This window comes from Corylus avellana, chromosome ca3 (assembly GCF_901000735.1).
Source record: "Corylus avellana chromosome ca3, CavTom2PMs-1.0".
Classification (NCBI taxonomy): domain Eukaryota; kingdom Viridiplantae; phylum Streptophyta; class Magnoliopsida; order Fagales; family Betulaceae; genus Corylus; species Corylus avellana.
The window spans coordinates 13,200,791-13,259,430 of NC_081543.1; the positions used below are offsets into that span (position 1 = coordinate 13,200,791).

Genomic DNA, 58,640 nt, shown 5'->3' on the forward strand with positions numbered 1-58,640 from the left:
AAAAAAAAAAAAAAAAAATTAAAAAGAGAGAAACGGAGAGAAGAAAATCAGAGAGAAACGGTACAGAGAATCAAAAGAAATAAAAAAACATAATTAAAAAAAAAAACTGAGAAACCGTACAGAGAAGGGAGACGGCATAGAGAAAAAAAAAAAAAAAATTGTTTGCACTTGCAAAAAAACTGTATCAGAAGAATTAGAGAGAAAATAGAAAGAGAGATAAAAAAAGAGATAACGAAATATAGAGACGGAGAAAAAAAAATGGATATATATATATATATATATAGAGAGAGAGAGAGAGAGAGAGAGAGAGAACGAAAATTAATCTCACAAGTGGGGTTTTTTGTGTGGCAATTTACACAATTAATTTAATCCCACAAGATATGATTAGCTAAGCCACTCATTTTTTAGTGACTTAGCTAACCATGTGTGTATGAGATTAGTTGTCACATGAGAATAGACTATTTTCAGAAATAAAGTGTTATCAAATAAATGACTAGCTATACCTAGTGTTAACTAGTTCAATCCAATGGTATATTCCGCAAACCAAATGGAGCCTTAGAGTCAAGAAATCTGTTTGAATTGTTCGGTCGTTCAGTCATGTGTTGAAAGTGAAAGGGATGAGATTGCTAGAATAGTCTGTTGACCAAAAAAAAAAAAAAAAAAAAAAAAGAGCTTTAATTTATTTATAATTCGGAGAACATGTTTTCTGGTCAAATACATTATATGTACAGGATGTTGACATATTTTCTAAGATTTTGTAGTAAATTATAGGGTAAAGTCTAATTAACTCCCTCAAACTACTTCTCCAATGACAATCTACCCCTAAACTATCAATTGCGATAATTTACTCCACAAACTATCAATTGCGACAATTTACTTCCCAAACTATCAAAACAATGACAACGTACTCTCAATTTTAACAAAATGACAAAATTACCTTTACTAAAATAAAAATAAAAATACTAAAGAAAAAACCTTTTTTCAAATTTTAAGGGTATTTTTGTCTTATTAAAAATTCTATAAGGGTAATTTTGTCATATTGCTAGCATTGAGTGGTACATTATCATTATTTTGATAGTTTTGAGGGTAAATTGTCGTAATTAATAGTTTTGAGTGTAGATTGTCATTGAAGTGGTAATTTGAGGGGGCTAAGTAAACTTTTCCCTAAATTATATATCATTAATACTGTTTTACAGTTAACCTATCAAAACATAGAAATCATTATTTACCTTGAAGTTTGACAAATGTTCTATTATATTTGTTCTTAAGTCCACCTTCAAAGATTCCGTTTGAAAAATAAGCTCGTTTGTTAATACTTTTCAGTTTTTAGGACTTCTTCTTCTTTTTTTTTTTTAGTTAAAAAAAAAATTAACAACTTAAAACTCATAAAATAATCAAAACTAAAATTAATCGAAAACACTAAAAACACGACCAAAAAGCACTAAAAAAAAATGAGTGTTTGTCGAAACTCAAAAGCAAAAACCATCTTCTAAAAAAGTATTAGCAAACAAGATAATTTTACATGGCGGTTCAATTGCAATGCAATAGTTACCCTTAATTTTCATTTTTAACTCAACTAAAAGTTTAAGTAATAGGAAACACTGAATTTTAATTATTTAATTGATATTTAAACACTATTCTTTACTTGTTGGCTCAAACACAACGTAAATTATTTAATTAAAACTGGAGGTGAACTTTAAAGTTAGTATTTGAATTCACGAACCTTACTATAATATTATGGTAAATTATTATTTATTTTTTTAATACTACAGAGTCTCGCCTCCAATTTAGGAATTAAGGGATTTAACCTATATTTATAATTGTCCTCATCATTTTCATTACTCACTTCGATTCCCTCCATCCCGACATATCCAAGGAGCTCCTCAGTAACATATCAAAATGGTTTGTTTTATTAAATAGTGTCTGTCTATGTGTAATTTGAACTAGAAGGATACACAATAATGCAATTAGTTTTTCAAAATCATGTGTATCGCTTTGGATGGGTGGACGTTACTCAATTTGAAAGACAGATGACGGAATGACCTACTAACCCGTTTCAATAAACTTAGGCTATTAAAAAGAAAACATTTGTGGAGTTATTTGTTTTCGCACGTTGACTCATAAATTAATCTCGCAAATACCCTTTTATTAATATTTCTTTCAAGTCCGATATAAAATTGTAAAAATGTATAAAGAACTTGACTTCCTTTTCCCACTCATCTTTTGCAAGAAAGATGGCCCATGGATGTGATGATATATCTCGTGAATCTACAGTAGCTAATTCAACCTCATGTCCTCTTTGTCAAACAAATATTTTTTTATTCTCATCCGATTGACTTTGAAAAGTCTATATTTGAATATTCTAAAGAGTTTGGAGTTGTGACGTTTTCATTCGGGCAAGTGCTCAATGCAATAATGCATTGATGATGACGAGTTTTGAAGTTTCTAATAAAATTATTAACAAACAAATTAGATATAAAATATTTAAAACTATTTTTACATTTATATTACATTACGTCAAAATAATTTTTCAACTAAAAAATAAAAAACGCCCTCTAAAAAGTTTTAGCGAACCCGCAATTTTCCACCATAATCATGGTGTCTTAGAGGATGCGACTAGTGCAAGCAAAAGTTATACACGTTTGAGGAAATTTCAAGTTTAATTAGTGAGTGGATGCATACGTACGTCTAACGCCTTCACCAAACAACTCTAATTATATCGCTTAGAAAAGAAAAAAGAAAAAAAATCTCTAATTATATCAGATTTTCCAAACATGCATGAAGGTTTAAGCATTTAGATTCAACACGTTGGCTGCTGAAGTTCACTCAGCCTGTCAGCCAGCTGCCTAACTTCTGCATCTGTGCTGCAACCCTTTTTCTCATTCATATATGAACAAGTGCCCTTTAAGACATACAAGCAGCCATTAGGAAGATATATATAATTTTTTTTTTAAAATTTGTTTATGATAAAATATGAAAAATAACATTTATTAAGTATTGCAACATGCATATATATATATTGTTGTTTTATAACTTGTGTTATATAACATGTAATTGAAGTCACGTCAACTAATAAAAAAAAAAAAATTAACACCGTTCAATTATATTTTAACAGTTGTAAAAAAAAAGTATAGGTCTAACGTTTTTCATTAATCTAAGATTAAGTCTATTTATTGGTTCGAAAATATACATTTTTTATTTTTGAATATTTGATGTTCTGTAAGACTTTGATGCAATTGAAGTGTTTTTTTTTTCAAAACAATGGCGAGTTGCTTGGAAAATTCAACCAACTATACATTTTGGAGTGGGGGACGGTTTGTGAAAATTTGGCATTGACTTTTTTATCATTATCTTGAAAAATGGGCAAAACTGTAATTAAAACTCAGCCATGTATTCTCCATCAAGAAACTAAAGTCTAAGTTGGATTTTGATGAATTACAGGCATTTGGATTTTTTGTTTTTGTTTTTTTCTTCATTCTAAAGGCAGCCTAACATGTACTTTTTCGACATTTTTTTAATTGGTCGAACACAATAGGGAAAAAAAAAGAGGGAACGAAGAGAAATGAGACAATAATAATCGATGCTTTTATGAAAATACGAGGAAAGGAATTCCGATCTTTAGCAATTCGCTACTCAAATTGTTGATAATTTACTGTTCGAATGGTTGATAATTTTTATAAGACTCACTGCGAAATAGACAAGTGAATATAATATGATTTGAATAATGATTTAGACCAGGCGATGAAGACAACTTTGATGTGGAAAAAAAAAAAGAAGCTTCATTTTTATGATGTTCAAACCAGAATTGAAATTATTTTACATTAATCTCCCAGCATTAATTAATTGCTAATGAGCTTTTTATTTACTTATTAATGATTTTATATAAAATCAACCAAGTTCAAGTGTTCAACCATGACTCAAAATGATTCTGCCTTGGAAGCTTCCAAGCAGTATATATCTAGTGAATGGTGGGCTAGGAGTTTCTAGAGAGTCAATAAGTCAATTTATGGCAATGTACATGTAATGTTTCTTGTCTGTTCCTAGTCTTTACTTCCCATCGGATATGTTAGGTTGATTGCTAATTAATTCAACTTGTTCTTTTGAGGTTTTGCTTTTTATTACGCCGACGATTCTAGTCTGCGCATCAGAATATGAGTATATATAATACGTTGATATTAATTGGATTTATTTTCGCTTTTGACAATTATAAAAGTTATGTCAACCCATAAATATAAGATTATATATATTAATTATAATTTAACAAATTTAATTAAAATAAGAGAAAAATATATTTTACCTCTTTAAACTATTCATTTATTTGCATTTTTAATCTCAATGTTTAAAAAATGATACTTTACTCTCTCCAAAACTTTCAAACTGTTACAATTCGATTATTCTGACTTTTTTTTTTTTTTTTCCAAAAATATCCCAATCCCAAGTTAAAAAAAAAATTAAATTAAATTAAATTAAGGGGCCACCTTAGGCCTAACTAGGGTGGCCGGCCACCCCTTAATTTTTAATTTTTTTTTAAAAACTTGGGATGTGGGGCATTTTGGGAAAAAAAAAAGTCAGGATGATCAAATTGCAATAATTTAAAAGTTTAAAAAGGATAAAATGTCATTTTTTAAACATTAAGTTAAAAGTGCAAATAGGTGAATAATTCATAAAAGTAAAATGTATTTTTCCCTTCAAGTAAGTCAAACTTTCTAATCATAATCCGCTAACTTCGTATTTATTTTAAAAAACTCCCTCTCCTTGATATTAATGCCGGTGAAGCTTTGCTGTTGAGGCTGCTGCTTCTCTTTCTTCATCTTCTTCAAGCTGGAAGAGGACTCCTTCCTTGAACCCTTGCCCTTGGCAGCTATTATAGCCATCAACCACTCCAAGTTATGTACATTCTGGTCTTACCATGATGTTCTATTTAACTTGTCTTTCGTGGTTTCTAATTTCGAGGCAAACTAGATTGTCGAATGGGCCACTTCTCATTATTATCACATAAGCATTTTTACCTCTATTTCTTTTATTTTCTCGGTAAAAATCAACAGTCGGAAATACCCACCTTGAGCGCTTTCTCCTTTTTTTTTTTAACATGATAGTTTCAATCAATTTCAAATTACAAATTAGTTTAGTCTGTCAAGTAAATATTATGAAATATTTGTGAAATTTACGTAAATATTATTTTGTATTAATTAATGGTTTGACTAAATTAAAATATTTGAATTATCATTGGCTCAGAAATCAATCAGAAAATTTGCATCCACCAACAAACACGTTCGATCGCCATTGCCAATCACCGATTGAGTGGCAAATCGGTGTAAATTCCGTCAATGTTTGACTGAAGGCTCTGGCAGACACACCCAGAACGAGACGAAACCAGTTTTAGACGAATCAAATGAAGACGTTAAGGCGGTCGTGATCGGGCCCCACAGGTAGGTCCCTCATACCACTCTTGCCTAAAAAGGTTATTCATTTCATTCATTTGCACATTGACCATTGAACGCGTTAGACTCTGCAAAGCTCGACCCTTTAGGGTTTCATCATCCTTCTAGAGAGGGAAATTACACAAGAAGAAGAAGAAGAAGATGAGTCAGATGACGTTGAGGGTGGACTTTTCTGGGAGCTTAGTCCCACCAGTCAAGGCGTGATTTTTTACCAATTCCCTCTCTCTTTTCCTTGTCTTGCTTTCTTTGTGCTTAATTGATTTTCTTGTTGGAGCGTTCAAACCCGGAAGAGAAATTATTGTTTTTTGTTGGGGGAGTTTGAATTGAGCTTTGAGAGTATACCAAGGTTCACTTTTTGTCAGAATTCTGCTTCCTTTGTGGGGTTCTTTTGCTTTCTGGGTTCTGCGGAGTGGAATCTGGTGGGAGATTTCAGAGTTATCATTTGGTATAATTCAAGCATCTGAGGCTTGGGATTTGAAGGAGTTTTGGGTTTCTCTGAGCAAAGAAAAGGGTATGTTTTTCTGCTTCTGAATCTCAGCTCTATTGGGTTTTGATATTTGTTACTTCTGGTGGGGTTGATTTGTTCTATGCTTGCGTAGCTGTGAATTATTCAGGGTTGTTTTGAGCTTGAATGTTGAGGTTCTGGGTTTTGTTTGAAGCTTTGAATGGTTTTGTTCAGTGTGTGGGTATATAGAGGAACTAAGTATTTGGTTTGCGGAAACAGTTGGTATTTGAGCTTGGATTACACGAAAGATTGCTAGTGTTTGCGCTTTTTGGTACTGCTTGGAGCTTATGAATGGTTTGAATTAGGGCGACCTTTCAAAAAGCGATATTTCTTTGTTCAAGTGATATTGTGTTTGTATTTTACCAAATGGATAACTCGAAGAACCGGCATAATGAGCATTTGGGTGTGAATAAAATGGGGAAGAATATAAGGAAGAGTCCCTTGCACCAGCCAAATTTTGCAAATAATCCTGCTAGGCAGCAACCTCAGCCTCAGGTTTACAACATAAGCAAGAACGACTTTCGAAATATCGTTCAGCAGCTCACTGGTTCACCTTCTCATGAACCTGCACCTAGACCTCCCAGCAACCCGCCTAAACCCCCGAGTATGAGGCTACAGAAAATTCGGCCTCCCCCTTTAACGCCCATCAACCGAGCTCACATACCCTCTCCAGTTCCGCTCCCTGCAGCCCCTCCCCCAATGGTGTACAATCATAACTATGTTAGATCTGGTCAGTTTGGACAGCCATCGCCCACGCCTTTGCAGCCATTGACACCTGGGGACTCATTCTGGGGAAATACAGCCGAGTCTCCTATCTCGGCTTACATGCGTTACCTTCAAACTTCGATGATGGATCCAGGTTCAAGGGGCAACCAAGCTCAAGGGCAGGCTCAACCACAACTGCAATTTCCAGGTCAAATGCAGGTTCCACCGCAGTCAACTGCTTTACTTCCTAATCCTCGCATGCCTGCTCTCCCTTCCCCAAGAATGAATGGTCCAATCCCACCTATGCCTAATCTCCCTTCCCCACAAGGGAACGGTCCTGCCCTTTTACCCTCTCCAACTTCTCAGTTCCTCTTGCCATCCCCAACTGGTTACTTCAATTTGTCATCACCTCGATCGCCTTATCCATTGTTCTCGCCTGGGATTCAGTTTCCTCCACCTTTGACACCCAATTTTGCATTTTCACCCATGGCTCAATCAGGGATTTTAGGTCCAGGGCCTCAACCTCCACTTTCTCCTGGCCTATTTCCATTATCTCCTTCAGGGTTCTTCCCCATGCCAAGTCCAAGATGGAGGGACCAATAATCCTTTTCATAGCATCTTTACCCATGAGCATGTATGTTGCTTGATCAGAAGTGCTTTTATCTTTCCGTGGACTCATCTACTTCTCGTAAGACCTTCTCTTGTGAAAATGCAATGGACGCTGCTGATGTAAGAGGCCTTTTGGTCACTCTAGTGTTTGTTTCTCACATCTCTTTTCTTGTTTCTCATTCGTTGATACCCATCTTGCAGCTTGTTTTGTTATATAGAATCTGTACCAGCTGCAATCTTTTGTTTTCTGGACAAGTTTTATATTAGGCAATGTAGTGAAGACCAGACAATTCAATTGGACAATTGGACAGAGCTGTAACATGAAAAGAGGTAGAATTTTAATGTAGGCTATCTAGTTTAAGAATTATCGTGTTTTTGTAATATCTTGACTGTAATCTTTTTTAGTTTGAAGTGAAATTCATCTTCAGTTAATAGGCCTGTGGCTGTAATTCTCAAACTGCTGGTTTATTAATAAAGGTTTATAATGTTTGAGCAGTTCAAATTTCGATAAAGGCATTTCGGTCTACAAGAATCTGTATACTCATGTAAATGTACTAGATAATGAAAGATTTATATTACTTATGAATTTGATTTTCCTTTAGAAAGAAAGAGATTAGCTGGGGTTAGTATCCTAATGTATCTGCTTTATATATATCTCACTTTTTATTTATGATTTTCTGAACTTCATTTGATCTAGAACTATATTGTAAGTTATCTCTTTGATGTATCTGATTTATTGTTTCATCTAACATTTGACTTCTTCTTCGTCTGCCTGTGGTTCAATTCTAATAATTTACTTAAATGGCCATGCTTGTCTATAGTGGTGCCACAGACCTTGGTTCGGTTTTAAGTTGCATTATGGATGTCAGTGAGATCTGGTGGTGATCTCATATATTCATTGAGACCCTGTTATTGTCTCCCAAGTCCTTTTTACTTGGTTTCTTTACCCTCCTCTTCTTCTTACTCCTATTTTTATAAGTTTTTTTTTTTTTTTTTTTTTGCCTCTTCTTCCTCAACTTCTATATGTGTTTCGAAATAGATATACTCTGGCATTGCAAGAATTCTATTAATTTTTATTCGACTTTTTAACTCTTTTGTGCGCCCCCAGTTCAGCTGCTTTTTACCTATGGTCAAACATTGTATACCCTTATATATATATAGCATTCAACAATCATGTTTAAGTTTGGACATGTGGGCCCTCATTATGTCCTTATTTATATAAGACTGATGTTGCCAGGATTCTGTAAGTTGCATCTAAATTTTCAGTGAACTATTGGAAATCCCTGTAGGAATGTCTGGCCAAAATCTGATGGTACCTACTGGTTTTAATGTACGCAGTCAAGTATACATTTTTACTGTTAGTTGTTGGTCAAGTATACATTTTTACTGTTAGTTGTAGATTAGAGACATGAAGTTGGGTAAGGGGCTGAAGAATGTTTTGCTGATAACCCCTTTTTTTTTTTGGAGAAGTAATTGACAAACATCATTAAAAGCGTAAGACGTCCTTATGTACACATAAAGTATACAAGAAAAAGTTTGTAGCTAGAAGGAGCAAAAAGAATAAGGAAATCAATAAAGAAAGCACATAGGCATTATCTACCACACAGCAGCACTCAGCATACTGCCAATAGTCCAGAAACAAGTATATAGGTTGACTACCCGTCTAGGCATAACTCATGATAGTCCAAAACAACTGAAAAAGGCAACCCAAATGGTATAAGCCACGTCACAATGAGGAATTTGTTGTCTACAGACTCCCCATTCCTCTTGCACATGCAACATCTATCCAACACAATAATGAGTTACTTCTTGATGTTATCCATGGTAAGGATCTTACTTAGAACCGTTGACCAAGCGAAAAAGATTACTCTCAAGGGAATCTTAGTCCGCAAGGCACTCTTTCGAGGGAAGTCATAACCTTCACTACAAACTAAGGCACAATAGAAGGATCTAACCTTAAATAACCCTCTTTTGGAGGGGATCTTAATAACATTGTCCGAAATTTGCTTGGCCTTATAGGAGGCCCACAACGGTAGGCCAAGATACTTCATATGCAAAGAGTTTCACAACCTAGAATACCAGCCAACCTTTCTGCATGATCAACATTTCCCATAGGATTCGGTTCTGACTTAGCCAAGTTAAACTTCAAGCCTGAAACAGCTTCAAAGCATAGGAATAAGCAATGAAGATGACAAAGGTGGTCTGATTTAGCCCTACAGAAGATCAAAGTATCATAAGCAAACAACTAGTGAGAGAAATCAATCCCACCAACATTACCCACTGAGAAACTAGACAACCCCCCACCCATGACAACAAAAATTATTCTACCCAACTGCTTCACAAACAACCAAGGGGACAGAGGGTCCCCTTATCTCAAGCCACGAGAACTGTTGAAAAAATCTATTGGAGTGTTGTTCACTAAAATCAAGAATCGCACTAAAGAAATGCAATGAGCTATCTAGGAGCGCCATTTCCTCTCAAAGCCACACCATCTCAGCATATACAACAACAAATATCAATTAACATGATCATAAGTTTTTTTTAAATCCATTTGCAGATAACACCCGTCTCTCTAGATCTTAATCTACTATCAAGGTATTCATTGGCGATAAGAATTGGATCTAGTATTTGCCTATCTCGTATGAATGGCTTCTGACTTAGAGATAATCTTCTCCAACATCATCTTAAGCCTTTTCTTGGAGCACCATTCCCCAAAGCCACACTTCCTCAACATGTTCGACAAAAAATCCCAATCAACATGATTGGAAGCTTTTTTTGAATCCATTTTGTAGATAGCACCGGCTCTTAAGATCTTAATTTATTATCAAGGCATTCATTGGTGATAAGAACATGATCTAGGATTTGCCCTCCTCATATGAATGCATTATGCGACTTAGAGGTAATCTTCTCCAACACCATCTTAAGTCTGTTTGCTAAAATTTTAGCAATAATTGTATAATTTTGTAAATGCTCCCCACAAGACTAATCGGGTGAAAGTCTTTGAAGTCAACAACCACTAAAATCTTAGGCTCCTCTCAAACTTGTCTCTACCATGGAAGTCACAAAAAACCTTCATGATGTCCTCTACCATGGAAGCCATGACCTTGAATCATCACATCCAACTATAGGCATTGCTTGTTGAGTAAGACTTGAAACCACTTGAATTCCTTAGTAGGAGCATTGCTTTGAAAGGCAAATGTGTAAACTGAGATGCTGTACTCCCTTCTAGGTGATTATAAGTTGTTGACAAAAAGTCCATTTTGATATTTTATTTATAAATATTAAACATTTATTGACAACATACATTTCCTGTGCATGATAGCAAAGTTGAAGAAAGAAAATCCACATCTTATCTTATCCATAATTGCATATCAACATTGTATTTAATAAAACAAGCTAAACATAACACAGAAGGAACTTGGTTGCATATAAAATTTTGTGACCAAATTGTAGAAATTTGATCTTGAAATTATCATATACAAAGGGTGTAAGAAAAAAAAGGGTGAATATAAAGATAAATGGCTTAAATAATGGTCACATTAGATGTATGCATTAATAATCCATGAGTAAAAGGGTAAAAAAGTGCATAATCAGCTATGCTTAAGCTTAATTAGGCGAATGCTTAGGAAGACTTCAAATTGCCTCTTTCTATATGCCTACTAGTTTGGAGCTGCTTCTGCAAGGAAACAAACATATCCAAGCTTGGAGAGAGGTTGGTGACTTGGTGTCCTTAACTGCCTCAATGTCGTTTAAGACCAGTTTGCCCTGGGGAGAGCCCAGAGGCAGGCTTTAAAAGAGCTTCTAAATCTAAAGTAGTAGGTCAGAAGCATCCAGTGTAGCCTATAGATTATTTGAGTGAGTTAAGGTTTAAACATTTTACTGGCAGGTTAAATGTTTAGGTCAATCGGATGGAGTTATGATCTGTATTCTGCGGCGCCGGCCGGCCAGTTTGAGAATGGCACCTACTGAGTATTGACTTGATATCATGCTGTTCGATGTCGATAATCCAATAAAATGTCCCCAGAACTCAAGCCTCCATCTGACTTGAGTACTGCCTACTGACGGTTTCAGTCTCTCTTTCACTGCCCCTGTTTAGAACACTGGCCGATAGTTAGAGTAATGCCTTCCAATGTGGTAAAATGTTGAAAATCCTAAGTTATCTGATTGGAAATTCTGTATATGTCTATTTAACACTATTTGCGTAAGTTGTGTTGTGTCTCAAAGTTTTGATAGAAGGTATATTGTGAGGCTTAACATGATTTGTATGGTTCAGAAACCCCTGCTTGGTTTTCAAAGCCTAGGATGTTTCAGAACCATTTTGCTAGTGTCATGGCTTGTTAGAATCTTTTGAGGAAATTTTCTTTTACTTTTCTTTGAGTTGGGTGTCTTTCTTTTAAGGTGAGTTCAAAGGCTTCAAAGTTAAAAGGAAATTGATGACACTAGAATTTCTGTTCTTTTCCTGGAAAGAAGAAAGAGCCAAAGAGGAGTGAGTTTTCTTGACTTTTGAGATGGAGATTCATGAATTATTGGTGCTCAACTACTGAACTTCAATTTATACCAAAACCTTTAATCCAACTTTGAAATCAGCTCTCCTTTGCCAAGAAACTTCTCTACAAAGTCACTTTCATTTGTACCAAAAACCTGAAAGGTCACCTTTACCTGTGGTCCTCGATTGTATATGTTAGTTGACTAAAAAATCTTTCATTTTTAGTAGCTAACACAGTAAGTGCTATGTGGACTGTTCATGGTGGTCTATATTTTAGTGACTGACGTAATTTTTTTTTTGGGTAACAGTATTAAGTAAACTGTCAAAAATATGTAGTACTCTTAGCAGTACCCTTCGCAGTTAACAAGTTATGTAAGACCGGCACCTCATATAAGTACATGCACTGGTTAGATTGAATTCAACCGGTGTTGATGTGTTGGAGAGATTTATATTCAATCTATTGGCTGATGGTTTTTGTTTGTGGTCCTGGGCCTTGAGGCTTTACATGATGAAAAATTGCATGTATGGTAATGGTATTTAATTGTCTGACCTAATATGGTTGATCATTGAATGATTTACGGGAGTCAGAAAATGGGTTTTTTTGGGTATCTTTGAGGCCATAAACTCCCAAATCTCAATCATGTGAAATGGGATTCGATAACAGCTTGAAATTTTCCAAGAGCTGCTAAGATTTTCACACACACACACACGCACTCTCTCTCTCTCTTGTGGTAGTTGCCTTAAAGTCCTGCTATGCGGCTGCCTAGCACATATATTAATAAAAAATAAAAAACTTGTCTTTATTTTTTTTGTTAATTAAATTTCTATAAGTTAATATTTAATTTTTAATGCTTCAAAACTTACTTTTGGATTCAAAACTAAAATTTAGGTGTGGAAGGTTAACCTTTTAGGGATTGTATCACCCAAAAAGAATTCGATCATCCGAAATTTGGTGCTAATGTCTCAAATTTGATGCAAATACCTCAAATTTAGTACGAATACTTTAAATTTGGATTTTTCATTAATATCTCTCTTCTTCAATTTTTTTTTTTTTTTAAATGGCCACGTCAAACTTTGGCAGACGCTGGGATGACCCCAGACTGCCGAAAATCTCAACTAGTTGCCTTAAGCAAAGAACTGTAAAGATTTTGGCTATTCAGAATAAACTAGATGGGTTGAGGCAATATCTCTAGTCGAACGACAGCAGGAGACAACAGTTGCCGCTGCCCGCCGATGGGGCCAATGGGCTAGGTCGATAGTAGGTTGATGGATTGGGCCAACAGGGCTAGTAGTTTGGGCCGATGGTGGGTCAACAAATAATCGAATGCTTATTTGACTTAAACTTCACAATAGAATGTTGAAAATACTACGTTTAAATTATACGCCGGCAATCTTTTTTTTGAAACCTCTAGACCTCGGAGCAATGTCACTATCGTTTTGATCGTTAGGTTACCAATCATAGTTGCGTATCGGATTTCCTTAGACAATGCCAAATATGGGATTTACTTATGGATTTACAGTTAATTGTTTATTATGCTTGTGCAAGTCAATCTAACATCACATGGTATTACAGTTGAAATACTATATATTTACCATCCAAGCATAAATGAATCCTGTTTGGGCACTACATTAAATCTTACTATGAATTTAAAAATACTAATTAATTAATATCTATTGTCCACCGAATACAATGATAATTAATAGTATCTCCCCTTAATAGTCAAACTAACAATTAAATAACTCTGCCCTACATGGATTTTTATGATAAAATTAAAATGAGAGCAATAATAATATAATATGAAAGAGAGAAAGAGAAGATAGCTAAGAGTGATAGAAAATTTAGGATGTTTATAAATATTATTATGCTGATTAACTTAAATAATTAGGTTAGGGATCCATAACATAAAACTAAAATTCATCTTATATCTTTACAAGTTTTAAGAATTTAGGGAAAATAACAGAAAATTGGTCCCTAGTTTTTCAAAAAAAGAAAAAAAAAAAAAATTACTTATTGGGTTTTCGTCACTTTAAAATCACTATATATATAATTTTAATTTTATATAGAGTGATCTAATGGGGTGTCTACTTTATTACAGACTGTAGGTGACTAATATAGTAGAAGCTACAGTCTGTAATAAAGTAGACACCCCATTAATTAGAAAAAAAAAAAGTAGGCACCCCATTAGATCACTCTATATAAAATTACAATTATATATATATATATATATATATATATATATATATATAGTATATTAATTATCAAGGAAGCATCTAAACTTGTTTCTCTCCCAAAACAAAAAACAATGCACACTTCTTTTTCCTCACGTCAAAGTGGAAAAGAAAATTCTAACTTTTGCAACCTCTTCTGGAGAGCATTATGCAGAAGAAATTCTGAAAAGAAAAAAACAATTGTAAACGAGTATTACATAATCCTCTTTTGGAAAAAGAATACGTACATTTGGAGAGTATTTTGCCGAAAATATTCTGAAAAAAAGGACGCTTTTGTTAAAAAAAAAAAAAAAAAATGAGAGAGAGAGGTGAGGGATAGAGGATTGTGTAAAATAAAGGATTTTTATTTTTATTTTTTTAGAATTTCTTCTGCAGAAGAGGTTGGGTGTTCTCGAGAAGAGGAAGAATAATGCTCTCGAGACGTTCCTCTTTTCCCAAAAGAGGTTGTAAAAGCTAAGATATTTTTTTCACCGACTTGAGGAAGAAGGTAAGAAAAAGTGTTGTGCGTTGATTTTTGTTTTGAAAAAAAAAAAAGGAGTTTAGATGCTTTCTTAGTAAGACAAAAAAGTGACAATTTTTTTCTTACCCTTAGATATAATAGACGGCCAGATTTAGAAATTTGAAAAACTCGAGGAAATCCTGATCTCTCCTTTTAGAGCTCCGACGAGTCACAAAATCTACCAAGCCTATTCCGCTATCATTGATCCCTAATCAAATTTTCACTCGGGGAAGAAAAATAGAGCAAAATTTGGTCAAACATGATTTCAACAAAGTTAAACCATGAATTTCCTTTTTGTAATGCTCAATTACATAAATAGTCAAGAGTGTGTGTACTAAGGTTGAAATGCATGCCATGATGTTGGGCTTGTTTGCTAACCCCTCTTTTTTTTTACCCAAAAGGTTAAAACATGAATGAAATAACTTTCCTCACAAAACTACAAAAAGTCAACTATTTTTTATTTTTATGTCACATTAAAACAATTTTTTCAGCTAAAATATAAAAAATCACTCCTAAAATGAGATATCAAACACCACCAATATTGAGCTACTTCATATTTTTTATAAATAACTTAATACATAAAGATTAATACTTCATACCACACAACCCTTTGATCATTCCTTAATCCTTATATATATATATATATATATATATATAAAGCAATCCTGAATTTCAAGTATTAGTGGAATTAGGAATTAGGAAGTGACCCAATTATAGTGGACTTTTGACAGCAGATAAGAAATTTCAACAATTACTTCCATAAACCTACCAATCATTTTCCTTAAATTTACCTTTCACTTTTCACCAACCCTGTAGGACACACATATATATATATTCTGAAATTTGGTGAAAGAAACTTCTTCTAATCCAATCTATAAATTTTGTATGTGTTTCTTAGCTTCGCATGTGAGAAATATATATATAATAAAATGTGACAATTACATGCTTTTTTAATAGATCGAATATACCCCAACCATTTTAATATTGTTAAAAACACGTATTTTTCACATGCTTAAAAATAGTATGACAATTTGATATGGTGAATTGTAAAAACTTCCTCTAACCCAATATAGATATAGGTCTACAAATAAAGCAAGGCACCACTTAGTAATCACATAGCTCAAATCCTTATTCCTTTTTTATAATCATTTCTCTCTCTTCTCTTTTAATATATGGTTTAAGATTAAAAAAAAAAAAAAAAAAAGAAAGTGAAATCATATTTAATGAAAATAGAGAATTGAATAGAAAATATGAAAGAGTTTGTATTGAAAAAGTAGTAAGTAAATGTTATTGAGGTACAGCAGTGCTGCTCTGCTCACGTGAATTGATTTTCAAATGAAATAGTCAAAGGCGCGATCAAACAAAAGTGATTTTTCGAAAAATACTACTAGATCAGAACACTCTAATACCTAAGTCAATAAAATGATTACCATGAAGGGTATAAAGCTACAAAAGAAAAGGGTGAATTACATATGTACGGTCATTTGTATCAACATTAACTAACCTCGAACCGTTCGATCAACTGATCATTTTCAGTTGGTTCCTAGTTGGGTTGGTTGATTTGTTGGATATTTTGCCCTGCCTTTACTTGGAAGAACAAAATACGATGGACCCAATTTAATAATTAAAAAAAAAAAAATGATATTTCTAATATTTTGTGGTAGTAATTGATTGAATGAGCAAAATGTCTTAAAAATCAAACGATTTTTAAACGTTTTAAGAGAATAATTGATTGAGAAATTGACAAATGATCCAAATATTCAATTCTCTCAGAACTTATTTGGATTTTAAAAATGATTCTGGAAATTAACAACGTGTGCAAATCTCTCAGTTTTTCAACATGATATGAAACGAGTTCAATAAATCATAGCATATATAATTAAATAAATTGTTTAGCAAATTAAAATAACATATAATCACGAATAATATCATATTGTTAGGAAACAACTATATTTAATTATATAATTTTCCATAGAAAGTAGTTGACCTTATCTTTTTCGATGGATCGATCGAGAAACCATCAAAAAGATTCTTTTCAATTGAAATATAATTTCAGTAATCCGACGAACTAGCTAGCTAGCTAGGAATATTCGCCACTTGTTATGTATTATTATTATTCGGATGATGAATTGACAATGAGCTCTGTCCTAGAACACCTAAACTTTGATACCAAAGGGCCCAATGCCAACTAATTAATGAAGTGTTTTTTGTTTTTCTAATCTATTAATGAATTATTCAAGACAAGGTGAAAATTGTTTGAAATTATTGACTCAAGCTTTCCAAACATTAATCACAAGTGAATTAAATTATACATACTATGTATTTTGATCGATCATTGATCACCCCCTTGAATGTTAAGTGTTCTTCATCTGCCCAATAATTGATCAATGATTACGAGGGGAATGTTTTGGCATTTATGTGTTCTTTTAAGTCTTTCATAATTGATCATACACGTGTGGTCTATTTGTGATTGTGTTTGAGTGACCTAAAAGTGATTTCAACATTCAAAAAGTCTATTTGAAGAAAGAAGTATTCGTTTGGTAAAAAAAATTAAAAGCGCTTTTAAAGGTTCAAAAAGCCTAAAAATGATAAAAACGTACTTTTGGCAAAAGCTTAAAAGTTCTTTTTGACTTAAAAACTCTATTTCTCAAACGCAATCCTAAACAGGCTCTTGATGCGGTTTGAAAGGCGGTGAAATTCAATAGAGATTTGGATATCTCTAGTATAATGTTGGAGGGGATGCTATGGATCGTTTTAAATGCTTTGTGGATGAAAGGATAATCTTGAAGTCGAGATGGGAAATTAATCGAAGATGCAAAGATATTTCTCCATGGTTTTTGAATGTGAAACTTGTGTCACGTCAAAAGGGAAACAAATATGGCTACTCATAAACTAGCAAAGGTAGCAATTCAGTAACCCTTAGAGCAAGTTTACATGGAAGATTACTCGGGTTTTATTCGAGATATTGTAAATGCTTAAAAAAAAAGTCTCATTATTATGATTTTATGAAAGCCCAAAATTTTGACTAAAAGTTCATTTTTGTTCACGGGTGCAATCAGGATAAATCATTTCATTTTATGGTCTACATTAAGTTTTATAGATCTAATAGTATATATGTAATTACTATATCATTTTAAATTTTAAATAACGTGACACCATGTAAACCGTTAAACAAAAATAAATCTAATTTAAACCGTAAAATAAATAATATTCCCACTTAAAAGTAGGGCTTTTTGCCGTGAGTACATGATGACTCTACATATTGGGTTAATGTTGGTGGTTGTGAGCCACGTGCTTATGTAACATGAATCAATTAACAATGGAAACATTGTCGTGGACTCCTTATTGGAGGCTGAATATTGCTTGGAAAAATGTGTCTAAGTCGAATTTAAATAAGAATAGAAAATCACTTAATTAATATTTCTTTTCAGAATATGACTAAAGAAATAGTTTGGATGATAAGGGAACCAAATTCTGAAATAGCTTTTTTCCTTTGCAGCTTGTAGATCTCCACTAGCTAGGGTGAATTTAACTACATATGGACACCTTTCCTTGACTAGAAGTGGAAGAAGAAATCTTTTGGTTCACCCCATCAAAAAGGGAATGGTATTTTCTTAATATAAGTTTGATGTTTGGATGATATTTTCTCAATTTTTTTAGTCCATCACTTGTGTTTCCCGCTAAAAGGATACGAATCATGCTAGTTTAGGATGAAAAAGAAGAAAAGAATAATGATATTCAGTATAATATTGTTATACGACTGTTATATATGCTGATACTGATGATTTGATGGTGAAAATAAAATGGCATCGAGGGGGCAAACCAAGAGAAGAGAGCATAGGTTATAGATTGACATTTTTCTTGGGCTCATATCATAAATTCACTAAACAAATCCTATGCCCTCTTTGATGGGGATTTAGGCACCTTTGCTTCAAATCGTGGCCACTTCTTTTGTTGCAAAAAAGAACCAATAAATAAGCAAAGAAAATGCCTGAAAATGAGGAAAAGGATTCTTTGGCATCCCACAGAAAAGCCATATTTTTTCTTTCTATATTTAATTTCCAAGTTGGCAACTTGCATCCCAGTCATCCACTGTTTGATTGGCCTGCTTAGCCTAACAAAAAGAGGAAAGTCCTTTTCTCAAGACTTTCTTGTCGTGGGGTTGGTGCTCTTCACGTGGTACAGGCAATCATAAAAGCCTCCTCCAACGTGCGATCATGATTTAAAGTTAGGTCAAAACCAAGTGATATGTTTATTGGCTCAATCACATCCATCTAATCTCTGGATTAAATGGATATATATGTATATATATCGCAGATGGATTTTGACAAGTCGGATGATATTTGCAGCTGCTTTGACGTCCATACAACTTTCCAAGGAAAATAACTATTCAAACAACCTTCTCTGCCCCACTAGGTTTATCCATCACTTCTTTTTTTGTGATCCCATTTATATTGAAAGATTTCAAGATCTTTCTTCTTCCCTTTACAATTTCAATTAATACTTTCAACTTTTATTATGATTGTATGACTATGATTTTAGTTAATTACTAATTTACACACAAAATATCTGAGGATATCCCTATTTCTATGAATGAATGATTTGATGGCTTCATTTGTTGCTTAAATATCTCTTGTTGTTTTCACATTAAATATTTTTGTTGGATAAGGTATATGCTCGTACAATTCCGGCCAGGAAAAAGATTTTGAGAGCTTAAGATTCAAGACAAGATGATAGAGCTCAAACTACAAGTTCCCAGGTCGAGGTGAAGAAATAAAAAGGAAAATAAATCTAAGATCCAATTAAGGGGGGAAAGCTCATATAAACTAACCGTGTCAGCATGATTATAGTTAATTACTTCAAGAACGTTATGGTAATCCAACGTGAAATGATGAAATCTAGCGAAGGCCGTATTCTGTTAATGAACGAAAAATCCAACGTGAAATCTAGCTTAATTAGGTTATAATCCACTAGTAAACGCTCTATATAAGGAAAGGTTATATCACTATTTCAGGTGCATCAATTCACACTAAAATTTCGAAAACCCCTAACTCTTTCCTTTTGGGCGAAACATTATTTCTATTGTTTTTTTATTTTATTTTTTATTTTTTTAAAAAGAAGTGGATGTAAATGTGCCATGTAGGCAAGAATACTTTATACTGTGAGATGGACACTTAAGAATATTGAATAATATTTTTCAAACGAAATCATCAGGTTAGAGTTGAAAGGTTTGACCTATTTAATTAAATGAGTCAAGTTAGAATTTACTTATATAGTTTTATATTCATGTCTTGATACGACTAGAACTCAATACGCGATATTTTATTTTTGAGATGACAATTTTCGACACGACCCAAACTCAATGCACGAACACGTACTTATATATCCTCTTTTAACTTTTAATGGAATTATCGAATACTGAATTTGTTCTTGTACGCTAAAATGATAATGGTGTACATGTCCTTACTGCACAGTGAATTTATTCCTATCTTGCAACTTGATCATCATCACTTGGAAGAAGTTCATGAAAAGCAACTCTTGGTGACAATAATGCATTGATCTCCCACTTCAATTCCACCAATTCTTGGAACTAGTCTAAGAAATGTCTCTGCAGGAGTCGATCAACTCAACAAAAGTGCATGCCTCGCTACTTTTTTTTTCTTGAGATGACATTTGTCCACAACTTGATATGCCACCACAGGGCATGCTATCGTTGAAAATTATCAATCTATGCGTAAAAGGTTCGACAAATAAAATCTCTAACGTTGGTGAGAGAAACAAACTTTGCTGTCACTAAGAACATCAGAATCAATGAAACTTTGACATCTACAGTACTTGTTTAGATGTAGACTGTAGCAAAAGTTCGTGCGTGCATGTTCCCTTCATCCCACCAAATTAAAAGGCTTCGAAAATTGGATCCGGAGAAGGGCTTTACCACCCACAATGGGTAAAGAAAAAGTTGGTAAAGGAAAAAGTTAATCATATATACCTTGGATTGCTTTGTGCATAAGCTCCAATTATATTAAGCTCATAATATGTTAACTCATTGCATTAACACTTAATCATCCTACTTACCCTCCAACAAACATGAATATACTAGTTCGCCTGGATATGGAGATATACTTAAATGTATACTTATACCCTTAATAATAACAATACATTCTCCTAACTTAATGGTGGCTAGGGAGAAACAAAGCCTTTAGAGATGCTAGGAGGTCATGGGTTTAAATTCTGGTACGCTCCAAAAAGGACAATATTATTGTGGGAGTGGCTCCTACCACGCTGCTGTTGTGTATCTCTGATCCCAAATAATGGGGTGGTCCTAAGAGGGGGCCTAGGTTTTAATTTGGGGATGGACCAAGGGCCAAAAAGTTTTTGGGGAGGGACCAATTGGCAAACAAAAAAGCATTAATTTTTCTTTTTTTTACCTTAAATTTTTTTTTTTGCCTAATTTTTTTTTTTTTTTTTTCTCCCAGTCCCACCCTGGGTCCGTCATTGCTAGGGAGGTATATATTGATCTTAAGGGGGGTCGAATGATCATTTCCTTGATATCTCTATGTCATGGCCTTTATGTAGCTTAATTACCCTGAGTTGAGGAGCACATATTTATAAACAGGGTTGAAGACTTTTGACACGACTCACAAATCTAATACAAACTCAAAATAAAATTAAATGAGTCGAATTAAAATTAACCTATATACTATAATACCTACGCCTCAACATACGATATTTTAGGATGGTGATTTTTTAAATGACCTGCGACACAAACACAACATGAACCATATGCCGTGAGTTTCAACTAACACATTTCAGATGTGTGGCTGAAGTCTACCCACATCCAACATTATCGTTGCTGGCTATGCTACCTAACAAATCCAAACTGCCAGGTTCCAATCTGATCTCTCAAACTGATGAGAGCTCAGCAACCTGGCCAATAGGCAGATGTTGACAATATTCATTAACAAAGTCGTCATATTGTCAAATGACAATTCATCTCACCGATCATTATCTAATATCCTAAACCAATGGTGAAAGATCCTCCATCAATGGACAATCGCAAAGTGGGATGATTGTGATCCAATGGTCCAGATGGGTAGTGATGTTAGGGTAATAAGAAATGGGACCCATTATGCAGAAATAGTAGAGAATTATTTAGGAAAACTTAAATAACTAAAAATTAGTTTTGTTTATTACAGAGCACTATAATAATTGAAGAACCTCAATCTTTTTGCAAGTAAAAAAAAAAAAAAAAACTTTTTGGCCTCAAGCTGAAAATGGAAATGCGACCTGGAAAAACTATTTGCCAGAAATGGGGTCCGTTGTATCCTTGAGCTTTCCTAGAAATTCCACTGCCGATTTACTTTACCCGAGAGAAAAGAAAGATTCTCTCTACCTATAAAATACACTGTTTCACCTGACCCCATTGGTGTTGGTCCAATCACCATATAGATTTACCCGTTTCGGTAACTTACCGGTTAATCTAATATTCATTTAAATAGTAAAAAAAATCTTACAAAATTATAATTTTGAATAATTATTGTGAATTCTAACATGCATTTATCTCTCTACTGGGTGTTATTTAAGAGCTAGCAAGAACGAAGCCATAGGAGGACCAATTTATTTTTACCCAAAGTAGGTTCAAAATTCACTTGCCCCCACTTTATTTTTTTGCTCTTCCCTTTGCCCGACATGGCATTCAATTACTCCATTGAAATTAGAATACACAATATAATATAATACTTTATTGCAATAAAGTCTACCAGTAGCTTCTTGTTAATGTCATTCTTTTTACTCCATAGATACCTCATTTTAATACAATATCTAAATGGAATAAAGTTTGATGGAGTGGTTTGTACTTAATTTCTAGTTTTTTTTTTTTTTTTCCCCAAGCAAGTATATACAAACTTCAAGATGATTTGTTAACAAGCATATACCAAAAAACTAAGAACCACCCAAGCATGATTGGGATCCTAGCCTATTATTATTAGGCCATCTAAATTTCTATAAAATTCGAGCGAAAACGAGAGGTGTCGGAAATTTGAATAATAATTATGAGAGAATTCATATGAGATTTAACTAACTGGGGGGATTACTGGCTCGCTGACTTTATATTGCATTAAATTTTGAGGGAAAAACACTTTATTCTTTTGGTTAAGTTTAGTTTCTTTCTCTCAAAATTCACGGTAGGAGATGAGAGTAGCTTTCAATAACAAAAACGCGTGTGAAGGCTTTAAATTATAGGGAAACAGTTGAAGGAAATTTAAAGGCATAAGTCACCCAAATTTTAAAAGTAAATTATATTCACAAAATACAAAATGACATCAATATCCTCACCTCAACATTTTCTGTACACATGCATTGGACCGAAACCCCGTTGTCTTTGGACATCTCCCAAATTAACGTATCATAGTTATCAAAACAACCTCCTGGGAATCACGTGGGGGCACCGCGGCCAAGCCATGTTCGAAGGAAAGGATATTCCCGTAATTTCGCAGCTCGTGTTAAAAACCAAAATAAAAGAAGAAGAAGAAAAAAAAAACATGCTCACAGAACTCAATTCAGAGAAACACATATTAAAGAAGAAAATGGAGGTTTTCCATTTCTATCCTTTACTCTTTTTTTTTTTAGCCGTGAGATTTTTCTTCAATCACCTCTTGACTTAGCGTCACCGTCACGGGCAATCCCTTCGGCGACTGACGCCAGCTTCTGGAGATTCAACTTCACAACGGTGTCCGCGAACAGACGCGTGTCCTCCTCGGTGTTCCCATCGGGAACGTCCACCACGTAGGACTCCAAAACAACGGTCCAGATCTTCCCGTCGCGCTCCACCTCGTGCACCGTGGTGACCGATCGGTAATTCCTCAACCGGTGCTCCCCGCCGGTAATACTAAACCCCGTGACGTGTCGTTCGTCGTCCAGTATATCCAGTCTCTCCGTACTCGTGGCAGCCGGTAGCCCCGAGATAACATTCACGTCCCTGGTGCACCCGACGGTCATCCTAAAGTTGTCGCCGACCTCGCAGCTCTTGATGAAGTGCTTGTAGGTCTGGGGCTTGTCGAACCGGCGTGCGATGGACCAAACGGTGCGTAGGGGCGCGTTGATGTGCTGCGCGAGTAGGGAAGAGCATTGGCCGGGGCCGACTCCGTAGGTGTGGAACTCGGTCACGAACTGCCTCAACTCGTCGAATTCGTCCTGGGTCAACCCGGGTGGGACAGCCATGTGGTGGGCCACGCTGCCGTGCGATTCCTCTGTATCTTGTTCCGCCATTGATCTCTCGCCTTTCTTCATCGCTGCGTCAGATTGAGAGAGAGAGAGAGAGAGAGAGCGAGAGAGAGTTACTTTGGTTTTATAAGGGTTTTGGGGATTTTGGGGAATGGAAGGGGTACAAAGGGAAATACCCTAGTCTTTTAATAATTATTATGTGGGTAAATCTGGAATAAAATATTAGTTTTTTTGTTGGCTGGGGCAGGTGTCGAGCTCTTCTGATGGACAGGTGGGTGCTGGCTCACAGGCTTGCGTGTTGATTGCTTGACAGATCAACCCGCTCAGATGCCAGCCGAGCCGAGTCCAGGAGTCCAGGTAATTTCTTAAGGATATAAATTCATACGAATTGGGTTGACCCAATTTCTAAAATGCTATATATATATATATATATATATATATATATATTTCATGAGCTGTTGAGAAACACTCAAAATTTTATTCTGAGCGATAAATTTTTTTAACTTGATTTCTTAAATTGACATTTAAACGTGTGAAAATGCATATAATTAAGCAAGGATGAAACCATGCATGTTGAAGATGAGGAAGAGAACGTGATACCTCAAAAATTTTAAAAATACTTTTATATTATATGTTTTTAATGAGATAGACCTTCTAAAATTAATTTTCTACCCAAAATTATTATTTTTCCCCACCTAATTAAAACTATATATAGTTCTACCCCCTCTTATGAGAATCATATGCTTTAAGAATAGAGATGACATAGTACTCTATTAATTTTATTAAGAATCACATATTTTAAAAACAGAGAGTAATATTAACTAGAAATTATGTTCATTTTTATCACACAATGTTAAAATGGTAGTTCCAACGTCCAACCTTTTGATTTTAAAATAATTATAAAATAAAAAACGTGATTTCTAATATTACTCTAAAGATAAATATGATCTATTTAAGTAATGTTATGTACCACACTTTTTAGTGACGACAATAACATATAGTAAAATGAGATAAAAAAAAGTGAGGTGTGTAGCATTTATCTGACAAAAGTAGAAGAATTTCCTTCATGCAACGTAACCTACGGGAAAGATTTGTTGTGTTTTTATTGATTAAAAAAAAAAAAAAAAGATTATTGATCAATCCATTGAACTTACTGTTAGGGCATCTTAACTTAAAGTCAAACCCAAGCACTCCCCTAGAAAGTGAAAAAACAGCATTCCAACTTGCACACCAGACCACCTTTGGAACACTAGGTTTTGTCGTAGATAAGGTACGGATTGTTCTTTGTTGGGTCTGCAGGACATAATACACTGATTCTACATCAATTATTTCTTCTTCTTCTTTTTTCACTTCATTCCCTGAAGTGATATAACTTCCGGCCGGCTACTTGGCCGGAAAACCATGCTAACAAGTTAAGACACGTACAGATCCACCTCCGGGGGATCGATCATGTAGCTTCTATATATTGCCTTGAAACTTCAACAAAAAGTTAATTAGAAATCAAATATTGCGTGTTGCGACATGCCAAGCATATACCAACAAAGCTGAAAAGAAGGTTAAAAGCTGTTCTTCCGAGAGTCAAAGCTTGGATTAGGGTTAACCTGAGAGGACTCATGTGCATTAATTAATTATTTGGTATGGAAGTTAGAGCTCCAGGTCAAACTGTTAAAGGCCAGGGTGTTGCAAGCTTAATTAGAAGAACCTTCATGATTGTAGAGGATATGAGAAAAGTGATCATGGAGGACAATTAAGTTTGGTTCCTACGGTGACCTAACTATTATATATGCCCCTAAAAGTTTTCTCCCTAGTTTACTCTTTCTTTTGGCTCCTTTTTGGATTCGAAAATAGAGAAGCTGCAATTAATATTGTAGACAATGATTAAAGATGGATATTGCTTGTAATTCTTCAGGGTTTTTATGGATGCAAATCAAGAGGACTAAACCCTATTTTTATCGATTTAGCTCTATAAGGCAATCTCGAGTAATATTATTCTTCATACTTTTTTTTATCATACTCATTTCACGCCGATAGAGATAGTGTATGTTAATTAGTAATTTTTCATATCAGCCACTTAAAACACGCACACTCAACTAGTATGAAATAAATGTGATAAAAGGGTTTAAAGAATAGCATTACTCGAGCAAATCCATGTGAGAGCGTGCCCAAACAACTCGAGCAGATAGCAAATGCCTTTTTTTTTTTTTGCTCGAGTTGTTTGGACACTTGTCTAAGAAGGCAGGGCTTAAACAACCTCTCACATAGATTGTCCTATTGCACGGGTTTGGTCCATTTTTATCGTAGCCTAATCATTTAAAGCAAATGCCTTTTTTTTTTCACCTGACCAAATTAAAGTAAATGTGATATTCAAAAGAGGATTAATTAAGGCCAGAAAAGGGGGCCGAGATATGAGAATGCTTCAAATACAATTGTCAAAGACGTACGGGTCATTTCGTAAGATTGTGTACAACTCAAACGCATACTTAATTAACGAGACAATATTCCCTTTATCTCAAATAATATATACAATATAAATATACAACTTGCAAATAAAAATCATGATTTAATTTTGCGAGGTATTAAATTGATGTTAATAATTAATCTTTGTGGAGTTGAAAATGACCATAATCTACTAGGAATCAATGAAAATGATATTAATTAGTTGAATGATTAATGTTGCGAATGAGATTGACCAACTCCTCATAATAATTATGTATAATCTCTTTGGATCGTACGTCTAGAAGTATACTATGTGGTGGGATATTTCATGCACATTGATGAGTAGGCAGCCCATTCTATGACAATTATTAATTATTATTATTATTCTTATAATATATGGTTTTCTAGCTTACACTATAATTTTATACATAGTTAATTACTTTTAGTAAAGTGTTTATCATAATTAATAATAGCCAAGTTGTGTGGCGCCACAACTTGCCTAATTGGGTGGACTTTATTTTCTTTGTTGTTTCTCTTTATTTTCTTTCTTATGAGTATGGAGATTGATGAGGTAACGACCACAATCGATCAGATCGATATTAACTGTAGCTGTGAAAGCCAAGTTTAACATGTCATGGATGATGCATCCATGCACCAACTGATTTTTTTTCTTTTTTATTTATGAATTCTAAATTACTTCTAGTTTTGTTGCGTGCTTGCTAACTTTTTGTGATAGAATTAATTCTAGATCTCCTGAACTTTTAGGATATTTTATCATGTAGAGTCGTTCAAATATCTATTCGTTGTTTTGAATTAAATGTTGAAGAACTATTAGTGGTGGTGGTTCAATAGTTTCAAATTAAAAATCTCTAAAATGGTTGGGTGTGTATTGAGGTGGTGAGAGTTTGACTCCTGAAATGAGAATCCTCAATCCTATAAGTATTAGCTGCATTGGATCTTACTAATGTCTTGTTGGGGTTGGGTTAACATTATGACTTTTTTTTTTTTTTTTGACATGTCCGCACAAGAGGGGGGAGGGGGGATTCGAACTAGTGACCTCCACTTCATTAGGCGTGGTCCTAGCCGATTGAGCTACCTCTTGGGGACGGGTTAACATTATGACTTAGTTGGATTTAAGGGAGCATTTACAGTTCTCACTGTCTAGGCCCCTTATATGCGGCTTCTAGTAAGTAGGTTTAATATCCTATTGTCTAAGCCCATTTTTTGTGGCTCCCAATGGGCAGGTTCACTATAGTCGCGTGGTTCGCGCCTAGTTAGAATAAGTACAGTTGATCTCTCCGGTGTGCCTCTTTAATTATAATTATTTTTTTAGAGATTTTGTGAATTAACATTTATTACTCCATTCTTTACGCTCTTTTAATGGTAACTAATTAATGAGGTAACTAATTCAAACTTAATCGAAGGAATTTGTTCCGATTCAATATATTAAACTGAAATGTATCTAAAATACATTAATTGATCAGGATTATTAGTGAAGAGTATCTTAAAAAATCCAAAATAATAACATTGTTATTATATAAATTTCTGAAAATGATTATTTCTGTTAAGAATATTATGTTAGGGTTATTTACTTGTTATTTACTTTCTTAGGTATTATTAGTCTACTAGGTCTACTTTTCTTTAATCTATTAGGTTATTTGCCTCTTTATAAATAGATGCATCTGTATTCATTATCATAATTAGACTTAATACAATGTAGTCCATTGTGTGTTTCCGCTCTTGCTATTATTCTTCCGCTTCTATATCTCTCCATTATTTTATCATAGTATCTAGAAGCATTCTAACATGGTATCAGAGCCACTTTTCTATAGCATTCAATAAACGTCTTTTATAGTGTTTTTCATTTGTCGAATTTTAGTTTTATCACCCCACATCAAGCGCCACCAAAATTTCTGTTGCCCATAGTCTCAAAATCGTGCCAGCCTATAGATCCGGACTTGCCATCGGCCTTCTGACGCGCCGCCATGCGCCTTCGCCAGTTTCTCTCTGCGCCACCGCTGCCCTTGCAAGAGCTACATGCTTCTGCCGCCGACAACAGTTCAAATGCCGCCAAGAATAGATCCAAAGAGATCTAAAGCGTCCAGGCTTCTGTGGTGGTGCTCACACGTGCCACCAAAAGGTTTTGCCCGTCAATAAATGCGCGTCCCAAGAGCAATCCACGCGTAGGCAAGACTCGCCTAAGAATCTATCCATTCTATTATGCACCACCACACAGCGCCAATCACCTCGGTAATAGTGCCAATCGATAGATTAGGGCCAGACGAGTCTAGAGCCATCAAGCACAGCCTCATCGAACAATTCACACGCCCCCACGCGCTGCTCGAAGTTGCTGCCATTTTTCCACGCGCCACCACATCAGCCCGATCAGGAAGATTTTTGGTCCACCTTATAGATCCGGCGACAACGGTCAGATCTCCGCCAAGCACACCGCCATCAGACCCTGCACGAGCCCCCACGCGCCGATAGAAGCTCCTGTGCATGAGGATTCACGCGCCGTACGCGCCAAACTCCTTCCTGGCGCGTGAGATGCACGCACCTCACACTGCTGCAGCACCTAGCGTGTGCACCACATGTACCAGCGCATCTCTTCTTCTTCTACCAGCCATGTGTGAACCTCTGAGCACACCACATCAGCCATATCGCCACGTCAACTATAGGCCATGTCATCCAGGCCACATCAGCGCCTCTACCACATCATCAGAATGGCCACGTTAGCACATTGGCCATGTCAGCGACTCTTCCACGTCAGCACCTTCCATGAGTTGACTTTTATGCATTGACTTTTGACTTTGACTTTTTACAGTGTTGGTAGTTGACTGTTGACCATTCAAAAAATTGACCAGGTGTTTCCCACTCAATTTTTCGTCTTCATTCAAATTTGTGGTCTATTTTTGCTTTTGACATCTCTATATGGCAGAAAACAAGATTTTCCTCCAAATTTAGGTGTTTATTTTATGCGATTCAAGTCAGTTTATGCATTGTTTAATTCGGTTTCATAGCCTTTTTCTTTGGGTTGACTTTGACCAGGTGTTTCCCACTCAATTTTTCGTCTTAATTTCAAATTTGTGGTCTATTTTTGCTTTTGGCATCTCTATATGGTAGAAAACAAGATTCTTCTCCAAATTTAGGCGTTTGTTTTATGCGGTTCAAGTTGGTTCATGCATTATTTAATTCAATTTCATAGCCTTTTTCTTTGGCGCAGTTCAATCCGGTTCATTTTTCTTGCGGTAGGCACTCTCAGGTCAGACCAATCTTTCCTCAGGTCCAAGGGTTTTCGGGCCAAAGAAGCCCTTTTCAACCAGCCCACTTATACCTTGTCAAATGCCGCCATCATCGGTCACTACAGCCTTTTCTAGGCCATTGATCCATTACTAGTGAGAATGTTTTGGGTTAGATCTTTCAACGGTCCAAGGGTTTCAGGCATGATTAGCCTCTTCAACCGGCCATTTTTTCTCCCTACTTAGCTCAGTCGACCAGGCGAAACGGTCTGCTAGTTAGAATTTTTTTTTTTGTCAGACTTTAGCTCAGTTGACCAGGCGAGACGGTTCAAGGGTTTCAGGCATGATTAGCCTCTTCAACCGGCCCTCCTTATCTCAGCCAACCAGGCGAGACGATCTACTAGTTAGAATTTTTTGGGTCAGACTTTAACTGAACCAACCAATCGAGACGGTGCAAGGGTTATTGGTCAAACAAGCCCCTTTTAAACGACCTTGCTTTCTCTCCGCTCGACCAGACGAGGCCAGCTTCTTCATTACTAGTATATGGTTTTCAAGTCAAATTACAACCAAGTGAACCAAGCTCTTGCTTAAATGCATTGCTCAATTTAGGCAGAGTCCACCGGTCTCTAACAACTTTTATAGAGTTACTTCGGCAACTCTTTTGGCACAAGCAATTTTTTTTTTTTTTTTGGCGAATTCATTTTTTTTTCCCTTTTCTTGTACCCAAAATCAAGTTTATATATTGAGTTTGAGGGGGATGTTAAGAATATTATGTTAAGGTTATTTACTTTCTTAGGTATTTTTAGTCTACTAGGTTTACATTTCCTTAGTCTACTACTAGGTTTACCTTTCCTTAGTTTATTAGGTTACTTGTCTCTCTATAAATAAAGGTCTCTGTATTTATTATCATAATTAAACTTAATACAATATAGTCCATTGTGTGCTTCCGCTCTCGCTATTATTCCTCCGCTTTTATATCTCTCCATTATTCTATCATAGAATCTAGAAGCATTCTAACAGTTTCACTTGCATCATCCCTTACGGCAATAAACTCCCAAATGCATCATCCTTACGGCAATAAACTCCCAAATTTTTCAAATGGTTAGCTTTCAAAATATGCATTTGTTTTATATATATATATATATATATATATAAATGGGGCTATTCAGTTTTTTATGAGACAATCGTACACACGTAATTATTTTTCATTTTTTTATTTTCGAAAAAAATTGGAAATTTGTCCTATATGCAATTCTCCTAGGAAAGAGATTTTCTTTTGCAAATTCTTCTTCTATTCTCTCAATTAAAAAATGTAAATTTTTTTTTTTTAAACTATATATCTAAACTTGGACGTCCACATCATTCTCTTCTCTAAAAGTAGGCATCCACATCATTCCACGACTAATCCAGCTAAGCAAATCATGTTATCCTTTTATCTATTTACCCGAATATCTTCTTAATGCTATTTAGTAGACTGTATTTTATGGATGTTTTGTATAGCGGTCTACTAAATAACATTAATAAATCTATAATATTTCAAAAAAATAAAAAAAATAAACCTATAATATTTTTCCAAATTTTGTTCATATTTTAAATTCATTGTTGACCCTATATGCCAAATGATTCCCATCACATTTTGAAAAATTGGTGAGATATTTCACATATTCTCCACAAAAAAACAAAGGAATTACACTTTTTACATGGCCGTGAAGCATCCAACAAGCCCTGCTAGGCTGCTAGCCACCATGGCCATCACCTCTTGTTCCCTCCTATAATTTTTAATTCTTTTCTTTTGGTCGTTGTGTTTCTTGTCCACACCTTTTCCTTGACTATGTTAACAAAAGTAGCAAGGAGGGATTTTGTATTGGTGCAATTTGTGTAGTCCATGTCCCATTATGAAGCTGTGATGTTGAAGTTTTCTTAGTACTCAACTTGTGGGATTATTGTATTGGTGCAACTTGTTTAGCCTATGTCCCATTGTTAACTTATGATGTTGAAGTTTTTTTAATCCTTGATTTGTGGGTTTGATTCCCACCAATAATTTATGTTTTAAACAAATGTTTCTACTCTAGGTCGTCATTATACTTAATAATGGTCTTAGCTTGAGCCATTTGAGTCACACCACCATTATTTTAGCCACTTGCTTTAATTTATATTTCTCGTCTCTTATTGTATATTACTTAATTATAAGTCAGTGGCGGAGCGAGTAGATGTTCAAAGGGGTTAAACCCCGCGCCCATTTTGTGTTTGAGCGCTTCATAGATCACGATATACACGTTGCTAATTTTGCGCCTACATTGTATCTGATTAGTTGGACCACGATAGATCTATGTTGAAATTTTCAAAAATTTGATTATATTACATTGAGTAATACTAGAAGTTATTCTTGTGTTCATTTTGTATTACTCTAAAAGTGAAGTAACTTTTAAAATCATAATTTGATCAAAATTTTACAGTGATCAATTACAAGTCCAATGATAATTTTAAAAGTTCATATCATTTTTTGAATGACAAAAAAAAAAAAAATTATAGCATTACTCTAAAGGTAGGGGTTGGATTAATTAAAAGTAGGTACATGTTTCTGTACAAGGAAGTTGACAAAGAGAAAGAATATAGGGATGTAGCGAGTTAGTGGGCATGAGCTCATGGGGCGTGTGAAGGAGAAAGGAAGAGAAAGAGAAAAATTAAATCTCAACCGTTAGTTTGTTTACATGAGATCCCTTATAAATCTGTTTTTTATAACACCTAAGCCGAATCTCAAGTAGGGCCATGGCCTAGGCTAGTCCTCTCCATTGCACTTAGGAGGGCTGCTAGCCTGCTAGCCTAATTAACACTTTATCCAAACTCGCAATTTACTTGACATCTATCATGTTCGTTACTAACCAATTAAATATAATTATTAGTTAATGTTACAAATTTCATGTGAACTGCTCCACGCAATACTTATCGCCTTAGCTATAAAGGCAATAGTGTCAAGCTTTTTTTCTAATAAAAGCAATAGCGTCAAGCATTTTTCTACTACTTTTTAACAACCCTATCCCCAAAAGACAATGAAAAGAAATGAAAGTAAGTTTATCACGCATGAGTCAAGGAAGCAATTTATAGAGTACCCTAGAAGCTCACAAGGCACATAATGTGGGCGGCGCCAGGTAGGTTTAGGACCCCTACTGAAATTTCGATAGTGAGTTTTTGTCCTAATTTCAAAAATTTGTTGGCCCCTCTATATTTGCAGCCATATAAGAGACACTTGTATCGTATTCTGCATGTCTCCTTACAAATGATTACCCTACTTTCTTACCTTTTCTGCTCTACTCATAATGTGGGGGGTCCTTTAGAGTAGGCTAGGTGTTGAGACAAAATTACAATTTATTTATTTTTTTCTCTATATAAAAAGTACAAATTAAGTACAATCTAAATACAAAGGTTTTTCATATATGCCTGATTCATGACAACCACAGATTAGATTTCTTTCTTTGTTTGAGAAATGTAAAAGATAGGAAACTATTATTATTTATTGCTTATTTGAAAGAAAATAAAGAGTATATAATGGAATTTTAGTAGCCAAAGATTTCATTACATTAACAAAGATAAGTAAAAGAAAGAGAGAGAGAGAGATTATCAGCAACCTAATATTTTTAAGCGTGGCCAATTTGGAGAAATTCCCTTCTTCTGGCTTTTGCATGTTTTCTCCTCCTTGTTGGACTTGCCATTCCCAAGGAGCTGCCTAGGAGCACTAGCAATCTTCAATTCTTTTGCCACTTTATGCCTATGGGGTTTTACCTCCTGCATTTGAGCATTCACAACGACTTATGTATTGTAGAGTTGTATGTAAATCAATGGCTAATCAAAAACTTAAAAAACATGTTCATTCGATTATCTAAACTAAATGGGTTTTGCATTTGAGCTAAGTGCTTTCCCAATCTCCAAATGTGGAGAAGCATTGTGCATCAATGCACAAATATTTGATGCTTTTCTCTCTCCCGCTCTCTCTTTCTTAATTATTTCTATATCCATCTCTTCCGCGCGCCTTCTCTTTCTTTGTTGTTTTATCTTGAATAAGAAAAGAATACGCAGGTGGCATAGATAAATAATAGATAAACGGAAGGAAATTGTATTTGAAAAGTCATTAACTAAAATAGAAAATAGCTATTTTAGATATAAAAATAAATAAATTAGAGAATCCAACTTGTTCTAGATTTTTTTAAAGATAATTTCATTAAAACTCTTAAATTTTTATCATTATTTTTAATTAATTTTAATTAATTAAATAGTTTTAAGTGACATCGTGGACTACCATAAATGCATGCATGCACATAATATATATTAGTCGTTCTGAATGGAAATTAGACCTGAATTTCATGGCTATGGACACCAACGTGGGACATAAGTTTGTCTCCATGAATGGCATTAATGTTGAAAGCTGGGAATGAGGAAGATGGTTCCCCCTTGAATCCATGGCTTGAAGAACTGTCCCCAGGTGTTTGTGTCGAAGCACGTGATGAAGAGGATGATGTATATGTGCTGCTAGATTGCATGCCTAGGCATACCTGAAGAATTAATGAACAACATATTGATTAACATAAAACTAGGCCTCTAGCCTCTAAATATTGCTTCAATGGAAAATGAAATTCAGCAGGAAACTTTAATTGTGCTCCAATAATGTTAAAACACACTACAAAAAAACAGGCATTTTCTGACGTGGCTACAGTATCATATTTTTTGCCACGTCAGCAATTTTCTGACATTTAAAATTTAAAACGTCAGAAATTTTTTTTCTGACGTGTGAATAGTAGCACGTTAGAATTTTCTAAATGTAAAATCATTATTGTGGTCTACAAACAATTATTGTGGTCTACAAACAAGAACTAATGATCATTAATGGTTTCTAAATGTAAAATCATTCAACTTAGTCTATTAATTAAAGCTATCATTAAAGCATGCGATTTCACATATATTTTAAAAAATGCGTGTGACTCTATTAATTCTATTAAAAATGCATGTGAGAATTAATCACATACTTCAAGAACATGCATGTTAGTTTAATAGGTTGAGTTAGGGAAATTTTTTCCAACACAATTTCAGCTCTGTTTGTTTCAACATTTTTTGTTGGAAAATGTTTTAGTTGATACATTCAGCGTTTGGTTCAGATAGAAAACCAGCGACGACGACAACAGCCGGAGGCAACAAAAAATGAATTGCGAGAAAGAATGTGTGGAGAAGGAGGTCAGGTACTATAGGTCGAGAAGAAGAAGCTTAAACCTGAAAAAAATAGTTTACGGAAATTAAAAAATAGGGAAAAATGTAAAATTAGTCATTGTGGTTTACCTGATTTACAATTAGCTCCATGTGGTATCAAAATGCATTCAAAAGTTCTTGAGGTATAGTAAAAAAATAATTTAGTTCTTACAATCAAATTTCGTCGACTAATTTAACATATTCCATTAGTATGACAAGTATCACAATTTTATTGGATCTAACGTTTCACATTATCAAAATCTGTTAAGTCCGTGAATGGAATTTGAATATATGGACTAAATTATTTTTTTGGTATACCTCCGGGACCTTTGAGTTCATTTTGATACCCCAAAGAATTAATTGCAAATCAGGTAAACCACATGGATTGATTTTGCATTTTTCCCTAAAAAATAAATAAAGTGGAATCATTTTACACAACTTAAAAAATGTTTTTTTTGGTCGACCGAAAGAAAAAGTTTTATAGGTCTTAGAGAAAACTTTATCCATCAATGAAAGGTGAGACAACTACCTTTGTTCCAAAGAATAGAAATGGGATCCTTTCCTTGCGTTTTTGTGTGAAACTAAAATTAGTATCTATGCTTTTAATCAATGGCTGCGAGTCTTCAGGAGGCCTCAGTATACTTGTTATATATAGTAACAGCCACTGGTTAATTAATAACATTAATTAACACGAATATAAAAAGGTTTGGGTACCTTTCTGGATCATCGTAGGTTGTATATATGACAAGACAACTTAGTTTATATGCTGTATATATATATATATATATATATATATATATATGTTGAGTGAAATTGGTGTATGAAAGCAAATTCATTATTCTTATACCAAATAATTCGACAAAAAGATACCTGAAAAAGCCTGTGTTCAAGAGATGCCACCCGATCCAAGAGTGAGCCTTTAAAGTCAGCCTCCTTTGCTGCCAAATCCATTGGCACACATTGCCTCTCCAGTCCTTGGCCCAAGCTATTGCAGCTTTGTTTTCTTTCTAAATATTTCATCTTAATTTGTTTGTGTCACACACCCAGAAAACCATAATTAGTTATGTGAAAAATTATATTATATATATAAAAAATAAAAAATAAAAATTTTAAAAAAAAATCAAGAAAAATAAGGGAAAAGAAAGCCAAAAACTCACAAGAAAATCCAGATGATCCAACCTTGAAACAAGAGGCATGGAGGAGTAAGGCTGGCTTCCACCTTCCATTTGATCTTCTTCTTCTTTTGAGCAATTGATTAGAAGTAGTGTTCACTCTTAAAACAGTTGCAGTACATCGCACAAGTCATCCGCAGGTTGTTACGTCACGTGGCACCGGATCAAGAAAAAGTGGAAATCTTCTTCTTCTTCTTTATTTTACTTTTACTTTTTTGCGGTTGGCAGAGAGGGGGGTACATAATGATCCACGATGGTCCAGTACTAATAAGGCCCAAAGAGTCCAACCTGAGAGAAATTTCACTAACAAATCAACTTCTTTTTTGGGTGTATAATAATAATTTGGCTTTAATTTTAGGTCCTATAGTGTGGTCAAAGTCAAGTCCTCAATTTCCCGTATGAATTGTGGAATTGGATCCGTTGAGATTAAGACACGCGTGTCCCTTTATCTTCTGATATGAGCGATATGTCTCAATCCCAACAAGTTAAGTTCCAATTAAATACACTTAGCTCATTCATTAACAAAATATTTGTTTGAACATTTTTTTTTTTTTTTTTTAGAAAAACATAACATTTCATTCAATAATACCATAAGCATAAAGCTCTTACATTACAGAGTAAAGTTCTAAAGCAACCATAGCATAAAGCTACAAGATTACCAAGTTTAGTACAAGATTCAAGACCAATCCACTAACCCATGACTAAAATCAGATTTAATACTAGATCTGTGACTGACAAACTTAACCAAATGCATGGATAGCAATTATTCGTCGACCCTGAGAGCGGAAAGACTCTTATGCCGAAACTCTTCCTCATCGACCCGAAGGCCAGGATAATGATCACATCCACAACCCAAAGGTCTGGACCAAAACTAATTAACCCGAATGCGACATAGATCGAGTGAGAGAGGAACGAGCCTTATTACAAGCCGAACAAAACAGGAAAATTAAACAATACAGGGAAAAAAAAACATGCCAAAACACAAATACATCTTAAAGAAGCAACAAAACAGGGAAATAAAACAAGAAAAGAAACAGCACACTTCGATCAGGCACACGCCGGGAATCGAAAACCGGAGGGGCGTTGGAAGCTCATTGTGGCGAGGACGAGTCGAAAGGCCCAGCAGTGGACGGTGGGCAGCGAACAGGTGTGGAGAAGACCGGCAAAGCAGGACCTGAAAACAACCCAAAAAAAAAAAGGGAAGAAACAACAATGAACCACCAAAACAGAGAAAATGAGCACAAAGTGGGAAGACGGTAGCCGGAAGGGAGCCGGACCCGTGCAGGCTGGAAACCGTCATGTAAGGGGCATGAGAGGTCGACGCAGTGAGGATGCATGAAAGAAAACCCTAATAGCAGGCAGCGAAGCGGCGACACAGGTCGACGGCGACCACAGACAAAATCCGGGGGTTTGAAAGAAAGCCCCCACAAGCCAAACCCACAAAGAGCCAAAACAAGGCCAAGGAGCCCGCGATAGAAAATGAAAGTGGGGACAGAAAAGTGGCAAGGAAGGGGTAAAATCGAAAAAAAAAAAAAAAAAAAAAAAAAAAAAAAAAAAAAAAAAAAAAAAAACAGAGGGGAAAAGGAGCAGCAAGGAAGGGGAAGAGAGGAGACACGGGGCTAGGGCATCAAGTAAATAACTAGCACTGGAGGGAGGAGGACGAGGGGAGGAGAGAGGCAACCAAACGGCTAACCCTCCTTCCCTGTGTGAATGAAGGGTTTCGCTTTTCTCTCTAACGACAAGGGAGATTGTTTGAACAAATTAAAAAGGGTATCAAATACCACACTACCCGCCAGGTTATAACAGGGGCATTTACACCAGTTTGGCAGTTTCAAATGTTGAAATCAAATGGGCGAAAAGAAAAGGCGCAGGAGAAAAGTTGGGTGGCACCGTTATTGAGGTGAAGTTATAATCGTAAATTAACACGGGTCCTTTTCTTTTCTTCTTCTTTCAGCCTCTGCACATCTTCAGCGCCAGTGGGGCCAGTCCAGTCCTTTCTCCTGGGGTCGCTACCCTTTATTATTTTATTATTTATTTATTTTTAATTATAAATAATATTTTATTATTATTTTAATAGTAAAACAAGTATTCCATTTGGGACCATAGTATTTTTAAAAATAAATTGTAGCTTTTAAATTTTTCAGTCTATTTAAGACCGGAGATGATCCATATATAGATCCTTATAATTGATACCTGCATGTCAAATTAATTTTACAACAATATTTCCTTAACATATAGCCTTTTTCCCAACTCACTTTATTTTGGATTCATCTTTCCTTGAATTAATATCAGTTTTAATTCGGATCCGGCTTCATGGGCTCATGACTTCTATTAAGTGGATGAAGTCATCAGTCCTCTGGTATAAATTAATTACATACAATTTTACGAATTAGAATGTTCTCCAGTTAAAAATATATATATATATATATATATATATATATAATATTGAGTTAGCGATATTAGAGAGATATTTTTGTTTCTTCAAAAAGTGAAAAGACAAAAATATCCCTCCAATATAACTAACTATATATTATCCAATTTAAATGAACTGAAAATAATCTTGTTCCTAATTTCATGTACTACTCTTAAATGAAACCATTTTACATTGTATCAAAGAAATTTTATAATTTTAAAATCTGAACAAGTCAAGAAGAAAGGTAATTGTTGGATGTATGTGCATAAGTGAAACCCAATAGCAAAAAACCAACTTGTCATAGGCAATTTGCACAGATTCTTCAAAATAAATAAATAAATAAATAAAAATAAAAGAGGGGCACAAACAATTTCTTCATCCCCCACTCACAACCGGCTAGTTAAAATAATCAGGTTATTTTGGCAGATCCTGTAACCAAAAAAAAAAAAATGATTGAGCCTGTAACTTAAACAATTTCTTCGGCCACCACTCAAATTAGGCTAGCTAAAATATTCAAACCCTATAGCAAAAAAATACCAAAAAATGCTTCTCATCCGGCTAACTATTTTGACTAAGGATTTGACCGAACAGTGTAGCTCAAACAATTTCTTTAGCCACCACTTATATTATGATAGCTAAAATAGCCAAACCCTGTAGCAAAAAAATACCAAAAAAACTTCACATCCAGCTAACTATTAGCTTAACAATGCATAAAATTAAATTAATTAGAAAAAAAAAGAAAAAGAAAAAGTAATACGATTTTTGAAATAGTGAAAATAAATAAATAAATAATATTTTTAAATGAAATAATGAAAATAAACAACAAAAATGTTGATTCAAATATAAATAATTTTAAAAAGTTGGTAACTAAAATTGTGTATATATACATATAGCTCATACGAGAGGCAAGCTTGATCATCCAATTCATTCTCCTTTTCCTGGGAAGCATGGTCAAATGCCAAAGACTTTGACTGACTCTCGTGATGGAATTAAAGAAAGAAGACATGGTTCAAGACAAGAGAGCAGATATTTGTACATTAGTTAATTCACTAGCTGTTTCTTCATTTTGAACCTTTGCAGCTTCATTGACCATTCAACCCTCTTTCTTTTTTCTTTGAATTATTTGCATCAATCCTCATTGCTAAAATTTCTGCAAAGAAGTTATTTCTTGTATTAATATATTATTTTAAGCTTAAGTTTAGTGATTGAATAGTATTACACAATTGTCCGCTTCGTCTTTCCCCCTTCCCTTTCTTCTAGGGTTTCATCTCTAGTAGAGAGTGCTGTTGGAAGGGGAGAACAAATGGCGCTCCTCCCCTCTCCCTCTTTTGCCTCCCCCCTCCCCTCCCATCCCATCCCCCTCTTTCTCTTAACGAGCTAGCCTATTTATCTGATACCCTTAACTATTTGGGTGATTTTTCCTTTTCCTTCCTCTTTGCCACTTTCCCCTCCTTTGGTCCCCTTTTTTGGCTCTAGGCTTTTGGATCGGCTGTTCTTTGCCCGATCTACTGTCCTTGCCAAACCCACGTCGTTGCTCGCCCCTCCACCTGTCCTCTTTGGCTCCATCTGAGTTTTTCGCGTTCCAGCCATTTTCTCCCGGCAACCTTCCTCCTCGACAAGGTTTATGTTTTGGGTTTCTTGTTTCCTTGTTTTATTTTCTTGTATTCTCACATTTTCTTATTTTTTGCTTGAGTTTGTGTTTGTTTGTTTCTGTTTTTGCTTTTATTGTTTCCTCTTGTTTAGGTACTCTTTGTGGGTGATGCTTTTGGGATTTCATTCAAACTTCCCCTTCCGTTTGAGTGCGCCGTCAATCTCCTCCGCGCCTACTCTGCCACCCACCGTCTTCTGCTAGGCCTTTTTCTCACGCCCCCCACCGCGATGAGCTTCCAACGTTGATGCAGCGTGACATAGTGGACTGCAGCGAAGAACATCAATAAGCAGCGGATAAATAACTCAAGATCTAGATTCTATCAAAGATTTAAGAATTCTTCTTGACAAAACTAGATACTCTCTAGGTTTTGAAGGAAAAGAGGAATAAACTCAACTCTGAGTATTCTCATTAATCAAAATCAATAATAAATAACAACTGATAAATTAGAGGCTATAAGCATGTATTTATAGCCCCAAGACTCATAAACCTAATAAAATATGACATAAATACCCCACAACCCCTAAACCTAATAAAATAACAAAATATTGACTCCCAAAACCTTAATCCTACTAAAACAAGGAAATAAAGATGACTTAACCTAATTAAAATGTAGAAAATAACATAAAGGTCCCGCGTGCGCTCGATCACAGTACCAGACGCTCGACTGTTATCCAACCTGCACCATTCTCCCATGGTTGGAAAGAATTCATCCTCAAATTCGGCCAGTTCTTTCCACAGTCCTTCGGATGCCCAGTCAAGTCATTCCACTCGTCGTTCCTCAAGATCAAGACAAAATACCATCCCACAAGAAGTTTGACGCTTCTCATCATCGAAATACCTTGATGGTTGTCGTGAAAGCCACACACACTACTTGGCAATGTCTCAGATTTGCCATACTTTTCTCGTTCTTTCTCCCTTCCACGTGCCATGAAAATACTCAAGAACGAGCTAACTATTGTTTCCCTTGTGAACATATAATTTTCCTCATCCGCATAAAACTCACCATAATCTTCATTAGGCGAATTTAAAATATCTTCAACACCAAGGAAATCAACATAATCAACCTCTTCACCATTAAAATTAGACACTTCACCAACCTCTTCATAATTGGCGATGCCATCCTCTTCATAATTGGCGATGACATCCGTGGGCTCTTCCTCTTCCAATTGGCCATCTTCTTTTGGATAGAGACCGCCAAACATGGCAAAAAACCAATCTGTTTCATGCTCCTCCGTGGGTCTTTCCTTTTCCCATGAATCATCTTCTTCGGGCTCCTCATCACAGGTTGGTGGAGAATTCCAATCCACGAATCCTTGTCAAGGATCTTCAACATCTTCATATCTGAACTCTTCATCAATGAACTCGGATTCCTGAAACTCTTCATCCACAAATTCCCTTTCCTCTTCCACAGGATATGGATTTGGTTGATGGATTTGAGGCTCGCGAATAATGGTCAAGTTGGCCTGTCGCGGCATCTCCATCTCAATCCATGCTCTCCGTCGTTGAGATCGCGTCCTACGAGCAACAACCACATTATCTTCATCCACAAAGTGTGGAGTTGTTTGATGGTGACGAACTTTAGGGCCACCCATGTTGTTAACTCGGGTCGTGAAAGCCTCTATTTGTTTCCGTAGCATCTCTACATCATCCTTCATGCGCTGCTAATGAATCACCGATTGATTCGTCGTCTCCGTCGCCTCCCTAGGCACCCTCTTTTTTTGGACTTTTCTATCTATTCTTTTTGGGTGTCGAGCTTGACGCCTGCGTCCTGTGATATAGAATGGGCTTGTGCCGTTGGAAATTCCTTCCGCACTCCGCGCTTCGCATAAAGATTGACAGGTTCACCCCCAACAATAAATTTGTCTCCCGCCCCCGCATACCACGGCCTTGGTTGATGACGATGAACGCTCGGACTATCCATGTCAGTCAAGTGATTGGTAGGGACCCCGTGTTGGGTGCGCACACGCCCTTTCTTCTGCGCGGTTAGACCACCAAACCTCTCCTCCATGTGCCGCAAACGAATAACCGGTTGCTCCTTACGTGCTGCCTCTGTGCGGACGTGTACCTCGTTCATGTTTGCAAAGTGGTTGGTCCTCCCCATTCATGAAAAGTAATTGAGCTCTGATACCAACTAATGTAGCGTGACTTAGTGAGCTGCAACGAAGAACATCAATAAGCAGTAAGTAAATAACTTCAGATCTAGATTCTATCAAAGATCTAAGAATTCTTCTTGACAAAACTAGATACTCTCTAGATTTTGAAGGAAAAGAGGAATAAACTCAACTCTGAGTATTCTCATTAATCAAAATTAATAATAAACAACAACTAATAAATTAGAGGCTATAAGCATGTATTTATAGCCCCAAGACTCATAAACCCAATAAAATATGACATAAATACCCCCAAAACCCTAAACTTAATAAAATAACGAAATATTGATTCTCAAAACTCTAATCCTACGAAAACAAGGAAATAAAGATGGCTTAACCTAATTAAAATGCAGAACATAACATAAAGGTCTCGCGTGCGCTTGATCGCAGCACGCAGGCGATCGATCGTAGACCGAGCGCTTTATCGCAGTCACAGCGTGCGCTTGATCACAGTACCAGATGCTTGACTGTTATCCAACTTGCATCAAACGCCCCCTTCCGTTTTCGGTTTCCAGCGAGTGCGCGATCGGCTCTTCTTTCCAGATGTTGTCATCCTCTTAGTGTGCTTTTTTCTGTTAGTTATTTCCCTGTAATTTTGTTTGGCTTTCATTTTTTTGTTCTTTCTGTCTTGTTTTGTTTTCCTGTATCAGTTTTGTTTTTGCTTGTAATAATGCTCAATCCTCTCGCTTGATCTGCCCACCTGATGTCATTCGGGGTAGTTGATTTGGTCCAGACCTTTGGGTTGTGGATGTGAACGTTATCCTGAGTTTTGGGTCAAGGACGATGAGTTCTGGGTTGGGGTTCTCTGCCCTCAATGCCGAGGAATAAGAGTTACCTATGCATTGGTTTGAGTCTGTTTGGCACAGATCTACTATTTAATTTGAAAATTAGTCATAGGTTAGCAGATTTTGTTTGAGTCTGGAGCCCCGATTCATCCGGATTTAGTGTTTTTTGTTTTTTTTTGTTTTTTTTGTTTTTTTTTTGCTGAAATGGGTTGAATTTCTTTCAACCCGTGCGAGGCGGGGCAGGTTGAGGGTACAAAAAATTATGGGGCAGCAGATGCCTGCCCCACCCTACTTGAGTAAAAAAAAAAAACCCTAACCCTAAATTTTTTTTCCTCCTCTCTCTCTACCGCCACTTCTCTCCCTCTTTCTCTCTCTCTCTCTCTCTGGTCTGCTCTCTCTCGTCTCCACACGGAATTGGAGCGCTCCTCCAAAAGTGACGAAAACAACCCTTGTACAATCACTTTCGCAAACTATGTCGTTCCCTATGAACTTGCTTTCCACGGCCACGGCTCCAGGTTTTTCTCTCTCACTTTCAACCTCTTTCATTCTCTCTCACAAAACCTCCCATACTCGCACAACCCACACAAACCCTCATTATCCGCCCAGCCACACCTAAGATCTAGCGGATATGGCTCACTGTAACCGGGTTTCGTGTATTTTTTTTTTTTTTTTTTCAAACCCGCATTATGCAGGTTGAGTTGTAAAAATGGTCGATATCCGACCTGCGCCGGTTGGGTATCGATGCAATATGATCCTTTAATTTTATAAGCACGATGATATGACTTTTGACAATAGAACATGTGATTGTTATTTCTTGATTTACAAACATGTAATAAATATGATTCTCTTTAATTGTGTTTGTGAGTTCGATCATGCATCTTAAGAGTTATTATGATCAATACAACCACGTATGCGTGCGGTCACTCTTATTTGCATCACTAGTTGAGTGGATCATTTGGGGCAAACCCAATCAAGCAACTAGAAGGATTGATATGTGCATTATGGGACTCCATCATTGTATTTAAGATCTCACGGGACACGTAAACCTAAACCTTACTGTGAAGGGATCAAGGCACAAATATGTCATATCAAACACAATTATAACTGCTACATGTTTATATATATGATTATATAATTGTATAAACTTGATTTCCTGCCGTCTTCTCTGTACGCTCTACCGGTCTCCGTTTCTGGTGGGTTACTTTAGATCTAGGTTGTAGATCTAGATCTAGTCTCTTCAAGCTTAGATATGATCATTTTCTTCAGCCAAGGCGTGTCTTCTGAAGGGATGTCTATAATGCCGTGCTTCTCCACTACTGTTTGTGGGAGTTTTTGTTTTTTGTTGTTTGTTTGTTGTTGTTGTTTTTATTTTATGGTCTTAGCTGTTGGGCTGAGGACGTGAATAATGCTTCTGGGTTTCGGGTTGAGAGGGGAATGGTTTGGGTGTTAGTATTTTGCTCATACCTGAAAAATGGCTTCCTGTGCTCCTGGAAGGGTTTGCGTTAACATATTTGTTCTATAATCTGAAGATTGGGCTGGGATAGCAGATGTTTGACATCATAGATTGGTTTTTCATTGTAAGATCTGTTATGTTTTCAATTTTTTGACGTGTAATCTTTTAGCTTCGGCTATGATCTTGCAGAACTGTATGTTCTGTGATTGTAAGAGTTTTTATGCTCATGATCACTATTAATGAAATCAGATTGATTTTCCCTAAAAAAAAAAACATGATTTCCTGCCTTTTTTCAAAGACGATGAATTGGACTTGAATTAAAAGATGAAAAAATACCTAAAAATGCCTGTGTTCAAGAGATGCCACCCGATCCAAGAGTGAGCCTTTAAAGTCAGCCTCCTTTGATGCCAAATCCATTGGGAGGTCCACAATGATCCACAATGGTCCACTAATAAGGCTCATGTTCAACAGAGTCCAACCTAATCTGGATCGGCCCAATGACAAATATGTAAATGGATTCAAGATTGATACAAAAATTTCTCGTGAATTTGGGTTTGGGTGTAGAAATAAAGCCCTCATTGGACACATACCCTGCTACAAAAAGTTTCTCTAGTGCCTTGAAGAACGTAGTAACAGAGGAACTGGGCGTGGATCGGAGCGGGAAGAAGCTTCTAGGCGCAGATCGGTGGCTCTGGCCTGGGTGTGCAACAGGATTGATAGGACCTGCCGCCACTGCACCAAGGATTCTGGGGTTGGGCGTGGATCAGATCGGGTAGAGCTTCTGGGGGGCGGATTGGTGGCCTCTGACCAAACGAGCACTTAGGGGTGTTAAGAGAGCAAGCCGCTCGCGAGCGAACTCGGGCTCGGCTCGTGTTCGACTCAAACATTAAATGAAGTATTTTGTGAACACGAATCCTGGCTCGAATATTAAACGAAGCAAGCTCGGTTCGACTCGGCTAAACTCGTGAACAGCTCGTGAGCAAGCTCGTATAAGGCTCGTCTTGTTTATTTGGCTTGATTCGTATATTTTTTAATAAGTAACAAATAACAATATATAGTAAACATTACTCAATAATAACAAATATATTATATACCTTTGTTTTTTGTTATTTATGCATATGTGTTTATATATATATTATATATGCGTATATATTATATAAACACACACACACACACACACATATATATATATATAGTAAATAATAAGAAATATTTGATATTATCATTAATTATTATATAATCATATGGTATATCTACATAAGTTATTGTGTTATTTAATCAATGCATTATAATTAGATGCTTTATTCTTAGAAAACGTATATCACATGATCTTAGATCTAAAATAGTATTAATATAAATTGTGTGATAATATGATCATATAATTTAAGTATGAATGTATGACTATTAGATTGTGAGGAATTTAAAACTTAGAGTTTCAGCATTACCATTAAATTCAAATTAAATGATTAATAATTAAGTAACTAATGTGTTTCTTATAATTTAAATAGGGGAAAATATAGTTTGCCCCCTGAAGTTTCAGGAGTTTTTCAATTTTAACTCCAAAGTTCAAAAATTGGCAATTTAAACCTTCCGTTTAATTTTTCCGTTAAATTGGATGAAATTTTTTTTAAAAAAGCCTGAGGGTAATGATGTAATTTCATAGATTTCCGTCAATTTTGACTGAAAAATTAAACGGAGGGTTCAAATTGCCAATTTTTGAAACTTTAAGGGGTAGATTGCCAATTTTTGAACTTTGGGGTTAAAATTGAAAAACCCCTGAAACTTCAGGGGGGTAAATTGCATTTTCCCCATTTAAATATTATAATCATAATTTGCAGTAAGTAAAAACTTAACAATTTTTACTTCCCACAAATTGTTACATAAGCAATTCCTCATATTACATTATGAGGAATTCGGGGGTTATTTTCGTCAAAGAAACCATCCCCGATCATAAATCCTCCATCCTACTCTAGTGAGCTAGGCACCAAGGGTTTCGATATGTCACCCAAGACAACGCCGGAGTTGCTCCCCGGAATCACTCAATCTCGGAAAAGAAATTATCGGTTTGAACGTCATTTGGTCTTCCTTATGAACCTCAATACAAGAAATGAAATTATTGACTGTCTAAGGCTTGTTTGTTTCGAGATATAAAATATTTTCGACATTTTACGGTGTTTACGCACCAAAAAAATCCCTTACATTTTTCCCCTTCACTCTCACGCTCAACCCGACATCTCCTTTTTCTCTTCCCTCACGCAGCTCTTGTAACATCCCCAGCCCGTTAAGACTGAGTTTGTCATTTTACTTCTTTTACAACAAAATTTTTTTTGCAAAGATCTATAAGGTCTATCAGAGCACTTGATTTTAAAAGATACGATAAATGTATAAAACATTCTTCAAGAGATTTTATTACAAGCGAAATTAGAAAACATTAAACTTTAGTTACGGAATATCATATTATTACAGTAACTTATATGGAAAGACTTTGAAAATTAATAATTATTCCCGCCCCCATTCCGGCCTCCTATTCCAGCATCCTTTCTACCTGAAAACAAGAAATAAAACTGAATGAGCACAAAGGGGGCCCAGCAAGTAAAATCCAAAACCATAAATAGTTTTACTCCTTGTTCTCAGTTTTGAAAATCGTTTTCACAAATAAATATACATCCAGCCATAATAATACACGTATGTACAGTTGCATCTTCCGTATCATATACATACTATTACATTTAGTAATAAATCATCGTCATAAATCATCATCATAATGCATCATTATAAATCATCATTGTAAATCATCATAGTATATCATCGTTATAAATCATCGTTGTAAATCATCACAGTATATCATTTTTGAAATCACATCAACATTTTCTCATATTAGGGCCCATGTACACTATTACCCCTGTGTACGAGGGTTGCGGGTCCTTATGACCATGGCACTGAACTGTGGCCTCAGCCAAGCCCGATCGTCAATTAACTCTTTTCTTGGTGCACTCAACGGTCTATTGATGGAATACCACCTTCTGGCATAGCCTCCTTCAGTGGTTTCGCTTCCATCAGAGTATCGGTACCGAACTCTTCTCATTCTTACTTATCTTGGGGCCAAAAATACTCTCCTCCATACATGTGCCCTCATTTCATAAACATTTATCTCATCTCTTGTACTTTTCTTTGTACTTCTTTTGATGCATCTTAGTCCAACATGTAGGAGGGTTTATTATCATTTTTCTTTCTTATAATCATCATCATTTCTTAACTTTCTTTTCTCAAATTGGAAAGCTTTTCAAATATAAACTTGTTGTACTTAAAAAGCGTTTAAAGAAATAGAAATTTTCTAAATAATTCTTTTAGAAATGCTTGATGCATGCAACATATCTTCATGGCAGGTAAATAAAATAATCTTTTACAATTTGATACAAGAACGTATAAATAACATGACATGAAGTAACTTTAGAAGGGGTAGTGAATTTACTTACCTCTAGACTGAAGCTAAAAGTGGTCTGAAGGAATCTAGTTGCTCTAATCTGACTAACATCACTAGTATATCTTTTGAAACTAATTTCTAAAGTCTGCTTTCTCTTGTGTTCTTTATTTCTTGTAGCACTTTGTCTCGCCCTTTCTCTCTCTATTCAGAGTAAACACTCTTAGAAAGAAGAAAGACCGAGTAAAAAGCGGAAGAAGGAAGAATATGTGCAAGAGATGGGAGAGGAGTAGTAAAATTGTGAAGGGAAAGAGCTCTATTTATAGGAGAAAAACCAAATACTATTCTATCTTCAATTTACAATTATACCCTCATTTTACTATCCTAATATTTCACCAATTACCATTCTTTAATTATCACTCTCTGTAACACCATAAATTTCCCAAGAATTAAAATCCTTGGCTACAATGGATATTAAAATAACATCATTATCGAAATAATCTATTTAAATAGCTTTGAAAATTCTAGGGCACTACAACTCTTGCTCTTCTTCCCTCAAGCAGCTCTTCCCTCACACAGCCACTTTAACTTTAAGAGAATCTCGTCTCTCTCGGCTGCTACATCTCAGATCTCGCCTCTCTTCAACTTCTCCATCATTCATCTTTCGGCTTCTGCATCTCAGGTACTTTTGCTTTTCTTTAGATATGTGTTTTTTGGTGGTTTGAATATCTGTTTTGATGAAAAAAAAAAAAAAAAACTAGCTTGATATATAAATTTGATATTTTTGGAGATTTTGAGTTGTGGTTCCCCTACTTAGTGGAATTGGGGCTGATTTTGTTGGGTATAAGAATTGTTGTTGTTGAGATTGTATATGCATGGTATTGATGTTCTCAGCATTGTTGCCGTCTATACCTGCATTTGTTGCCTTCTTTAATTTCTATGGGGATTGGGCCTATTGCGTGGGTGAGGAAGCTTGTCGTTGGCATTGGGTTGCTCTGATTGGAGATATTCATGGAAGTGGTCTTCCTCAGTTCCTATCTAGCCTTCAATGGATTGCCAAAAATCAGCTTCCCAATGGTTCATGGAGCGACAGTGATATATATTTTTTTGTTTTGTTTTGTTTTGGTTTTTTTGGTTTTTTTTTTTTTTTTCCCCTGTCTAAATAGTTATTGGGCTCTGATTGTGCTTTTTGATTTCAAGCTCAAATTTATTTTGTAGTTTTATAGTGAGAATGTTGCACTATTGAATATGTATGCCCATATCAACGGCTTTTGGCTCTGGTTGTAATTTTTTTTTGGTCTTGACTATGAGGGATGGTTTAACAACAGATTAGGAGGGAGGTTATGAAGAAGTTTTTAATTGATGATTCTCCTACTGCTAGGAAAGATATTCTGAAATGGGGATAAAAGAATGGAAAGGTAGAACCATAGAAAGATGAAAGTTGTTTTATGCAAAATGTACTGGAATTAGGGATGTTAAGAGAGCAAGCCGCTTGCGACCGAACTCAGGCTTGACTCAAACATTAAATGAAGTGTTTCGTGAATACGAATCTTGGTTCGAATATTAAACGAAGGAAGCTCGGTTCGACATGGTTAAACTCGTGAGCAAGCTCGTATAAGGCTCGTCTTGTTTATTAGGCTCGGCTCGTATATTTTTTAATAAGTAACAAATAACAATATATAGTAAACATTACTCAATAATAACAAATATATTATATACATTTGTTTTTTGTTATTTCTGCATATGTGTTTATATATATATATATATATATATATATATATATATATAAAAGAAATATTTGATATTATCATTAATTAATCATTATATAATCATATGGTATATCTGCATAAGTTATTATTTTATTTAATCAATGCATTATAATTAGATACTTTATTATTAAAAAACGTATATCACATGATCTTAGATCTAACATAGTATCAATATAGATTGTGAGATAATATGATCATATAATTTAAGTATGAATGTATGACTATTAGATTGTGTGGAATTTAGGGCTTAGAGTTTCAGCATTACCATTAAATTAAAATTAAATGATTAATAATTAAGTAACTAATGTATTTCTTATAATTTATATATTATAATCACAATTTACAGTAAGTAAAAACTTAATAATTTTTACTTCCCTCAAATTGTTACGTAAGCAATTCCTCATATTACATTATGATGAATTTAGGACTTAGAGTTTGAGCATTACCATTAGATTAAACTTAAATGATTAATAATTAAGTAACTAATGTGTTTCTTAAAATTTATACATTATAATTACAATTTGTAGTAAGTAAAAACTTAACAATTTGAATTAAATCATATATATGTCATGAATCGTGATCATGGGATCATAAAATATAAGTATATAAAAATTAGGGAAAAATATAAAAAAGCCCCCCAAACTACCAGCCGTTTTCGATTTAGCCCCTTAATGTTTCAAAAGTGATAAAGTAGTCCCCCAACAAAACAACGTCGTTTTGCAGTTTCCGTCCAAACTGACGGTTTTGACTAACGGAGTGGCCAAAATGCAATAGTTTGGTAGTTTGGGGGCTACTTTATCACTTTCTGAACATTAGGGGCTAAAATGAAAATGGCTGGTAGTTTGGGGGGCTTTTTTATATTTTCCCAAAAGAAAAAAAATTCATGAAAGGGCATTGTAGTAACTTACCCATAACAAAATGACGTCGTTTTGCAGTTTCTGTCCAAACTGACGGTTTTGACTAACGGAGTGGCCAAAATGCAATAGTTTGGTAGTTTTTAGGGCTACTTTATAATTTTTAGAACATTAGGGGGTTAAATCGAAAACGGTTGATAGTTTGGGGGGACTTTGTTATATTTTTCCCTAAAAATTAATATTGGCCCATATAATGATACAATCATATAAGTATATAAATGTTTACACATAAAATAGAATATATATTAATATTGACATTATATACTTGACTCGTGTTAAGCATTAACATTTTAACATATTAACTAAATAATACTATATATAATATGATAATAGTGATTAGTGTGTGTGAGTGTGTGACATAAAGCGTTTTATGTTGTGATTTAAAAAATACTTAATCTAAAATAAGAAAAAATAAATACGCGATTGAAAAAAACACAATTTTTAAAATCATAATTATTGAAATTGAAATAACAAACTGACCCTAAATAATACTACATAACACAATTTTTATTCTTAATTACTAAATTTTGAATTTTGAATTTTTTATTTAATTTAATTGTAGCCGTCCAATTTAATTGAATTTAATCTTGGCGGTTGAATTTGATCTGCGGTATATAAGTGTAAACCAATTTGAAAGAATTATATGGTGCTCCACATGACATAATAAGCTCATTAATCTAACGTTCTAAATTGAATAAGAAAGTCAAGATCCTAATAAACGGTCTAGATCATCTACTATGCTTGCATGGAACCGGTCTCACTATCAGACGCACACAAAGGGTTAATTCCAAGTGAATATATTCCAGGATTAATTCTGTAATGCGTGCACTTTGTCGGTTGATTCTCGCCGTCCAAAATGTTTTGATGATCTAATAGCCGTTGGATGATATTAATGGATGACAGCTATCAAGCATTTACTAAGAAGTATGTATGTGGTGTAACAGAGACACCGTAAGCTTGCCTTGTTTAATCTAATATGACAAGTAATATTAATTATTAAATGTTGAAAACGTATATATAAAAATGGATCATATTGAACAAGCACACCAGATCTAAGTAGAGACAGCTACATGTGATAAGCTTTTGGTAAAACGATTCAAACCGTTAATATTTAAAATTTAATGGGAAAAATATAAAATGGCCCCTCCAAACTACTAGTCATTTGCAATTTAACCCCTTAATATTCAAAATGTAATAAAATAGCCCTCTAAACTACTAACCAGTTACAATTTGGCCACTCTGTTAGTCAGCGCCGTTAAAATGGATGGAAAATGCAAAACGACGTCGTTTTGTTGAGGTTAAATTACTAAAATACAAATTTTAGAAGAAAAAAAATATCAAATTTAAAAAAAAGCCCATTAACATAGTCGTTTTTTGCTTTCAAAAAAATTCCTTGCACGACAACCATATCAGACATCCGTCCATACTGTTTTTCACTTCATCTTCTTCGTCAGAACCCACTTCGTCTTCTTCATTACTTTAACAATGATTTACTTGCACGAACCGACCGTGGAAGCCCCTGTTCTTGAGTGCCTAGTGCGACGGTGAGAGCCACCACCATTGGAATAGTCTTGCGGCACATGCTGTCAGCCTCACAGGCTAGCTCACGAGCAAAAGTTGAGATCTTTTGGATCATAACTGGCTGGAAATTGTAGGGCACGTCCATCTGGGAAAGCAGGTGAAGAACAGCCTTATGCTAGGGAACCTTGCAATCCATTGGCATGGAATCCGACAGCTAAATACAGCTCAATTTTCATTTTCCTTCTTGAAACAGATTCATATCTATGTATTCATGTATTATACCTTACTTCAACGCATATTCCTTTGTTTGATTTGCTGCAGATTGGAACAGAGCGGTTGACCCAATGTCCAGTATTGCCTGGGGATATCTTCAAATACGAGTTTAAAGTTGATAGGGTTAGAGCCCCTGCAATTGGCTCTGTTTTTCCATTTTTGTTTGTTCCTTTGAATGTCACAGTTTCTGTCTTTGTTTCTCAATCTATGTTTTGGTTATCGGCAGCCTGAAACTTACCTGTACCACGCGCACTATGGAATGCAAAGAGAAGCAGGGCTTTATGGATCAATCCGTGTATCTATTGCCGATGGAAAGACAGAATTGTTTGCGTATGATTAGTCAGCACTGTTAGCATCCTTACATTTTGTCGTGGGATTTTGAAGTGGGTTCCTGACGAAGAAGACGAAGTGAGAAACAGTTTGGACGGAAGTCTGATATGATTGTCGTGTAAGGCATTTTTTTTAAAAGCAAAACGACAAGGTTTAGTGGACTTTTTTTAATTTGACCTTTTTTTTTTTTTAAAAAAAAGCATTTATTAACTTAATCTCAATAAAACGACGTAGTTTTATATTTTTCATCAATTTTGATAGTACTGATTAATGAAGTGGTCAAATTGTAACTGATTAATAATTTGAAAGTTTTTTATTATATTTTGAACATTGAGGGGCTAAATTATAAATGACGGATAATTTGGAGGCCTTTTTATATTTCTCTCAAATTTAATTGTTTTTCCAAATCCAACGGTTGCAAATTAGAGAACCCAAATTTAGCCTGAATCCATCATCTCTGATCTCTCCATTCTCTCGACTCTCCTCTCAGTCTCCACCATCCTCCTCGCCTTCTATCTCTGTTGCCGCTCCCGTCACTCCCCCAGTGCCCCCAACAGCAACCACCACCACCACCGCAGCAACCACACACCTCGACGCCTGGCTGAAGCTGAACGGCTCGTGCCCGGTTTCCAGGAACTTGCCGCTGCCAACCCCGCTGTCCACGCCGCTCTCGGAGGTCGTTTCACTCTCGCAGTACGCTGCGGATCGGAGGCGGAGGAGGTGATAAGATTTGTGGGTTTTTCTTTTCTTTTTGGGTTATTTTTTCTCCGTTTCTTCTTGGGTGGTGGGTGGTTTGGGGTTTTGCCGTTTGATGTGTTTGTTTGGTTGCCCAGAAAAATGTGTAAATATTTTTGGATAGATAGGTATTGGGGTTTCTGTTTTGTACTGAATTATGGTTTATGTTTGATGAAATTAGAGCAGAAAAAGTATCTAACAGATGGGTGTTGGTCTTTCACATAATATTGAATTCTAGGATTGAATCATTTTTGCCAAATGCATGTACATATACATCCCAAAATTAATCGAGCTTGAGCTCGAGCTCGACCAAAATAGACGAGCTCGAGTTCGAACGGGGTTTCCAACCCTATCGAGCCGAGCTCGAGCTCGAGCAACATTTCTAGGCTCGTGTCGAGCTCGAGCCTGGCCTCAAAGTAAACGAGCCAAGCCCGGACAAGGGAGCACCGCTGGGCACAGAAAACGTGTGGGCTGATCTCTCTCTCTCTCTCTCTTTTCAAGTGCATTCCAAAAAGATTCTTTAAAGATTTAGAGTATTTTGGGCTTATAGCTTTGCACCCATGGCTCAGCATGGAGCAACCATTCTTCAATTTCCTATATTCTGGTTGGAGGGGCTTTCAGCAAAATCAGAGATTCTAAAACCTTCAGTTTTTCCTTGCTGTTTATTTCTGTTGTAAAAAAAAAATGCTTATTCTCCAGTGAGCAATGAAATGGGAGGTCAGTTGTTGCTTGCTTGCATTATTGTTGCAGTTTTTTACAAATTTTGTTCTTCTTTATGTTCAATTGATCTGTGCGTGGGTGGTAGAAAATTTTAGTTATTTGAGTTTGAATTTTAGCTCTAAATCTTTAAAGAATATTTTTGGAATGTGTTTCTTGGTAGCTACTTTTGCAACTTGTACTTGAAAAATATTATCAATTCTAGTTGAAGTTTTGTTACAAGTTGATCTGCTTGTGGGCATATATGTTGAGATACAATGTGAATCTCGGATAAGAACATTGTTGGCATCTCTTGAATAGGTTATGGCATACTCAGAACCTGTAGGTGAAGAAGGGGAGCCAATGCAAGTCAATACTGCTCCTAGGAAGCCACGGATTCTACTTGCTGCAAGTGGAAGTGTAGCAGCCATAAAGTTTGGACATCTCTGCAGTTGTTTTGCAGAATGGGCAGAAGTAAGAGCAGTTGCCACACAGGCATCTATACATTTCATAGATAGGGCGTCACTTCCTAGGGATGTAGTTCTTTATACTGATGAGGATGAATGGTCTAGTTGGAAGAAAATTGGCGATAGCGTGCTTCACATTGAGCTGCGCCGATGGGCTGATATTATGGTTATTGCCCCATTGTCAGCCAACACACTTGGCAAGGTAATGTCTTTGAGCGATTTCAGAAACATTGTCCCTTTTATTTTGAACTTCTACTAACTGGCTACAAGATGATACAGGTGAGTGCATGTTACTGAACAGAGCTCATTACTCAAACTATTGATTCCTGCACATTTTTGAATTTTTAGTCCCCCCACTCCCCCAATTTTGGTTTAAAAAGCAATGAGTTAAAGGAAAAGAGAATGCATGAAAGTGGTTTCATTTCTTAGTTGAAACACTTCATAAATTCAAGGGAACCACATGGAATAACTATAACAGTGTCTTGCTCGGCAGTGCAAGTAGGCCAAGTTCTTCAGTTTGGGGCCTTAAAGAAATCTCATTGAAACTAATTATTTCGTTGTTTTCTGATTGTTTAATATCAAAATGCATGGATATCTCACAAAAGAAGTTTTAGAAAAATGAAGTAATGGCATGTCTTGAGAGTCTGAAATTTGTGTTGAATAAGATTATTAAAAAATATTATTTGCTATAGGATACAGGGTACTGTTTCATTACCTTGTGCTTACTTCCATTCTTTCTGGGAGCACTTTTGTTTGTTGGGTAATTAGCAGTTCACTAAAGTAAATTCCTTACTATTTTGGTTGTATAGGATCTCTTTTTAGCGTTGTGAACTACTAGGTTACCTTGACGTGTTAGACCTTCTTTTTCTTGTAGGCACGCAAAGGTACTAGTGTTCGATAATGCTCCTCTGACTGTCATATTGAATGGCAGTGATTAATAACTGTGTTGTGAATATTTGGACTAGTTACTTTCCACTTTCATAATTTCGTCCAAATTGCATGCCTGTAGTCTCATTAAGTCATTATAAAGTCTGCATGCCTGTAGTCTCATTAAGTCATTATGAAGTCTCATGCTGCTATATCCTCTCAGTTGAATATAGCAACCTAGTGAATTTATGGTGATTCAAGTTGCATGGCTATATAAAGTGAGAATGGCTATCATAGGTCCCAAATTCTTTTCCCAGCAATGAATCATGTGATGAATTTATGCGGGGGTGTTTTTTTAAGGAAAACAAAAACAGGGACTTGTGAATAGCTATAGTAATATTGATTTTACACACACACACAAACAAGGACGTATAATATTGAAGTGGTAGAGAATGTGAGCTTGAGGGACATCCCTTGTCTCAAAGATGAGATCCTGTGATATCTATGGGCTTTTCTCTACTTCCTTTGCATGGCTGTTCCTGTATTTTGTTGTCATGTAATTTGAAATAATCCTGAGTTCAATCTTATCATTTTAACCTGAATATGTTTTAAGATTTGTGCTATGTTCTTATTGTAGATCGCCGGGGGTTTGTGCGACAACTTACTGACATGCTTTGTGCGAGCATGGGATTACAGCTAGCCTTTTTTTGTTGCACGTGCCATGAACACATTGATGTGGAACAATCCTTTCACGGAACGACATCTCATGTCGATTGACGAGCTTGGCATTTCTCTGATTCCACCTGTCACGAAGAGGCTGGCTTGAGGGGATTATGGCAATGGTGCAATGGCCTGAACCTTCTCTAATATACTCAACAGTAAGGCTTTTCTTAGAGTCTAAGATTCAACAAGCTGGCAGCAATACTGAGGAACTTATCTAACAAAAGTTGGCATTTGTAGAGGAGATGAAGAGTTAGTTGACATGGTATGTATAACATGCTAGATTTGTTGTAGTCATTTGATCTTGTTGTATCAGGTGCATTGTGTTTTTACTTGTGCTTGGTCTGTATATCCGGTGACGGTAAAGCTCTTACAACCTCTGCCCCATTAAAGCAGATGGTAAATCAAGATTTAATGTTGTTGCATCTAATGGTGTAAATGATTCTAATGATTTGAATGGTGTGTCTAACATATTTGTCACTTATTAAATACAACAACATCAAATCTTGACAATAAGATGGCTTCTCTCCGTTTCAAATCTAAATCTGTTTCTCTCATGGCAGAAAGTTCATAGGTGTTGTTGATATGGACCTTTATAAGAGGAGAGTTGTATGCAACGGTTGTGCTAGATAATTTCTTTTTGTCATTTTCAGTATTGTTCTTCCTAAACCTAACTAGTAGCCTTGTGGTGTTGCTGTCATTGCAATAAAATGTTTTATCAATGGTTTGAGCCTTGTCTCCTGTTTGCTCATGGCTGTCTTCCTGAAAGTGCAAACAAAATCATTTAAGCTAGCCTGTGAATGCCTCAAATTTGCACTATTATATGGGAAAAGTAGAAGTGAAAAAAAGGTTTTATAAAGTAATATTCGCACTTGAAAAAAAAATTAGTTATTGATCAGCACTTGTTAAAATAAATGTTATGTTGATTCAATGAAAAGTTGTATGGGAGAGGAGATATAGGGTATTATACTAGAAACTTCACTCATATCCCATTACAGTACTTACTGGCTCGTAGATTAATCTTTGTTAAAAACATATTAAAGGCTAAAGGGTACTATCACATTAACCCAAGTAGCGTTGGTTTGATTTTTAGCATTTCTCGGAAAAAAAAAAATGACAAAGTGAACACTTTTTTAATATTAACTATGTGAACTAATCTGTTACTCGACAATATTTGGACAATTTTTAACCATTCATAAATTTAACTTTCATTATATTACATATTTTAATTTTTTTAATGTATTAACATTCACATACTGACATACATAATAGTATTAGTTGCTTAGTAATTGTTCATAGCGGTAGTTAATTAGTAACTGCATCCACCTTGAGATTTTTTTTTTTTTTTTTCTCAAATTCTAGTGTCTTAAACAAGAGTCATGACTGTTGTTGTTGTTGTTGTTTTTTTTTTTTTTTTTTGAGCTAAAGGGTAAGTCTGGGAGACCAATTGTGGCCATCCTATCTGAGCGTGACCATAGTACACCTATCCGCTATAAGCGACAACATGCTTTGCAACATGCTTAATAAGTCGCTTATGCACATATACCCAACAAGGCAACAATTAACATTCTTCTTGACTTGTTCAGATTTTAAAATCAAAAGAAATTTTGATGCAATATAAAATGGTTTCATTTAAGAGTAGTATGTGAAATTATATATAATTTTATACTAGAGGACCGATGAGTTACTTTATCCGCTTAATAGAAGTTTCTTTTTCCATGTGTTTTTTGTGCAAAAGAGGATGAATATCTTATAGTTGCTAGTTTTAGAGAGGGATTTAGTTGAATTCTATGAGAATTTAATATATGAATTAATTAGTCTGTCTTATTGAGGTGTTAATATGAAGAATGATGGCCAATATTGTTACTGTGCACAATAATTGATGAACAATATATAGAATCAAAAAGAGAGATTAAGAGAGAGAGAGAGTCGACACACAGATTTACGTGGTTAGGCAATTTGCCTACGTCCACAGAGAGGCGGCTGTATTTTTACTCTTAATGATTCAGGGTTATGTCATACATATATATAGAAAAAACCCTAAACCCTATTTGTATGGACTTATTAAGGAAATTTCCAAAATACCCTGTACTGTACCTCCTGCTCCGTGAGCTCCCAATCTACTTGGCCTCCCACTGGTATTAATATGAGCCACCAGTTCCAACAATCTCCATCTTAGCGAGTATTCACCTCTTCGAAGATAATCATTTGGATTCAATTGGAATTGATAGGTTTGGGGATGCCGCCGCCTCTCTCTTTGGCTCTATAGCACCTGGAGACATTTGTCAAGTCCAAGCAATGCTTGAACTTATCTGCAGTAATAGACTTCGTCAACATGTCCGTTGCATTCTCAGAAATGTGGATCTTCTCAAGTAACAGTTTACCTGTAGCAACCAATTCTTTGATCTTGTGAAACCTCACATCAATGTGCTTAGTTCTCGCATGTAGGGGTGGCAAAATGGGTACCCATACACGACCCGATTAGACCCGCGGGTACCCGTTACACGATTAGCCTATACCCAGACACGACCCGTTTAGCTAAACGGGTAATCGGGTTGACACGATTATGACACGAAAATAATCGGGTAACCCGACACGACCCGTTTTACCCATTTAAAATAACCGGGTATAAATGGGTAGACACGACCCGACACGACCCGATTACCCTAAACTATAATTTTTTTTTTTTAAAAAAAA

General features: G+C 35.5%; 3 protein-coding genes and 1 pseudogene across 3 annotated transcripts; 2 read left to right on the top strand and 2 right to left on the bottom strand.

Moving 5' to 3' along the window:
* Positions 1–5,478: 5,478 nt before the first annotated feature.
* On the top strand, positions 5,479–7,755 carry LOC132175754 (protein HAIKU1-like). The gene is made up of 2 exons (XM_059587795.1): positions 5,479–7,380; positions 7,462–7,755. Exon 1 carries the CDS (start codon positions 6,313–6,315, stop codon positions 7,252–7,254), a length of 942 nt encoding a protein of 313 aa, XP_059443778.1. The 5' UTR covers positions 5,479–6,312; the 3' UTR covers positions 7,255–7,380; positions 7,462–7,755.
* A 15,001-nt stretch (positions 7,756–22,756) lies between these two features.
* Positions 22,757–23,817, bottom strand: LOC132175616 (abscisic acid receptor PYR1-like). The gene has a single exon (XM_059587615.1). The coding sequence runs from the start codon at positions 23,760–23,762 to the stop codon at positions 23,118–23,120; it is 645 nt and encodes a 214-aa protein (XP_059443598.1). The 5' UTR covers positions 23,763–23,817; the 3' UTR covers positions 22,757–23,117.
* A 9,172-nt stretch (positions 23,818–32,989) lies between these two features.
* LOC132174133 (uncharacterized) lies at positions 32,990–35,578 on the bottom strand. Its single transcript, XM_059585830.1, has 3 exons — positions 35,477–35,578; positions 33,721–33,918; positions 32,990–33,154 (listed from the first exon to the last, which is right to left on the bottom strand). The coding sequence occupies exons 1-3, from the start codon at positions 35,555–35,557 to the stop codon at positions 32,990–32,992; spliced, it is 444 nt and encodes a 147-aa protein (XP_059441813.1). The 5' UTR covers positions 35,558–35,578.
* A 17,289-nt stretch (positions 35,579–52,867) lies between these two features.
* On the top strand, positions 52,868–56,689 carry LOC132175415 (phosphopantothenoylcysteine decarboxylase-like; annotated as a pseudogene).
* Positions 56,690–58,640: the final 1,951 nt, after the last annotated feature.

Coding starts and splice junctions, on each gene's coding strand:
- LOC132174133 (XM_059585830.1), bottom strand. CDS start 35,557: ATGGATTTGGCAGCAAAGGAGGCTGACTTTAAAGGCTCACTCTTGGAT. Junction 33,919..35,476: donor TTGAACACAGGCTTTTTCAG/GTATCTTTTTGT, acceptor TTAATTCTTCAG/GTATGCCTAGGCATGCAATC. Junction 33,155..33,720: donor TCCATAGCCATGAAATTCAG/GTCTAATTTCCA, acceptor GCTCAAATGCAG/GAGGTAAAACCCCATAGGCA.
- LOC132175754 (XM_059587795.1), top strand. CDS start 6,313: ATGGATAACTCGAAGAACCGGCATAATGAGCATTTGGGTGTGAATAAA.
- LOC132175616 (XM_059587615.1), bottom strand. CDS start 23,762: ATGAAGAAAGGCGAGAGATCAATGGCGGAACAAGATACAGAGGAATCG.